Source organism: Adiantum capillus-veneris, chromosome 12 (genome assembly GCF_014529385.1).
Source record: "Adiantum capillus-veneris isolate H3 chromosome 12, ASM1452938v2, whole genome shotgun sequence".
Lineage (NCBI taxonomy): Eukaryota > Viridiplantae > Streptophyta > Polypodiopsida > Polypodiales > Pteridaceae > Adiantum > Adiantum capillus-veneris.
Window position 1 is genome coordinate 158,640,426 of NC_140942.1, and position 71,470 is coordinate 158,711,895.

The window sequence follows — 71,470 nt, forward strand, 5'->3', positions numbered from 1 at the left end:
GATTTGTGGAAATAGGATTGCAGAGATGCACATAAAGCTGTCAAAGAAGAAGAAGGAGAAGCTCAAGGGTAGACAACACAAGAAGTAGAATTAGTGAGTGCACAAAAACAAAGATAAGGCTATCCCTAGAATGATGGATGCATACACAAGCGTGGGGAAAATTATCCTCCTAACAAGGAAAAAGTCCCTTAATGGTCTTAAGTGTGGATGCAGACATCGCTATCATAAGAGGAACATTTTTTACCATTTGTTCAGGTTCTCATGGATGAAAGTTGATTGGAAGGAAAATGTGTCGTATTGTTGCTTTGTGGACTTCAATAAGTTTTTGGTATGGTGCCTTGCAAGAATCTTTGGAGCCTTCCTGGAAGAACTCCAAGTGCCAAGTGAATACATGGATACAATTCTTACATATAATTACATACTAACTCGCATATCAATATGATGTTCCATGTGCCATTTGAGGTGGCTCAAAACAATCGGCAGTTGCATGTTAGTTGGCTTTATTAGACCTACAAATAAACCTCATGATCTGGAATGCATTTGGGCTACCATGAACTGTGTACATGGTGGCACCTAAGAAAACACATTAATTGTTAAGACGGAAAAGAACCCGAAGTAGGTTCCATTTAAAAAAAATAGTGTAAATAAAGGATGCTAGTTTTTTCTAATGAAATCTCTTCCACAAAGGGGAAAGGGGGGAGAGAGAGAGAGAGAGAGAGAGAGAGAGAGAGAGAGAGAGAGAGAGAGAGAGAGAGAGAGAGAGATAGTGTCGGGACATGGGATTTGTGGGAGACAACATTGCAAGTGGAGATTGTAGGTTGGGCTATATATCAGAAGAACCTCTATATAGGATGGTGGGTGGTGATTCACGAGTCCATAGCTAGCAAGGTTATGGATTGTGGGCTCAAGGAAGTTGTTAGGAGACATGTCAAAGGTGTAGCGGAAAAGAATGAATAGGGTGATGAGCTTGTCTGCAGGCAAACCTCCTCTCGGGACTGGGCAATCAACGGATCTGCTTCGATCCCTAACGCTTCTTCTCTGCTGCACTGTGCCTCATGCTTCTAGCCCCAATCCTGCACTACATCGCGACGCACACCTATCGTGCTTAGTGCTTTCACGTAGCTCGTAAAAGGTGATTTTTCTTCTTGCCATAAAAGACACCAAAAGTGTGGGTATCACTATCTGAACTCCAGAATTGGAAGAAGTTACCAAAATTCTTTATGTGTTTCTTCACTTCAACAGTTCAACCATCTTTTCTCATCCTCATTAGAACTCGATAAAGACGAAGAAAAACTAGGATTGTCCTCAAAGTGAATGTCACGTGCACATTCAACCCTATGTGCATGTGGACAAGTTGTTCCTACTTCTAGGGTTTAGGAAGCCTAGGAAGTGTTATGGCACCCTTGTGAGCCTCTACATAGGCCGTGCATGTCCAAGCACTTCGAGTAGCTGCATACCCTTTGATTGCACACCTAGTATGAGCATTTTTTAACAACTGCATGAACCCAAGTTGCAGTGCATATGAACCATCTCTTAAAGGGTCATTTTACTAAAGTGACTACATAACCCAAGACCACTTGGGCGTGTCGATCCCTAATCTATGTTTTGAAGAGTGACAGGTAACCCAAGAAAGAAGGGCTTGTCCACCCTCCCCTCGTTCCTCTTTCCCACTCATTGAGAGCGGACCTTGCACTTAGCGGCAAGCCAATCGACGTGAGGTGGGAAAAAGAAACCTTGGTGTGAGCGTAAGGCCGTTAGGGGGTGTACCCGCAAGAAGGAGTTGAGCTTGGGTAGGAGAAAAGCCTTCTTACACACAAATTGCAAGACAAGAACCTCAAGAAACTCAAGAATCTCACGACCCTCAAGAACTCAAGAACCCCAAGTACCCAAGAACTCAGTGCATTGTCATCCCCCAAAGCGGAATGGATACTTTGCATGAAGGTGATGAGAGTGGAGTTGGGGAAGACAAAGTTTCTACACTAGGAGGATGGTTCGCCAATCCTCCCCCATCCCCATCTACGCCACAGATTGCACCAAACCCTATGGAGGCTTTTGTCAAGTCGATGATGGACATGATGCTACAACAAGAGATGCAACACGCCGCCATGGAAGAAAGAAGGGTAGCCATGGAGCTTGAGTGTGAGCAAGCATGCATGGCGGCCGAAGAACAAAGTGTTGGTGTCGGCTAGGGAGGATGATGCCTATGGGGATCCATGGCTGCTGGAGAAGGTGTGCAGAACGAGAGAGAGAGAGAGAGAGAGAGAGAGAGAGAGAGAGAGAGAGAGAGATTTTATTATCGTCCTCGGAGGTCAAATATGACCTACGGGACCAAAGTTACATATGATGTAGTATGTGTATGGCCGATGAGTGACTCTCGACGCTCCAAAATTGTGGTGATGAGAGTCACAACAATGGAGAGCCCACACTGTGGCTGGAAGAGGAAAGTGTATAGGTCTAAGTCATGATTGAAAATGTGAAAGAAGCAAGTTTGGATGTGACCAAAAGCTGAGCGCTCTAGTAGTGTGTGTTGGTACCCAGACCCTCGAACTTGCAGTGAGCATAATGTGCACAATCGATTTGACTCTTCTCCATTGTCCCAACGCCCTATCTCTCATCGAAGGAAATGGGAGCTAAGCCGAATGGCTCCGATAGTGAGTATCGCCAACAAGGGAATATGCTTAAGCATGTAAGTGTGAGTACGGTTTCCTCTTTCAACACAGAACATGGTTTTGTAGTTGGGGGCAATATGGGTGGTGTAATGTATGAAGCGTGACCCACCGGATTTCTCCCAAGCCGTAATACATTGGCATTGTAGAAAAGCTTCATTCACTTGGGAGTCACTTGAAGCATCATGTAGCAAGTGTAATGCATCCCATCTCCCAAACCACTTCTTTATGTCTTGCATCCATCCCATGCTCAAGATCTTGCTTTTATGCATCTTTTGAACTTTTTTGCTTGCTTCCCATGCAATTGTAGGAAGTCGATGTGAGGGGATTTGGCGCATCTTTATCATGTACTCCACAACCCTTTCCATGCCCATAACTTCAATTGGAAGAGATCCTGACTCAAGAAGTAGGAGCATATATGGTGTGTGTGTCTTAACTTGGATAAAGTTTGTAAGAAAACGCTTTCGGACATTCTCAAACTCTCAGTCCAAGTAGACTTTGAGATGCTACCGCCCCACACTTCAACTCCGGTGTTACCAATGCATCAAAAAGTTACTTCTTGAGAACCCAACACTTGACGTTTCCTGCATACACTGGTGTTACCAATGCATCAAAAAGGTACTTTTGAGAACCCAACACTTGATGTTTCCCGCATACACATGTTCTCAAATGCATAATATGCTCTCTTTTCCACTTCCAAACGACGCATAGCACATTCATGCCACTTGTGATTGGATGGAACCTCAAGGCCAAGGTACTAAAAGCTCTCAACAACTTCAAGTGTCTCATTGTTGTACACAATGCATGGCTTCTCCTTATGGTTAGTTTTCACAAGCATAACCTTTGTTTTGGATTCATTCATAATCAACCCACTATGCAAGCAAAGTTCTCAGGGACAACCATAAGCTTTTGTGCATCTTCTAAAGTGTGTGCTAGAAGCACTAAATCATCCGCATACAACAAAAGCATGATTACCGCATTGCAAATAGTGACCTCTTCAATGCCTTCTTCTTGCATAAAGTCGAGTACCATTTGTTCCAATTGATCGATGCATAGATCAAAGAGAGTTGGTGACAACAAACATCCTTGTTTAACCCCAATAGTGCTTACAAAAATTTCTGAAATTCCTCTTCCCATGCGCAATTGACAAATCACCTTCTCATAGATTCGAGAAACCGCAAGCATAAACTCACTTGGCACTTGGAGTTCTTCCATCCTTCTCCACAAATTGTTACATGGAATCATATTAAAGGCTTTCTTAAAGTCCATAAAACAACAATACAAACGCTTGTCTTTCAACCGACTTTCCTCCATGAGAACACGAAGAGTGACAAGGTGATCAATGGTGTTATGGCATCAACAAAAACCCGCTTGTCCTTTTGCACGCTTGTCATTCTCTTCAGCCCAATCACTCAATTTCATCTCCATTATGCACCCGAACAACTTTGCGATAAAAGACCCAATCGTTATAGTCCGATAGTTGTTTACATTCTTTACATCCCCTCCTTTATGCAAAGGCTTAACCCAAATAGTACTCCAGTCATAAGGCATACCATGTTGAAGTGCAAAGTTGAACATATCACACATCCACTCATGTGTAAAATCTCCCGTCCATTTGATCTGGCTAAGGCAAAGTTGTTCATGCTGAAAGAAAACATCATCAAAACTCTCTCAAACAAGTGTCTGATAAGCCCTTTATACACTGAAAGTTCCTTTGTCTCCAAAACATCCACATCGAACTTTGTTCCAAAATGCAAACAATAGGCCCAGATTCTCTCCTAACAATCAGACTTTGTCTCTCCCTTAACATCAAGTGTTGCCAAGAGATTGGCACTTTAGAAAGGCAATTGCGCCGTGTACACCTCTTCTAATGCCCTTCACAGTCGGGAGTCAGGGGGTTGAGCATCCTGGCCCTCCATCTCCTTTTGTTTCTTCTGTAGAATCATGTTGAGCAGCCGTCAAATGCTCACCAACTCAGCATGCAGATTCGTCAGAGCCCAGGTACCGTTTGCACGCCAATGTACTTTACGCAGCTCAACACACAGAACAACGGGCTACTATAGCCAATGAAATTGTCGCACATCAACAACTGGAATGCTCTATCGTGCCATCCATCTGGTTCAGCGTCTGGCGTAGAAAGTTTTCTACAGCCGACGGATGCCAGCCACGCCAGCAATTGGAAGAAATTGCAAAAGTCGTCCTAGCTCCTCTAAAGGTGCGCCAACTCAACGGTAAGAACGATGCCAGCTCAACACTCATAATGTCTATGTAATGGCTCGTTATCGATGCAACCTGTTTTTAGTGAAGTTTGTTGGGCCCCCTCCTCTCGAATGTGAAGGCATGGAAGTCCCTGAGTGACCATTCCCTGCAATACTACTCCCGCCAATGGCTCCCCGCGGAGGAATGGTCCCTGCAATACTGCTCCGGCCAATGGCTCCCCGCCTTCGCGGGTCGCCATGGGGTCTCAGTATTATAGAGTATTATAGGGACCATTCCCTACACCATTTCCTCAAGTTTACAAGTTTATCTTTTGACCCACAACGAGTCCAAAAGCTGTAATGCGCCGTGTTTAATTATCTCTTGGCCTATGACCCCTGGTTCCCTGTAATCAGACCCATCATGGCAACTTTGCGATCAAGGAGCTTCCTGCTTCTTTTCTTGAGCTGGCTTCTGCTCTGCACGCCCTTTTTTTCCATCAGCGCTCTTGCTAAACAAGGTATGTTGTACATGGATTCCCTTCTTCTCCTTTTATACTCTGATTGGATCTCGCCTTGCAAGTGCACATGCCTTGGATTGTTGTTACTTCTTCTTTGATCTAGAATGGCTGCTTTCCAGCTCGTGTCAAGTTACACGCAGCTGCATGTGTATGAGGTCCATTTGCAAGCAAAAGAGCTTGGTATGGAGACCACATTTTTTGGTAACAAGTCTTTGTGCTTTGTCAGCAAGAAATTGTATAGATAACCTTGATCGTCGTATTTCTGGTCAAGCGTAAGATGCTTTGAGTGGGAATTTTGATTTCTGAATGGGGCTCTTGCTCTATACTAATGCTAGGACTTCCACAATACATCATAGTTAGACACTCTGGTCATATCTATCCATCAAGAACATTTTGTTCCGACGATTGAATTAGCCTATGCCTTACTGATCATTGAGGACCTTACACATCCACAATCTCAGGTGACCCAGATGCTCAAGAGGTGGATGATGATGTTGCTGGTGATATCGGTGGTGCAGTTATTGCAGATCCTGGTCAAGAATTTTCAGATGCTGAGCTTGTGCCAGCAGCAGGGGTGGACACGGTCTTTTTTTTCCCAGGAAATGCTGACAAATGTGAGTTTTTTTAATGTGTAGAAAGTCTTGTGGGTTGCATTCACATTCCCACGTCTTATCTCTTTTACAGCGGTTCCTGCTGGAGAAGAGGCTGAAATCGTTGTGGGAATCTCCAATCATGGTTTGCCTTACTGTCTTGGTTCTTGAGCTTTATTCAATGTATGAGCTGTTCAACGTATAATTGTGTGTGCCAAATAGGTGACCTGCCTCTGAAGGTGAACTCCATCTTGGCAAGTTTGCATCTGGCTTACGATCAAAGATATCGAATCCAGAATTTCACAGCTGTGGTTGGATGACTCTCTTCCTAATAGCTTATTTCTGGCAAGAGACTATCTTGGATTTCTTGCAGGTTCTGATTTACAATGTGCTTGTGCTTCAGGAATTCAGGAACTCTGTTGTTCCACCATCTATTCAGGCTTCTTTTCCCTATACCTTCATTGTGAGCAAGTTCCTCCAGGTTCTCTCTCTCTCTCTCTCTCTCTCTCTCTCTCTCTCTCTCTCTCTCTCTCTCTCTCTTTCTCAACCCTCTTTGCCTCATTGTTTTCCCCAATATCTTTGTATGCTACTGTGCATCAATGCATGTACATTTGTGTAGAGTCTAGACAGTGTGTAAAGAGCTTCAAGAGTCAGTAGTAAGTTAATTCCTCCTCTCTTTCCCTGTTATTGTGTCTGCTGCTTTGCTACATGCTGCCTGTGGTAAGCATTTTAGTTTAATAGTTAGCCTGTGTCCATGGCGTCAATGTTGGAAAAAAGTCTGTGCAATTGAATTATGAACTAGTAGGTTGATAACAAGATAAGTGATGGTGTTGACTCTACACAGTGATACCTTTTGTTCATGCAGCCTGGAAGTTTTGCATTAGTTGCAAGCATATTTTATGAGGTGGACGGTACTCTTCACCAATCAGTCTTTTACAATGGAACCATTGATGTGACTGAGCCCAGTGGGTTCCTCAGTGGGGAGACCCTTTTCCTTGTAACTTTGGGTTTGGGAATGCTAGGCCTGTTGGGCATGTGGGTGTATGGTCAATTTCAAAAAATCTCAAAGGTAATATTTTTTAGCACCTTCGGAATTGAATGTGAAATTGCTCAATTGTTAATTGTCTTTGAGTTAAACTTCAAACGCCTTCTTCAGTATTGCTTAGCAACATCAATTTCCTTTGCACAGAAAACTAGGAGGACCAAGAAGGTTGAAACTGGCACGCGCAGTATGGATGCTATTAACAATGAATGGCTACAGGTTCTCTTTCTCTATCTCTCTTCTCCCCCCACACTCCGGCCTTCCCTCAAACAAAAAAAGAAGACCCCCATTATGGCTGCAGCCCTTAAATTTGAAGGGTGACTCTACTTTTCATTTTGAAAGCCTAAAAGAAACTGCCCTTTTCTTTCCACAAAAACGGGAAGGGCTTACAACTATCTTTTCAAACTTCCTACAATTCTTTTTAAGGGTAGCATTTTCTTAGTCCTTCTCTTGTAAACTTGGACAAATTTTTTTAAAATCACTTATAATAAAAGTGGGAAAACCCAAAACTCACTTATTGAGTTCTCCCCAAAAACCTGAGAGCTCTCTTTCTCCCTGCTTCGATCCTTAGCGCTTCCTCTCTGTTACACTCCGTCTCCTGCTTCTTGTCCCAATCTTGCACTACATCGCGACGCGCACCTATCAGTAACTTCTGCTTCGCGCTTGCAATTGGTATTAGAGCCCTAGGGTTTCAAAACAGCCCTGCGTAGTCTGCTGGACAGCGAGTTAAAATTGCTCTCACGCGATCAATTTCGCTTCCATCGCGAAGCCTCTTGCTTTCGGGGTTAAAAAGGTTACCAAAATTGTCGAAACAGCCCAAAACAGGCTATTTTTAGGTCAAAGCAAGTGATTTACAGGTTATAACAGGTCAAAACAGCAATACCCAGGTGTACCAAAGTTGTGGGATCACATGTATTGATGTTTGTTGCGACAAATTGAGTGAAAAGCTGAGTACAGGTGCTTGAAATTGCACATTTCAGTTGAAATTTCAGATTTGGACAATTTCATGTAAAGAAATTGTGGTCTATTGTATGCAAAGTCTTGTGGTTGCTCCTATTTGTTGAAATTTTCAGCCTATTGCATCTCTCTTGTATACACACTTGTGGTTGAATTAAAATGGCTTCTTTCTCTTCCGCATCTGACACTAAAAGTTTGATGGAAATCAAACGGTTCGATGGTCAAGGCTTCGACCTCTGGCAAGAATGTATGCAAGGTATCCTTTTCTTAAAGGATTGTAAAGATGCATTGGAAGAGAATAAGTCGCAAGGTTTGTCTGACGAAGAGTAGGCTAGGTTGAATAAGAAGGCTATGGCTTACATCAAAATGGCCGTCAATAATGACATTTTAACGGACATCAAGCGTTTGGGCTCTGCTTATGCAATATGGCAAAAGCTAAAGTCCAATTTGAGAACACCACGCCTGTGAACCAGGTGCATTTAATGCGAAAGTTGGTGAATATACAGCTTGATGACTCGAAGTCAGCTTTTGAGCATTTGAGTGCTTTTATAGGTGTGTTGAGTCAGTTATAGGACAGTGGGTTTCAACAATTCGATGATAAGTTGAAAGCTATTTTCTTGCTTATGACATTGCCAGATACTTAGGAAACATTGGTTGTCTCCTTGAGCAACAGTCCCACCCTCACGTATGACGATGTGAGAGGGTCTATTCTCAATGAAGAGATTAAATGCAAGTCTAGTGGGGAAGGTGGCAGTTCTGCCTACACTGCAAGAGGTAGAAATCAAAGGCGTGATGCTGGCAACAGGACTCAAAATAGAAGTAAGGGCAAAACAAAGGATAAGGATGTCACTTGTTATCAATGTGGTAGAAAGAGTCACAAGAAACCCGATTGCAGGTATTTCAAGAAAGAGCAGGAAAGGAAGAAGGAAATGCAAGATAAGAAGAAGAAAAAAATGAGAAAAATCAGCAGGTGATTTCTCCAGGGATGTTGAGAATGTAAATGTATCCTCTAGTGTGGCCATTGAGGAGTTGTCAGACGTTGAGGAAATTTTGGTTGCTGCTTCATGCCCCTCAGAATTGGTGATAGCTAATGCAGAAGACATACTTATCTCGAAGAAAGATGTCATTGATGCATTGCTGAGTGCTAATGATGGCCTATCCAATCATGGATAGTGGATTCTCGTGCTTCATTCCATGTGACTCCATCTTTGGGTGTTTTGCTACATATGCTACAGGCAATTATGGCAAGGTGTACCTTGGTGATAATTTTGCTTGCAATATTGAAAGAATGGGTACGATGCGTTTGGCTCTTAACAATGGTCAAAAGCTTGTGTTGAATGATGTCAGGTTTATACCAGGCATTAAGAAAAGTTTGCTATCTGTTGGCCAGTTAGATGCACATGGTTTTACTACCATCTTTGATGGGGTTCATGGAAGCTGCTTAAGTTCTCTATGCTTGTTGCAAAAGGGTCTAAAAGAGGTACTTTGTACTATTTTCGATGCAAAGCTTTGCCTGGCAAGTTTCTTGTTGTTGCTGAAGTTGCTTCACACACGGAATTGTGGCATAAGAGACTTGGCCATATGAGTCAAAGGGGTATTGATGCGCTTTCCTCGTTGAAGAGGGTTGATGTAAAAGGCAAAAACTTCGATTTTTGTAACGATTGTCTTCATGGAAAGCAAAAGAAATCTTCTTATTACTCTGGTGTCTCTCACAAAGCTAATCCTCTTGATCTTATTCACTCCGATGTATGCGCTATGCATGTTAAGTCTGTTGGTGGTGCATTATATTTTGTTACATTCATTGATGACTGTACTAGGAAAGGATGGGTGCATTTGTGATGAAAATGGGATTAAAAGGAAGTTAACAACCCCTTATAATCTATCTTCTAATGGCGTGGTTGAGAGGTATAATTGTACTTTATGTGAGAGAGTGCGTTGCATGTTGTCCACCGCTAATCTTTCCCAAGAGTTTTGGGGGGAGGCATTGAAAACTGCAGTTCATATTTGCAATCGCTCTCCTAATAGTACGCTGAAAAATGACATTCCAGAGGAGGTTTGGTCTGGCAAACCTGTCTCTTATGATCATTTGAGAGTATTTGGCTGCGAAGCTTTTATTCATGTACGCAACGACTTGAGAACAAAGCTTGATATGAGGTCCATTAAAGGAGTCTTCCTAGGTTATGGGAAAGAGGTAAAATGGGCTTAGAGTGTGGTTATCACAGTTTAGAAAGGTAATACGCAACCGAGATATAGTGTTCAATGAGGCAAAATTGCTTAAGAATGCTACAAAATCTGATGCTGACAAGAAAACAGTTAGATTTCAGCCTTCCGTGCCACCCATTGATGTTGAAAAAGAGCCTCATGATACATTACCGCAAGCTGAAATTGATAATTAGCCGGGTAACCTTAAGCCAGAAGAGGTAGGATATGATATTGATGCTCTTACTGAGGATGGACAGCCACCTGAATTGGCTGAAAATGATTTTCAGCAGCATGGTAGAGCTGAAAATTAGTTGCCTTATGATCTAGAACCGTTGCCCGAGAATGTAGATCATTGGGTACGCAAGTCAACTCGTTTGAGAAGACAACCGCAAAGATCTAACCCCTCTTTGGATCGTGTAATGTTGACAGATGAGGGTGAACCTCTTACATATAAAGAGGCCAAATCATGTGAGTCAAGCAATAAGTGGGAGCTTGCAATGCAAGAGGAAATGAAATCCTTGTATGCAAATGATACTTGGGATCTTGTGCCATTGCCTAAAGGGAGAAAGGCTCTTCTTAACAAATGGGTGTACAAGATTAAGATTGTGGATGAAAAACCCAAGTACAAGGCAAGATTGGTTGCAAAAGGATATGCACAGAAAGAAGAAATTGATTTTCAAGAAATCTTTCCCCCTGTTGTAAAGCTTACAACTTTACGTGTCCTTTTTGCTCTTGTTGCGGTGCTTGATTTGGAATTGAATCAAATGGATGTAAAGACAACGTTTTTGCATGGTGACATTGAAGAGGACATATACATGAAACAACCTGAAGGTTCCCACACGCGAGAACTTGTATGCAAACCGAAAAGGGCTCTGTATGGTTTGAGACAATCATCACAACAGTGGTATAAGAAGTTTTGATACTTTTATGTTGTCTCAAGGCTTTAAACGCAGCCATGCAGATCATTGTTTGTATGCAAAAAGGGATGAAGATGGTAGTTTCATCATACTTGTTCTCTATGTTGATGACATGGTGCTTGCCGGGAAACATAAGACTAGTCTTGATGCTCTGAAACGTAAGCTAAATTCAGCATTTGCTATGAAGGATGTGGGTGATGTAGAGCATATTTTGGGCATGCGTATTAAAAGAGATAGAAAGCTGAAATTGTTGTTTTTATCTCAAGAAAGATAAGTACATGACGTATTTAATATGGCTGATGCTAAGCCTCTTGGGGTACCTTTACCTCCATACACTATGCTTAGCAAAGCAGATTGCCCAAAGGATGAGGTGGCATTGAAAGCAATGAAGGGAATCCCATATGCATCAACTTGTGGTTCTCTTATGTATGCTATGGTTGCCACTCGTCCCGACATTGCTTATGCAGTGGGAGTTGTTAGTCAATACATGTCGAATCCTGGCAAAGCGCATTGGGAAGTTGTCAAATACATTTTGAGATATTTGAAAGGTATACAATCAAAGTGTATTTGTTATGGAAAAAGTGACTTAAAGTTGCAGGGATATTGTGATGCAGACATGGCAGGTGACATGGATACCAGAAATCTACCAGTGGATATGTGTTTGCCATTGTTGGTGGTGCAGTCTCTTGGTGTTCTAGGTTGCAGAAAATTGTGGCATCGAGTACTATTGAGACTGAATATATTTCAGCCACAGAGGCTTCAAAGGAGGCCATTTGGTTGGACAAATTTGCAAAAGAACTTGGCATGCTTACTCATACACCCGTGTTCGGTTGTGATAGCCAAAGTGCTGTCTATTTAGCAAAAAATGCCATGTTTCATGCCCGTACCAAACACATAGATGTGCGGTACCACTTCATACGACAGGTATTGGAGGATGGTCTAGTCACCTTGACTAAGATCCATACACAGGATAACTCTGTAGATGTTCTCACCAAGAGTCTTGCTAAGGCTCAACATGAGCATTGCATACAACTGGTGGGAGTTGGTTAACTTAAAGGCGTCATTTATGTCTTTAACTGGGAGGTTGTTGGGTTAAAGGCCTAAATAACCCCTTTTTGTACATTTTTATACTTTGTCCAGGTTCAATGTAGGTTCACATTGAACCTGGACACTTTTTTTTAAAGTCACTTATAATAAAAGTGGTAAAACCCAAAACTCTCTTATTGAGTTTTTCCAAAAAACGTGAGCTCTCTCTCTCTCTCTCTCTCTCTCTCTCTCTGCTTCGATCCCTAGTGCTTCCTCTCTGTTGCACTCCGCCTCCTGCTTCTTGCCCCAATCCTGCACTACATCGCGAGGCGCACCTACCGGTACCTTCTGCTTCGCGCTTTGAGTGCTTTTGAGTTGAAGGCTTTTCATGTACTGCTTTTCTCCAAGGCCAAGGGCCTTAAAAAAAGTCCCTTGGGCTCTCTTTGGCTCACTTTGTGTTGATGAGCGTGAGCAAAGGCAACTGTACTTTGCTCAATTATTAATACAAAAATAAATATCGAAAGGGGCTGACATCTTTGGGGCCAATCTCTCTCGGTGCAAAACTACACCGGGCCGTGTCGACTCAATTGAACTGTGATTTAAGTGTGAAGTTGTAAGGTGTAGCGGAAGTGAATGTTGAACTTTGCTCAAGATGGGTGCTCCGAACTGTGCTCAAGGTTCCTTTTTCTTACGGAAGGGAGAGCCTTCGGTTCCTTTAGGGAGAGAGTGCAATGGACACAAACAAAGTGGTGAACACTGTGAATGGCGCTGAGACTGAGAGATAGAGAGAGAAGAGAATACGATACCAGGGATGTTGTAAAACACTCCTCCGAAGGTCCCACTCTCTATGGCGAGAGCGGTCTACTTATGATTGCACAAATCTCTACAATGCTTGGACTTGCCAACGATGTCGACGACGATGAGGACGACGACGAGACGGGCTGAAATCTGAAAATGCTAAGGGCTAAAATCTGCAAATCTTTATCTGTTGAATTCTGACTCTATATCGGCAATGACGACGATGCAACGACGACGCGTTGAAAACGCAGATGCTGAAATATGCGTTTTTCGGGCTGAATCTATAAACCTTGCGGAATCTGATCGTGTGGCGAGGAACTGCTGCGGGAAGGTGAGATCTGCGAGGTTCGGAGGTTCTACTGTGGAGTCTAACTGCGAAAACGTTGATGCTTGTGGGGATTCCATCGCGAAGATCTGCAAAAACGCTAGGGTTGAAAATGGTCTTGCTGTGGAGAATCTGCTAACGCTGGGGAGTCTGCTGCTTCTTGTTGTCGCCAGGTTGTTGTCAAAGCAAAAACGCTGGCTGATCTGAGGTTTTGCCAAAAATGCTAGCCCATCTACGAGGGAGCAAAAACGCTAGGGTTCTTGGGGGTTCTGCTGAGAAGTTGCCTGTTGAGCGAGTGCTCTTGTTGCCTGTTCTGCTAGAAAGTGCTAGCGCTAGGTTTCTTATATACAAACTTATGAAATTTGCCCTACCTAGTTCCCAATAAAAGTCACTTAAAAATAATAAGTGAAAAATGTCAAAAATAGGGAAAATAGGTCTATGCACTGTAAAAATGCTCTTGATGGGTTTTGATGGAAATCTGATGGTCATGCCGTTTGCAACCAGAGGATATGCATCTAATCTAAGCGTTTGGACATGCACGGTCTGCGAACAGACTCACAGAACTGCCATATCACTTCCTATTCTAGACTTACTTGACTGAACTAAACCTCGGTTATGCTATAGCTTGTCCACGGACACATAGGGTTGGATGTGTCACGTGACATCCCCTCCTTTTCAAAGTGAGGTACTGGTACCGAACTGTATGAGGGGGATCACCAAAAGGGTCTGGAATCCTGGAAAGGACTCGTCGTGCGGCCCACTCTGATGCGTAGGTCATGCGATACCTGAACTTCATAAAAGTCTGTAACGCTTGCTTCTTTGAGCCGCGCCGAAAGCGACACAAAGTCTTCTATGGCTCCTTTGATGCTTCAACTTCGTCGATAGTCATGTGTCTACCTTCTTTAAGAATCTCCGAGGCTAAAAATTCCTGAAACCACTTTCAACACAAAAACATGAACATACCCATTCCATGTAAAGTGTGTGGAAAACTTTTATTGTTCCTTAAAGACTATGCATGCAATGGAGATGAATATAGAGACGGAGTGCCAAACCGTTCATCAAACACACGCAAATAATGGGGTCGAATCTTGACTATCTGATCTAAATCAAGCAACTGTGGCAAAACTCAATGGAAATGCCTATGCTTGATGCTCAATCTTTCTTGTGCTCTTTCTATAACTGTGTCATGCCGAGGAAGAGACATGGAATGTGAATTCCTTGAATGCAAACATTTCATCTTTTCATGAATCATCCGCATACATCCGTGCTCATCCATGAGTGAATCGTGCTCAACGTACAATATGTCATGCCTATGAAAAGGGATCACATAATGACGCTGACTAAAATACAAGAAACGATCACGAATGAAACACTTGTACAATGCGTGTTGACTAATCACTTGAACACATAATACTTCCTGTGGGGGTTCTGTGGACCTCTCGAAAGCCAAGATCGGTTCTTCCTGAGGGGGTTCTTTGGACCTAGGTTCGAGAGCCAAGATCGGTTCTTCTTGATTGATCGAATCTGCAATGAGGTTAGCTTCACTAGAAACAATATCAACCAACCCATCATTCTTGTGAACAATCACATCGTGGTCATACAAATTATCCTGCTTGTGAGTAATCACATCTTGATCATGCAAATCATTATACTCGTGTTCTAACTTCCTTGCTTTGCGTTCCAACTTCCTGTCCATAAACATTTGCTCCAAAGCCTCCATAGGAGTTAGTGCAATCCTTGGCATAGATGGGGAAGGGGGAGGGTCGGAAAAACCTCTTGGTGGGGAAAACTCTTCTTCGCCTCTCTCATGCTCATCACCTCCAAGCGAAGTATCCATTCCGCTTCGAGTGATGACCATCCACTGAAGTCGTGGATTCTTGTGGTCTTGGGTTCTTGGGGGTCTTGGTTCTTGGGGTTCTTGGGGTTCTTGAGTTCCTGAGGTTCTTCTTTAGCTTGCAATATGTGTTCGAGAAGGATCTTTCCCGCGGGCGTACCCCCTAGCGGCCTTGCGCTCACACCACGGTTGCTTTTTCCCACCTCACGTCGATTGGCCGGCCGCTAAGTGCACGGTCCGCTCTCAATGAGTGAAAAGAGGCACAAGGGGAGGCTGGATAAGCCCTTCTTTCTTGGGATTCCTGTCACTCTTCAAAAACACGATTAGGAATCTACACGCCCAAGAGATCTTGGGTTACGTGCGACCGCAACAAGCAAAAAAAATTATGTGGTTCTTGTGGTTCTTTCCTTGAGTGATACAGAACACTGCCAAAGCTCTGATACCAATGTAAGGTGCAGCCGAAGTGAATGTTGAACTTTGCTCAAGTTGAGTGCTCCGAACTGTGCTCAAGGTTCCTTTTTCTTACGGAAGGGAGAGCCTTCGTTTCCTTTAGTGAGAGAGTGCAATGGACACAAACAAAGTGGTGAACACTGTGAATGAGGGTGCTGAGACTGAGAGATAGAGAGAGAAGAGAATACGATACCAAGGATGTTGTAAAACCTTCCTCCGAAGGCCCCACTCTCTATGGCGAGAGTGGTCTACTTATGATTGCACATATCTCTACAATGCTTGGACTTGCCGACGATGTCGATGACGATGAGGAGACGGGCTGAAATCTGAAAATGCTAAGGGGAAATCTGCAAATCTTTATCTCTTGAATTCTGACTCTATGTCGGTGACGACGCGATGACGACGATGCGCTGAAAACGCAGATGCTGAAATCTGCGTTTCCCGGGCTGAATCTGTAAACCTTGCGGAATCTGACCGTGCGGCGAGGAACTACTGCGCGAAGGTGAGATCTGCGAGGTTGGGGGGTTCTACTGTGGAGTTTGACTGCTGAAAACTGAAAACGCTGATGCTTGTGGGGATTCCGTCGCGAAGATGTGCAAAACCGCTAAAGTGTCTTGCAGATGCAAAAACGCTAGGATTGAAAATGGTCTGGCTATGGAGAATCTGCTAACGCTGGGGAGTCTGCTGCTTCTTGCTATCGCCAGGCTGTTGTCAAAGCAAAAACGCTGGCTGATCTGAGGTTTTGTCCAAAAACGCTAGGGTTCTTGGGGGTTCTGCTGAGAAGTTGCCTGTTGAGCAAGTGCTCCTGTTGCCTCTTCTGCCAGAAAGTGCTAGCGCTAGGTTTCTTATATACAAACTTATGAAATTTGCCCTACCTAGTTCCCAACAAAAGTCACTTAAAAATAATAAGTGAAAAATGTCAAAAAATAGGAAAAATAGTTCTATGCACTGTAAAAATGCTCCTGATGGGTTTTGATGGAAATCTGATGGTCATGCCATGTGCAACCAGAGGATATGCATCTAATCTAAGCGTCTGGACATGCACGGTCTGCGAACAGACTCACAAAAGTGCCAAATCACTTCCTATTCTAGACTGACTTGACTGAACTAAACCTTGGTCATGCTGTAGCTTGTCCACGGACACATAGGGTTGGATGTGTCACGTGACAGAAGTGTTTAAGGTGATTCTCTCTTGTGTGTTGTGCCAGATTCTAGACTTGGGGTGACCAAGTTTGTTACAATGGTATTAGAGCTCAGTCAATTTCTCTTCTACCGAGAAATCCGATCCCTTTTCTCGTGACACACATGGATTCAAACAACGAATTCCGCAAGAATCAGACGAACCCTCTTGACACTTCGGGAACGGAAGGCAGCATCGAAAATTCGAATGGATTAGCAGATCACGAACCTCGGCCTACGCAATATCAACTAATGGAGATGCAACGTCAACAACGGGTTGATGAATGCGCAAAGCAAATGCTCTAGTTTGCAAATAATCCACAATACGCAAATTTTTTGACCCGACACCCGATTGATGAAGTGCATACACAGTGGCAAAAAGCCATTGACTCACCAATAAAATCAGACCTCAAGAAACCTCCTACTCCAAGGATGTTTACTGAAGAAGAACTTGGTCGAAAGGCGAGTCAACCAACTTCTGGGGGCAAAGAAACAATTGAAGAAATGCAACAAGGGGACTGACTATCCCGGTTATTTGGGTCGTCAATCTTCTTTTGCAAGTGCACAAAAACAGAAGAAGCATGTACGCTTCGAAGGATTGTCCAATTCTTCCCTTGATAGTTCGGATAGCTCTTCCTCGTCCGATTATCAAAGTTTTGGAAAGAACAAGAAGAAGGCAAAGAAGAGCAGATCCCGATCCGTTTCCGACAGTTCTACTAAGGCTTCATCCTTCTCTGAGAGTTCGGACTCCGATATCACTTGTTCTATTCAAAGAAGAAACACTTTTACAGAGCCAATCAATATGATTTTCTTGAGGACAAGTGCAAAAAGACCAAGGAATTTAAGGAAAATGGACAATCAAAGGATTAGCATTCTCTGGAGGTCGCTACTCAAAGCACTTCAAAATCAGGAGCGTAGCATCATTCTAAAAAGGAAATGCATGGACGTGTGGTCCATTCTTCTTTTACGGAAAGAACCCCCTACCAAGTGGTTAAAATTCAAAAGGCTCTTTATTTCTTCTTGGCTGACTCAGGAGTACGAACGAGATGTGATGACCGCTTGGAACCATCTCCGGATGACCAAGGCTGACACTTTGGATGCTTATTGTGAGAGGTTTTGGGATGCTTTTCTACCGGCCTCTTCTATCAAGAAGGTCACTTTTAAGCAACAAATCGAGCGACTTCCCAATGAGATCCGAGATTACTGCCTTGAGCAGAAGTCCGAATCCGTACAACAATTGATGAGACATGCTAATCGGGGATTTGCTATGCATTCGCGTAACCTAACTTACCCCACTGATCAAGTTTCGACACCAAGGACCGGACAAAATTCAACTAATGATAATTCGACACGAAGAACACATACATCATGTGCTATAGGTCTTTCAGGCATTGTGTAAGCATAGATTGGTTACCAATGCCAAAAAGAGCGAGTTGTTCTTAGCGGAGATACATTTCTTGGGGCACATCGTCTCAACAGAAGGAGTGCAAATGGACCCGACCAAAATCAAAATTTGCAATTGGCTTGACCTAAAGAGTGTTCACCAAGTTTGAAGCTTTTTGGGCTTGTGCTCGTATTATCGGCGGTTCATTCGGAAGTTTGCAAAGATAGCTGACTCAAAAAGGAGTCCCTTTCATGTGGGGACAGACAGAGGTGATTGCTTTTCAGACGCTCAAAGAAAAATTGACTACCGGACCAATGTTGGCTTGCCAGACTCGCAAAGTCCATTCAAAGTTTATTGTGATGCTTGTGGTCGCAGTCTCAGAGCAGTTTTGATGCAAGAAGGCCACGTCATTGTTGACGAAAGTAAGATATTTCCACAGCAAGAGTTGGTAGCAGATATATGAGAAAGAGTTATTAGGAGTAATCCATGCTCTTACACAGTGGCGGCATTATTTACTCGGAGCCGATTTCACAGTCTTAACAGATCACCAGAGTTTGCGCTACTTTTTGTCACAAAAGCAGCTTTCGAAAAAGTAGATGCGATGGTGGGCTAACATCCTGTCACAGTTTCACTTCCAGATTGTCCATGTTTAGGGACATAAGAATTTAGTGGCAGATGCATTGTCTCGGAAGCTTGGTTCTGGCTATTTCCGCGATTCATCACAGAAGCTTTGAGGATATGGTTGACCAGTACGCCACAAATCCTGACTTTGCTGACATTTTTACTCGGATGTAGAATGGGGAGACAGTTTCAGGCTATTCCTTACGGGACGGCTATTTGAGGCGGAAAACGATGTTATGTGTTACACAACTTTTGAGGGAAAAGGTCTTGACAGAGTGCCATTGCCCACTTTTTATAGGCCACCGTGACATAGATACCACCTGAAGGGTGGAGCGTTACTTCTATTGGCCGAGGCTTAAAAAGGATGTGGATGATTTTGTTCGCAGTTGTTTAGTATGCCAAAAGGTCAAGTTTGACAGGCATAAGGCACAGGGACTACTACAACCTTTACCCATTCCCACCCGGCCCTGGGAAAGCATTGCTATGGATTTCATTTTTGATCTCCTCCAAGACTGAAAGTGGGCAGGATGGCATTTGGACTGTCATTGACAGATTTAGCAAGCAAGCTCACTTCATTCCAGTAAAGAAAACAGTCAAACCTGATCTTTTAGTGAGATTGTTTATTGCTCATATTTTTTGGTTACATGGCATGCTTGAGACCATAGTCTCCGACAGAGATCCCCGGTTCACGAGTTCGTTTTGGAGGGCCATTTGGGAGGACATTGGCACACGGTTGCAGTTCTCATCATCATTCCACCCGTAGACAGATGGGCAATTTGAGATAGACAATTCGGTGGTTTTGGATTTATTGAAGTCTTACATCTCAGATCAGAAGACTCAATGCGAAAAATATTTGTCTTTGGTGGAATTTGCCTACAATAACACGGTTCACTCTTCGACGGGGAAGGCGACATTTAAGGTAATCGAATGTGCTTGCCAAGGTTCGTGAAGCTCTAGAGAAGTCTCAAGCACGGCACAAGAAGGTAGCACATCGACATAGATGCGACTTGAAGTTGAAGGAAGATAATTGGGTGCTCTTATGTTTTGAGTGAGAAGGCATGCCTAAGGAAACAAAAGGGAAAGGAGAGGCTTTTTCCAAAGCTTAGCATGAAGTATTATGGCCTTTCCAGATTCAAGAAAAGATAAATGATGTATCCTTTAGACTCAAGTTGCCAGACACTTGGAAGATTCACAATGCGTTTCATGTGAGTCTTTTGAAATTTTTTAAGGGTGAGGTGCCAGATGATGGGGAGCTTGATGAGCAACCCGAAGTGGAAGAGAGTGAGGAGATACTCGTTCCATAATAGATTCTGGCACATAAGGAAAGAAAAGTGAAAGGTAAAGTGATTCGGCAGTTCTTACTATCCGGCATTGGATGCGAAGTGGATGGAGAAGGAGGACCTAGCAGATACTCCTCAGATTTTGGAACTTTACTTTGAGACTTTCGGCTTAGTTGCGTCTATTCCGAAGGATCCCGCGGATCAGCAGGGTTGAATCAGGTGCAGACGGGAATGCACGAGAGGGAAGTCACTCCGCTCCTTTGTCACAGGTTACCTTGATGGAATAAAGTCACCGAATTCCCTTTGGATTTCAAGGATATTGTTGTGCTGACAGTATTTTGTTGTATGACGTTTCGAATATTGAAACTGGGAATTACTAAACTTGAATTTGATTGATGTGTACTCTCTCGTGTGATTTGTTTGAGTGCAGGATTGAAAGGCGAAATGATTGCAACATTTCTGTCTTGAGAATGACATGATCGCAGTAAGAGTTAGCTAATCCGAACTGGTGAGGTCCGAGATGGATCTAAATGGGATTGCTAAATACGCTGCCAGGAATCATGGTCTTAGATCTAAAATCAATTTTTATGTGATTGATATGATGTGAAATGTGCACTGATTGAGTCGTCTTTCTGCAAGTGCTAGATTTGTGTTGGTCTAGTGCGTCGGTACTTAGAGTCAGTGTCTACTGAGTTGGTTTATGGCCTCTGTCTGTTTTGCAAGCGTAATCAAGGGCGATTATAACTCTTTCAAGAGGGGGCTTTGTCACAAATTGATGACATGGCATGCTAATGAGTGTCCCAACTTATGGGCACCTCCCGATAGGGCCTTGGGGGACACTCGGAATTAAAAAGAGCTTGCGGACTGCTGCTGTATGGAATTTCCGCAATCCACGCTAAGTTGTTGACACAGCTGTCCGTACGGATTTTCCGCATATCGTGCTGACTCTGATGTTGTGGCGGGCCATACGGAATTCTACTTTTTGCGCTGGTTGCTTTTGGGAGCCCAATGCTTTTGAGTTGAAGGCTTTTCATGTACTACTTTTCCCCAAGGCCAAGGGCCTTAAAAAAAGTCACTTGGGCTCTCTGTGGCTCACTTTGTGCTGATGAGCCGGTGAGCAGGGGCGATGTCACAAATTGGTGATGTGGCATGGCAGCAGACGCCGGGATGACACGTGGCAAGCTGACGTGGCCACAATACGGATCTCCGGGTTTTTCGGCGCTGACAGGCTGACGTGGCATCTGTACAGATTTCTCGCAAATTACGGAGCTGATGACGTGGTAAAGCGTACGGAATTCTTGGATTTACGTTGGCTGTTTTCTATGGCAGCTTTTGGCTCAGTTGCTTTATTTTAAGAAGCTTTTAAAGTTGAATGCTTTGGGCCTGCTTTTGGGCATCCCTTGTACCAATAAATAAGTGGGCAGGGCCTCACTTTTCAGACCATCTGGACGCAGAGTCTGAGAGTGAGCACCTACCCACTCTCTTGTACTTTGAACACAGATTAATACAAAAAGAAATACCGAAAGGGGCGCCAGTCTTTGGGGCCAATATCTCTAGGCACGGAACTACGTCGAGCCATGTCGACTCAAGTGTGAATTGTGAACTATTTTGAAGTAAATCTCTGTTGTGTTGCGCTAGAATCTTGACTTGGGGTGTCCAAGTTTGTTTCACTGGTATTAGAGCGCGGCGGATTTCTCTTCTACCGCTACCGAGAAATCCGATCCTTTTCTCGCGACACTCATGGATTCCAACAGAGAACAGTCTGACTTCTTCTGCATCCTGGAATGCGGGAGGAGATCTCGAAGAAGATTCGCATGAAGAGTACGGCCCACCTCGGCCTACTCAGGCTGAGATTGAAGAGATGGAACGTCGACAAGTGGTTGACGACGCAACAAAGATGATGTTAACATTGCAAAGGATCCAAAATTTGTAAAATTTTTGACGCAGCAATCCTTCGAAGAAGTGCACATCCACTGGCAAAAGGCCACAGAGCCACCCATCAAACCAGCACTCAAGAAACCTCCTGCTCCAAGGATGTTTACAGAATAAGAACTAGAAGAGGTGGTTGATACACAGATCAGTCGGCTTTTGGACGTGAACAATAAAGCCAAAAGCACTACAAAAAGCAGAAGAAAGGAACTGACTTCCCGTGTAAGGTGCAACGGAATGAATGTTGTATTTTCTCAAGATTAGTGATCTTTATTGCTCAAGGTTCCTTTTAGTTCTTAGGGAAAGAGAGAGCTTTCCGTCTTATAGAGTGCTGTGGTCACGAACAAAGTGAGTGGATATTGTGCGTGCAAGTGAATGAGACTGAGAGAAGGAGAGAGAAGAGATACGACACCCGAGAGGTTGTAAAACCCTCCTCCGAAGGCCCCACTCTCGTCGACGAGAGTGGTCTAACTTTGATTGCACAAAGGTGTACAATGCGTATGCAATGGACTGATGTAATGGGACTATGCTGACGACGACGACGACGACGACGACTTGATGGCTGAAATCTGTGATCTTCTAATTACTGAATTTCGGGACTGTTTCGGTGGCTGAAAATGACTGTTTTGGCTGCGTTTTCTTGGGCTAAAGTTGGGGGGACTTCTGCGTTTTCTTGGGCTAAAGTTGGGGGGACTTCTGCAACCAATCTGGGGGGAATCTGCTGCTGTTGATCTGCTGAAAAACTGCGTCTTTCAAAGGCTGAAATCCTGCTGCAAAAACGCTACCAAAAGCTGAGATATGCTGGCGTTTTTGACTGATGTCGCTAGGGGTCTGCTGAGGATGGAAACGCTGATGATTTACTGGAGTGGGCTGGCGTTTTTGGCTGAAAACGCTGAGGGTAACCAATGATGGCTAGCGTTAGTGGAAGCCTGCTGCTGCTGCCGGTAAAGGCTGAAAATGCCAAGCACTGGAGGTTTATGGTGATGGCTACTGGAGATGGAAAATGCCAAGTCTACTAGAGGCTAGGCTAGGGAAGGAGTGGATGGCGAGGGTCTAGTGCTGAGGGGGGGTACTGCTGAGAAGTTGCCTGTTGAGCGGGAAGCTCTTGCTACCTCTTCTGCCAGAAAGTGCTAACTTGGGTTTGCTTATATATTAACTTAGCAAAATTGCCCTACCTACTTTTGTTGGAAAGTCACTTAAAAATAATAAGTGAAAATACCAATAAATAGGAAAATAGGCTAAATGCACTGGAAAATTCCCCTAACTGATGCTAATGGATTCTGATGGGAATTCCGATGATCATGTTGTGTGCAACCGGAGGATATGCATCTATGCTAAGTGACTGGGCATGCACGGTCTACGAATAGACTCACAAAAGTGCCAGATCACTGCTAATCTAAACTAACTGAATTGACGGGAACCCTGCTATGGTGTAGGTTGTCCACGGACACATAGGGTTGGGATGTGTCACGTGACATCCCCTCCTTTTCAAAGTGAGGTATTGGTACCGAACTAAATGGCGTCAAGGGAGATCGCCAAAAGCATCCAGAATCCTGGAAGGGACTCTTCGCCGGCCCACTCTAATGTGTGGGTCGAGCGGTACTTGAACTTCATAAAGGTCTGCAACGCTTGCTTCTTTGGGCCGCGCCGAAAGCGACACAAAGTCTTCAGAATCTCCTTTCTTGCTTCAACTTCGTCTAGAGTATTGCTTCTTTCGTCTTCAAGAATCTCCATGGCTGAAAATTCCTTAAACCATCTCCAACACAAAACCATGAACATACCCATTCCATGTAAAGTGAAGGAAAAAAATCTTGTCTTCTCTAAAGACTGTGTAGGCAATGTAGATGAACATATAGACGGAATGACAAACCGTTCATCAAACACATGCAAACAATGAGGTCGAATCTTTTCTGTTTGATCGAAATCAATCAACTGTGGCAAATCACAATGAAGATGCGCATGTTGGGTGCTCATACTATCATGTGCTCGTTCGGAAACTGTGTCATGCCAAGGAAGAGACATGGAATGTGACTTCCTTACATACAAACTTTTCAACTTTTCATGAACAATCCGCATACATTCGTGCTCATCCATGAGAGAAACGTGCTCAATATACAATATGTCATGCCTAGGAAAAGGGATCACATAACGATGTTGACTAAAATACAGGAAGCCTTCACGAATGAAACACTCGAACAATGCGTACGTATCAACCATGCGAACACATAATACTTCCTGTGATGGCTCTTTGGACTAAGGCTCGAGAGCCAAGATCGCTTCTTCCGGATCTATCGAATCTTCTTTTGGGGGATCTGTGGACCTTGACTCGAAAGCCAAGATCGATTCTTGGTGATCGATAGAATCTACAATGAGGTTAGCTTCGCTAGAAAAAGCATTGACTAACACATCATCCTTGTGAACAATCACATCATCTTCATGCAACTCATCATGTCTGTCTTTATCATCCAAATCATCATGCAAATCATTATCCTTCAAATCATCATGCTTCTCATAATCGTGCAAATCCTGTGTGTCATGCTGTGGAGAAAAAGAGATTGAGAGAATCTCCTTATCCCGAATCCTTTCAACCTTGTCCTGCATATTAGCAATGAGAGATGGAGAAGGAGCAATGTCCTCTCCATGAATGATAATAGGAGAATCACTATCGGCATTGAGAGTTATAGTGTTAGCCGAAAATTTCATGAGAGCGTCATTATCACGAAACCATCGAATGCCTAAAATCATATCACATCCTGAGAGAGGAGAAACAACAAATCTTCTAGTGAAGGCAGTCTGTTGAATTGCAAACAACACATCAAGGCACTCCTCCGTGATGAGAGCGTCCATACCAAGACGAAAACCAGAGACCTCGATAGGAGATCTCGGACTAACTTCGAGGCGGGCTCTCTCAACAAGAGAGGAACTAATAACATCATGCATACTACCTGGGTCAAACAATATGACAAAACGGTGCTCGGACATACGACCATAACATTTAATGAGAGAATCATCAATGGGAGGGTCCTGAGAAACTTTGGGCACAATCGTGTTATCATTCATTGCATTGACAGATGTAGTGGGGGTTGTGGGTTCTTTAGATTCATTTGATTCAAGCTTAGGACATGTTCTTTTTATGTGACCCTTAATGTGACAATGAAAACAACGACCTTCCTTAGAATAAGTGCTTTGTTCTTCTGACGTGATGTATCCTCCTACAATTCCTTGTGCTACCTTTTCATCTGGAGTAAGCTTAGGTTTAGCAATTGTGTTAGCCTTACCCATAGATTCATTGGAAGAATTCTTTGATGAGATATTGTTGGAAGATTGGTTAGAAGAGTTATCATTCTTACCATTCTTACCGTTCTTACCATTCTGAGGGTCTTGAGAAGTCTGCGAGGTACTTGTGGAAGTCTTGTTCTCCTTAGGCTTTCCCTTGTTGTGCTTCATCTCCTGTGCAAGAGCAATCGCTACCGCCTTGTTAAGATCGATTGGATTGAATACCTCGACATCGTACTTGATATACTCGTCCAATCCAAAGAGAAAAGCCTCTTTGCGCTCTTCATCCAACATGCGTAGTTGGGTACCTAGCTGCAAAACACGATTAGAAAAAGACATAACCGGCATACCATTTTGCTTGAGAGCGCGCCAATCGTCTTTCAACCGTGCGAGGTACTGAGGTGGCATAAACCGCACCTTGAGCTTGTCTTGAAAATCAGCCCAACTAAAAGAGAGGGGCGTGAAATCGTCGGTTGCCTCTAGGTGTGCGGCTAGCTGTGCCTCTTGCCATGCGTGGTACCAATTAATGGCATCATCGGCAAGGTACATAGCTGCCGTCAAAACTTTGCTATTGCCTGTTTTCTTAGTTGTCGCAAAATAAGCATTAAATTGATGCAACCAAGAATGAATAACCGTAGCATCCATCTTACCGTCATACTTACTGAAAGTCAACTTTTCTGTAACTGGATGGTTGGAATCTGCGTCGTGGCTTGCGCTACTTGACGAACTCCCACGATCTTTGGGTGGTTCGGTCTTCGAGGCTAGGACTTGGGCAATCAATTCTTGAGTACGTAGCTCTCGTCGAGCTTCACGCTTGGCCTCCAAAGCCAATCTACGAGCTTCACGCTCGGCCTCCAAAGCCAATCTATGAGCGGCACGATCGGCCTCCAATGCTGCGTTTCTTGCTACCGCTTCTTCCTTCCTTAGTTCTTTTCTTGCGTCGCACTCGCGTTCTAAAGCAAGGCGCTTGTCTTCCTGTCTATCCATCATGGCCATCATCTGCTTCATCATTGCCTCCATAGGATCTGGCGTAGATGGTGAAGGGGGAGGGTTGAAGAAATCATCTCCGGGTGGGGACGAGTCTTCGTCGCCTCTCTCATGCTCATCACCTGTATGCGAAGTATCCATTCCGCTTCGGGTGACGACCATGCACTATGATCTTGGGGTCTTAAGCTCGCGAGGAACTTGGGTTCTTGAGGGCCTTGAGGTTCTTGAGGTCCTTGATTCGTGAGAATCTTGGGTTCTTGAGGTTCTTGATCCTTGAGGGTCTTGGGTTCTTGAGGTTCTTGAGGGTTTCTTTCGCTTGCAAATCACGTTGGAGAAGGATCTTCTCTTCACTCGAGTTCTAACCTTTTCTGCGGGCGCACCCCTTGGCGGCCTTGCGCTCACACCAAGGTTGCTTTTTCCCACCTCACGGTCGCTAAGTGCACAGTCAGCTCTCAATGAGTGAAAAGAGACACAAGGGGAGGCTGGACAAGCCCTTCTTTCTTGAGATTCCTGTCACTCTTCAACAAAACACGATTAGGAATCGACACGCCCAAGCGAACTTGGGTTCGTGCGACCGCAACAAGCAAAAAAATTCTTGTGGTTCTTCCCTTGAGTAATGCAGAACACTTCCAAAGCTCTAATACCAATGTAAGGTGTAGCAGAATGAATGTTGTATTTTCTCAAGATTAGTGATCTTTATTGCTCAAGGTTCCTTTTAGTTCTTAGGGAAAGAGAGAGCTTTCTGTCTTGTAGAGTGCTGTGGTCACGAACAAAGTGAGTGGATATTGTGTGTGCAAGTGAATGAGACTGAGAGAAGGAGAGAGAAGAGATACGACACCCGAGAGGTTGTAAAACCCTCCTCCGAAGGCCCCACTCTCGTCGGCGAGAGTGGTCTAACTTTGATTGCACAAAGGTGTACAATGCGTATGCAATGGACTGATGTAATGGGACTATGCCGATGATGACAACGGTGATGACGACGACGACTTGATGGCTGAAATCTGTGATCTTCTAATTGCTGAATTTCGGGACTGTTTCGGTGGCTGAAAATGACTGTTTTGGCTGCGTTTTCTTGGGCTAAAGTTGGGGGGACGTCTGCAACCAATTTGGGGGGAATCTGCTACTGTTGATCTGCTGAAAAACTGCGTCTTTCAAAGGCTGAAATCCTGCTGCAAAAACGCTACCAAAAGCTGAGATATGTTGGCGTTTTTGACTGATGTCGCTAGGGGTCTGCTGAGGATGGAAACGCTGATGATCTGCTGGAGTGGGCTGGCGTTTTTGGCTGAAAACGCTGAGGGTAACCAATGATGGCTAGCGTTAATGGACGCCTGCTGCTGTTGCCGGTAAAGGCTGAAAATGCCAAGCACTGGAGGTTTATGGTGATGGCTACTGGAGATGGAAAACTCCAAGTCTGCTAGAGGCTAGGCGATGGTGCTAAGGGGGGGTACTGCTGAGAAGTTGCCTGTTGAGCGGGAAGCTCCTGCTGCCTCTTCTGCCAAAAAGTGCTAACTTGGGTTTGCTTATATATTAACTTAGCAAAATTGCCCTACCTACTTTTGTTGGAAAGTCACTTAAAAATCATAAGTGAAAATACCAATAAATAGGAAAATAGGCTAAATGCACTGGAAAATTCCCCTAACTGATGCTAATGGATTTTGATGGGAATTCCGATGATCATGCTGTGTGCAACCGGAGGATATGCATCTATGCTAAGTGACTGGGCATGCACGGTCTACGAATAGACTCACAAAAGTGCCAGATCACTGCTAACCTAAAGTGATTGAACTGACTGGAATCCTGCTATGGTGTAGCTTGTCCACGGACACATAGGGTTGGGATGTGTCACGTGACATCCTGGATTATTTGGGTCGTAAATCTACTTTTGCCTCGGCAATTATGCGTGTGAGCCGAGCCCAGAATGAAGAGATTATGAACCAAGTGAAAGACCTCTTGGAAAAGGGTCTTATCCAGTCGAGTATTTCAGCTTACTGCTCTCCGGTGTTGTTGGTTTTGAAGAAAGATGGATCTTAGAGAATGTGCATTGATTATAGAGCTCTTAATAAAATTACCATCAAGAACAGATTTCCGATTCCGAGGAGCGATTATATTCGTGACCGACTACAGGGATCCTCTTGTTTCAGCAGAATCGATTTGAAGAGCGGATATCATCAGATCCGAATTGCGTCGGGAGATGTCTACAAGACAGCTGTTCGGACGACCTTTGGTGTATATGAATTTTTGGTGATGCCTTTTGGCCTTGCCAATGCTCCAATGACTTTTAACCGAATGATGGATAGGATTTTCAGAGAGTACAGATCTTTTGTTGGCACTTTCTTTGATGACATTATAGTCTTCTCCAAGGATGAGGCAGAACATAGAGAACATCTGCTACTGTTCTTTCAGGCATTGCGAGATCACAAGTTGGTGATCAATGCAAAGAAGAGTAAATTTTTCTTATCAGAGATACACTTTTTGGGACACATTGTCTGAGCAGCAGGAGTGCAGATGGACCCGGCCAAGATTGAGACTATACGTGATTGGTCCGATTTGAAGAATGTCCATGAAGTTAGAAGCTTCTTGGGCTTATGTTCTTACTACCGGCGGTTCATTAGAAAGTTTGCAGAGATTGCTTCCCCTTTGCATATCTTGACACAGAAAGGAGTCCCTTTCTCGTGGAGACCCACCAAGGTGATTGCCTTTCAGACTTGGAAAGAGAAATTGACTATGGGACCAGTTTTGACTTTGCTGGATTTGGAGAAGTCATTCGAAGTATATTGTGATGCTTGTGATTGTAGTCTGGGTGTGGTTTTAATGCAAGAAGGCCATGTCATTGCCTATGAGAGCCGATTGTTTTCAAGGCCGGAATTGACAGCACACATATATGAGAAAGAGCTTTTGGCGGTTATCCATGCTCTTACTCAACGGCGACATTACCTACTTGGAGCCGATTTTACGGTCTTCACTGATCATCAGAGTTTACGCTACTTCTTGTCACAGAAGCAGCTATCTGAAAAGCAAATGCGGTGGGCTAACATCTTGTCACAGTTTCACTTCCAGATTGTTCATGTGCAGGGACAGAAGATGTCACGTGACACATCCAACCCTATGTGTCCGTGGACAAGCTACAGCATGACCAGGGTTCAGTTCAGCCAAGTCAATCTAGAATAGGAAGTGATATGGCACTTTTGTGAGTCTGTTCGCAGACCGTGCATGACCAGTCACTTAGATTAGATGCATATCCTCTGGTTGCACACAGCATGATCATAAGCATTTCCATCAGAATCCTTCAGGGGAATTTTTCAGTGCATTAAACCTATTTTCCCTATTTTTGACATTTTTCACTTATTTATTGAGTGACTTTTGTAATTTTGCTAAGTTTGTATATAAGCAAACCTAGCGCTAGCACTTTCTGGCAGAAGAGGCAGCAAGAGCACTTTGCTCAGCAGGCAACTTCTCAGCAGATGGCCTAGCGTTTTGGCATCCCCAGCAATGACCTAGCGTTTTGGACAAGATCAGCCTAGCGTTTTGCTTTGGCAAGACTACCGGCCACTACAAGGAGCAGATCAGCCCTAACGTTAGTGGGTTGTACAGTAGATCAGCCCCGGCAACCCCAGAAGACAGCAGATCCCCTAGCGTTAGCAAGATTCCACCACAGAAGACAGTTTTCAGCCTAGCGTTTTTGGAGCAGCATAGACACTCAGCGTTTTTTGCAGTTCCGGCGCGACAAGACCATCAGGAACCCCAACGTTTTCAGTTTTCAGCATTCCGTACCCGCAGTAGAACTGCCAAACCTCGTAGATCTCACCTTCCCGCAACAGTTCTTCGCCGCACGGTGGAATCCATCGAAGTTTACAGTTTCAGCCCGGAAAACGCAGATTTCAGCATCTGCATTTCCAGCGCGTCGTCGTCATCGACATAGAGTCAGAATTCAGCAGATAAAGATTTGTAAACTGCAGCCCTTAGCATTCTCAGATTTCAGCCCGTCTCATCGTCGTCCTAATCATCGTCGACATTGTCGGCAAGTCTAAGCATTGTAGAGATTTGTGCAATCATAAGTAGACCGCTCTCGCCATAGAGAGTGGGGCTTTCGGAGGAGGGTTTGACAACGTTCTGGTGTCATATTCTTCTCTCTCTATCTCACCGCGGCATTGATACCACCTTGAAAGGTGTGGAGGGATACTTCTTTTGGCTGAGACTCAAGAAGGACGTGGACGATTTTGGTATACGAGAAGGTCAAGTTTGACAAGCATAAAGCACAGGGATTGTTACAACCTTTACTCATTCCCACCTGCCCCTGGGAAAGTATTGCTATGAATTTCATTTTTGATCTCTCGAAGACACAGAGTGGGCACGATGGTATGTGGATTGTTACTGACAGATTTAGCAAGCAAGCTCATTTCATTCCAGTAAAGAAAACAGTCAAGCCGGATCATTTAGCGAGACTGTTCATTGCCCAGATATTCAAATTACATGGCATGCCTGAGACAATTCTCTTTGACAGAGATCCCAGATTGACGAGTTTGTTTTGGAAGGCTATTTGGGAGAACATTGGCACACGGTTGCAGTTCTCGTCATCTTTCCACCCACAGACAAATCGGCAATCTGAGATTGCAAAGTCAGTCGTACTGGATTTATTGAAGTCTTACATTTCGGATCAGAAGACTCAATGGGAAAAGTTTTTGCCTTTGGTGGGATTTACCTACAATAACACGATCCACTCTTCGGCGGGGAAGGCGCCATTTGAGATTATAGAAGGTGCTCCGTAGGTTCCACCCTTAAGCACGAAAGATAAGATTTTTGAAGCCAACCAGTACACCAGGGACTTGGACACTGCTTTTGCCAAGGTCCGGGAGGCTTTAGAGAAATTTCAGGAAAGACACAAAAAGGCAGCAGATTGACAGCGTCCCGATTTGAAATTAAAGGAAGACGATTGGGTGCTCTTACGTTTTGAGAAGGCACGCCTGAGAAAGAAAAAGGGAAAGGAACGGCTTTTTCCAAAGCTTAGCATGAGATACTATGGACCTTTCGAGATACAAGAAAAGATAAATGATGTCTCCTTTAGACTAAAGTTGCCCGATACTTCGAGAATTCACAATGCTTTTCATGTGAGTCTCCTGAAGACTTTTAAAGGCGATGTGCCCGATGATGGGGAGCCAAATGAGTAACCCGAAGTGGAAGAAAGCGAGGAGATACTCGTTCCAGAACAAATACTAGCACATAAAGATAGAAAGATTAAAGGTAAAGTGATGAGGCGGTTCTTGGTTAAATTCAAGAACTATCCCACATTGGATGCGAAGTGGATGGAGGAGGAGGACCTAGCAGATACTCCTCAGATTGTGAACCTTTACCTTGAAGCATTTGGTTTAGCATAGTCTACTCCGATAGAACCCCGATTTCAGCATGGGCGAATCTAGTGCAGCGGCAAGGATTGTTTATCTTCGCAATCGCTGGTCACCGGCCATTTATATTATGTTGGCTTTTACATCGTGAGTGTGTTGAGAGTGTATTGATGGAGTATGTTTGCTCAACCTGGTTCTTTGGAGGTGCGATCAGCCTTTTACACACGGGAGTCCAATAATGATTTTTCTAGTGATGTCTATCATGTTGAACAGTTTTGTGACTAGTTAAAGTTTTTGAAGATGTTTTGTGCTGATGATGTACTATTGTGTTTTGGGCAGGGGACTGCCTTCACCCAGAAACTTTCAAGGAGTATTTCACAATCAAAGTCAAAGAAAAAGAAATGATTTTTTGTGAAATCTTTGTATTCCAGCTGTAAAGTTTTGTAGTCTAGTTTCTTGTACTAGAGTTGCTGCTTGAGTCTTCAAGTGGCTGGAGTTCGAGCCTGTTCAATGATCTCTATGAGATGTCAAACATGGCAAGTGTCTATGTTCCCACCTTGAGTCAAACCTTAGCTGCAACCTTTGAGACTGATACATGACAATATAATTTTGTGGTAAGTTAATCGAAAGATTTGAATTATGACTGCTTAAGTTAATTTCAAAGCTGCTGTGTTAAAGATTGTGGTATTTGTGTGATCAATGAAGTTGTGTTTGGCTCATGTGCTCTCTCTCTCTCTCTCTCTCTCTCTCTCACACACACACACACACACACACACGCACGCACACACACACACACACACGTGCACACATCATGCACACACGCACAAACAAGCCAAATAAAACAAAACAAACCAGAAACCATACCAAAACAAGCAAAGCCTAAACAAAAAACAAAAAATGTATGATATAATATGATACAAGTTGTGTCCCTTCTCTGTTATCTGTCGAAGATTGGGTTAAGACTTTTGAGTGAAGATTGTGCCATTTTCTTGGTGTGATGCAAACATTTCGGTGTGATATTGGGGTCCCGCAAAGCTCAGCAAAGCTCATTTTCCTCGTTCCTTGGTAAAAAGGTTTAGTGTGGGTACTCTTTTGATCCAACTTGGAATTAGGCCAATCGATGATCAATCATAAGTATGCAGCTTGCTGCTTCCATATCCTCATTTGTACTTATCGGATGAGGTTATTAACGATTGTTAAGGGGATACTCCAACAAGATTTTTATTATCTTTGCGAGATCAAATCGTAGATCCTAGTTAAGGGGCCTAAACCCTAGAAGCACCAGAAGAAGAAGCAATAGTGTTGATTGACCTATTTTTAAAAAAGAGTTCAAAAATGGGACCCAGGGGACTTGAAGGCATTAAAATAAGGTAGGACCACACACATTCACACTCGATCTCTTGTGTTAGTTGTTGATGTAGTTGTACGGACATCCGCAATTTGCGTTGACATGTTGACATGGCAAACTACGATTTTTTGTTTTTTATGTTGATGCGTGCGGTGCGCACATTCACACTGTTTTCTTTGGTATACAACATCGTTGTTGGTTCTCCACTTTCTTTTTTTAAAATCGTTGGCACACTTTTGTGGGAAACCTCAAAATGAGGAAAACCTAGAGGGTATGTCATATGTAAGAAATGCCCAAGGTCATAGCGAACACATAGTCAAACAAATTTTAGAAAAGGGGCAGACCATCATAAAGAGAATGATGCAAAGATTGTAAAAAAGAAAAAGGCTTGAAGTGGTATTCACCAAAAATAGGTTGATTTTTTAGTTGCCAATTCGTCCACATGCCCAACATTGGATCCAATCAATGAAAGGCTTGTATTGCTAGAGATTAAGAGTGGTAATGCCAAACAACAAAAAAATGTTTACCAAAGATGGATAGAGGAACCTAGCTCGAAGAAGCACTACTTTATGATCCAACAAATTGCGAGAGGCATGACAATTCTATAACAGGTGAGGAACCATTTCAATAGATACACCACAAACGCAACGAAGAGAGGATGCCACATGGTGCCTTGCCAAAAGATCCACTTGTAAGACTTGCAAGCAAGTGGTGTCATAGAAAAAGATGACATTTTAAAGGCATCTTATTGTTCCTCTATATCCTTAGTCGCTTTCTCCGCCAAGGCAAAGGCTTATGCATCTTCCAAATGCTACTTTCATAATCATGAACACATGGTCCAAGAAGTAGGAAAGCGTAAGCCAAATGCACAAAAAGTTGAGGCAGAGATAAAGGACCACGAGGAGGGGTAGTTTGATATCGGCTCCAAGCCGCCAATCTTTCTCACTCATGGAGAGGAGCAATAGGCTCAAATGGTGTCAACAAATTTTGAATCTTTTTCCATAAAGGACGATAATGATAGCTTAGGCCAAATTTAGCACAAGCATCTACAAAAGATAGCACATATTATCCAAAACATCTTTAAAGAAGTAGACATATTTTTTTGCAAGGAAAGAAGCCTTCCTAGGGTCTTGAATAGCTGGTGGTTCATGAAAAACTATGCTCTACTTTCCAAACAAAGTGAATTAGAAGCATCATTCAATTTGGACTCCAATGAATAAACTCTACAAGCTTTTCTATGCCAAAATTAACTTTTTAGAAAATGAACGAGTAACCTTGCCATCAAAATGGAGAAGACATCTTAACACATGTCTACCAAAATGATACCCAAGGTTGCCTTTGAGATGCAAATTCGAATAGCAAAGAGGTCTTTTGTGCCATTGCATGAAAGAGCATGTCAAGAATATTCAAACCACTATCCCCAAAGAGTTGGTTTAATGGTAAGGCTTTGGATTTTCAACCTACGGGTTATGGGTTCAAATCCCGCATTGGGTCCCCTATAGAGGGACACCTTGTGCTCACCTGGTGTTCACGTTGCTAGGGCTCTTACCCTTGAACAGTCGAGTGCATCCTCCTCCTCGGTGGATCACCCGAGGAAGAGGTTCCTAGCTTGGTAAAGGAGTTCTCTCTGTTGTTCCCAATACATGTGGTGCTTCAATAAGGTGGCCATTGTGATGCCTACATGTGGCCCTTGCCCGATAGTACATGGTCCTTGCCCGACCATGTTTCATGGCTTATATTTGGAAGGGATAAACACCTCCCCCTGTGGGCCCCTTGGTGTGTTGTAAAAAAAATAGTCAAACCACCATGCCTTTTTGAAGAAAGCAAAGCCTCTTAACAAACATAAGGTGAAGACCCTTTTTAGCATGTCTAGTTTTTTAAATGATATCCATGGTCAAAGACATAAAACATCTATCTCAGCTTTTCTCCACATTATCAATGGCAAAAAGAATTGAAAAGACGCCATGACTATAGCTTGCACAATTCATAAACGAGCATGTACGTCTAGAAAGTTACTTTTAATCAAGCTTTTGATTTAGCCTTTGCATCACCCATTTGGTCTGGAGCGTTAGAATTATCAACACCCTAAAACCCATTGAGTCATTTGCTGACATGAAATATGCCAACCTATGGGGTATTCCACCACATGCACCTATGAAGGAATTTCACAATGAACCATTTGGCAATTACAAGCTATATAGTGCACCAAGAGGTTAACAAATGATCCAAATATGTAAGCAAAGGATGAGTAGCCACAACTAAAGTAAGGCACTCTAAGAGCAGCCTTGCCTAATAGATCTTTGTAACTCCCAACTATCTGTATGATGCCGGGAGCCAAGTATCAAGGAAGCTTCGGTATCACTGTAAAGCTAGTACACAACTGGCGACAATCTCAATCCAAACCTAGTTGTGCCATAGTCATGGCAATGTAGTTCCATCTGATAGTGTCAAAGCCTTTCTCAATATCAACATGAAGCACAAGCACATCCCACTGGGTGTATTTGGTATCTTTCATGCCAATATATGCACTAGCCAAGTTACCATTAATGTGCCTACGATGAATAAAACCATGTTGAGCAAGACGTAATCCATCATACAAGAAACCCTAAATTCTATTAGCCAATGTCTTAGTGATCAATTTATAAACATCTGACATGAGAGTGATAGGAAACCTCTATGCATGCGTGCACACACGTATGCATGTGAGAGAGAGAGAGAGAGAGAGAGAGAGAGAGAGAGAGAAATGAAATGAAATGAAATGTTATATTAACGTCTTCAAAAGGCCAAAGTGACCTATGAGACCAAAAAGTTACAATGTGGTGGATCTGATACAAAGTCAAAGTAACAAAATGACAAAACAAATATACTATAGAATCCTGGACTGCTAGGTGTGAACGGGGCAAAGCAGCTAGCTAGGGTAGCTAAATCACAAGAGATCCAGCATCGATCGCTGGCGAATGTCATCAATCTCCTCCATAGTCAATAGTCTGACCGGGCGTCGTGCATGTCGGGACAAAGTGATCCAAATCCTCTGATGCAGCCTCCGTCGGTACTATGTAGTCCTCCGCAGTCATGGGCGTCTAGATCTCCCCAGCTCGGTCGCCCGGTCAATCAGTGTGCCTCTGGTGTGAGGCGACAAGCTCTGCTGTGGTAGTGGCTCCGCTGAGTGTCTAGTGTCTGCTCTAAAGAAGTCTGTGATGTGTCTCTGAGACTAGCTAGCCTCTCCTCTCATCAAGCTCTCTGTGTCCACGCAGCTCGAGTAGAAACAAACCCAAGCATCTCTGATCCTCGTACTACATGACTCTGGAGAGTGATCCAAAGCAATGGAGGCAGCCTCGTATCTCGTAGTAGACGAGGCAGTGGCATGTGTAGTGTAACTCTGTCTCTGACTCCATGCCACACATGGGGCATGTCCTAGCCTCTGCTAGTATTCCACTGTATCTCCCAGTCTCGATCCGCAACTGGTGTGAAGATGTGCGTATCTGGCCAATAGCACATCATATCCCATGAGACAAGTATCCATGTATGTGGGCGTCGTCACAAAACCGTCCTCTGTAAGCTGGAGAAGATGCTCTCTGTAGAAAGCCATCTTCGTGCCTAGCTCCTGTGCTGGCTGTACCCATGTCCTCCTGATGTCTAGCTGAGCCAGGTCCTATCGGATGAGCCTGGTGATCTCGGACTGTGTTAGAGTCAGAGAGGGTGCCTCTAATGAGTACTGGAAGGGGGACAATCTGTCTATGCTAAACCCATGTGCCTAAAACCATGATATCATTTCACCATACCTGCATGCTGTATCTCCCTGCATGGCTAACTGTTGAGAAGACTCAAGTGCAAGGCAAGCATATCTATCTCTGGGAAGTTCCCACATGTGGTGTATGAAGGAGACAAATCTGGTAGGCGCCTCGAATACCAGTGGAGGAGCAGCTAGCTCTACTCAGATAATGGCATGTGGTACTGAAGCCTTGGCTCTAACGAGCCACGAGATCATAGAGACCAAAGGCTTCTCCATGTCCCCCCACCCATCAATGCGACCTGTCCTCCCATGATGATCCAATGAAGGTCCCCATATCTCAGCTCCATAGAGCAATGCAAACGCCACTAAAGTGTCAAATAGCCAGAGCTTCATCCGAGGCTCCTGGAACTGGACCTGTGAACACATCCTCTCCAATCTGCCCAATGCTACATGGGCTCTGGTCAATCTAGAGAGAGAGAGAGAGAGAGAGAGAGAGAGAGAGAGCTTAGATTGCTTGTTTTTTGCATTGGTAATGGTTTAGCAGCACTTGTGAAATAGAGCTTGGTTCATTCTCTACATAGTGTATTATTTTAGTCTCGCTAAAAGCCACATGCCTTGCAAATGATTGAGCTTTGGTAGGGCTATATATGAGCTAGCAAACTTAATGCTTTAGTGGTGGATTTTGTGAGCTAAACTTGTGCTATTTCTTGAGCTTTCTTCGCACTGTGCAATAGTTGGAGGCTTGCAAAACATTAAAAATTATATAGGAAAGAGGAAGTCAAACATGGATACCTTGGAAGATGAGTTTTACACAACATCCATATACATATATGTACACACACACATACACACAAGGTGCTGCCTAAAGGGGAAAAACTGTACGAGGAAGGCGAATTTGTGTACATGTGATCATTGGACTTGTCCAACCATGTTCAATAGCAAATATTTGGAAGGACACGCAAACCCATTTGACAATTTCCAAAGGTACCATCATGACTTCACTGCCAACAGTTTCTTACTTTGAGTCAGTTAGACACAATAAGATTGGGAGGGGTCAAAAAACAAATATTATTCATCACTATTGCAATTAAGTAGGCTGAGATTTAAACCACACAAATCTGGAAGCCTACACTCTGATACAAGTGATAGGAAGGAAATAGATCAATTTCTCCACTGTGAAATGCCAATGCTTTTAGCATAACACAAACTCGCCTTGCACTGCTGCACACTCTGGCACCTTGTGAGGCCCATCATCTCCAACACTCTCCTATGGTGCAATTTCCACTCAGTAGAAGAGCGAACTAGCTTAAAATACTCACACACAAATACTGATCAGTGCTATTTAATATATGATACACGGAACAACCATCAAAGAATTGCCAGATGGGCTGCTGCAGTTAAGCTCAACCGATCTATCTAGCATCACTACTTCCTAAGGTCCTCCCATTTACAGTACTGACCTCCAGCCAAAGCACGGTAATATCGATCAGTACAATACACAGGCCTCCCATTAGCTGCTGCGGCAGCTGCAGCAGCCAGCTCATCGTCATCCAATACGTCTACTGGGAGATTCAACAAATCCTTTTTTCTGTGAATGATAAATCAGACAATGAAGATCAATGTCTAGAAAAGATTGACTGTGATCAAGAGCATTGTCTCTACCTTAAAGCGACCTTGGAATCTGCGGCCAAAGCCCCTGCGCTGCTCTTTGAAGTGAAGACTGCTACAGTATCCTTGTCCTGAGGCACGAGCAAGAAAAGAGAGGCTGTTGCTGTGACTAGCAATGCTGCTGCACCTATTAGTGTTTGCTTCAGCCTGTTCATCACTGGCTTAACCTGATGAGGACCAGCAAACCCAAAGCCTTCCATCAGAAATAAAGAACACACAGAACTTCAACTTTGCATGCAAAACAAAGACTAGGAGCAGTGAGACGTATTTTACTGACCTGGTATGCCCCCAACAAGCGATCTCTTGCAAGCACCTATCATGGACACAAATGAGACTTCTAACCCTAAATTTTCAAATCAAAAAGTTTTTGGGCTCACAGCTTACTTCTGGGGGCTTCACCCAAAGCTGGCCATCGTACCACCCTGTTTCTTCGTACGGAACGACGGCCGATAGCAGTCTATTCCCAACATAGCTCCATCCCTGGAAGAGCGACCTTTCATTCAATCAGAATGAAGTACAGGAAGGGATGTGGAGCACAAAGACTGCAAGAGAATACCAAGTAGAGTCTTAAAACAATAATGGCAACAGCAAACAATGACCCAGCTCCTCCAGCAAGGGCAAATCTCAAAGGTTCCTGCAAAAATTGTTATTTTCCATAAGCTTGTACTGTGTGTCTGTACGTGCGACTGTGTGTGTGTGTGTGTGTGAGAGAGAGAGAGAGAGAGAGAGATAGAGAGAGAGAGAGATACATGAACGTCTTATAAAGGCCAAAATGACCTATGAGTTACATTATGGTGAATCTGATACAAAATCTGGATAAAAAGAAAGAAACTAATTATACAGAAATACAGAGAGAGAGAGAGAGAGAGAGAGAGAGAGAGAGAGAGAATGAAATGAAATGAAATGTTATATTAACGTGTTCAAAAGGCCAGAGATACCTATGAGACCAAACTGATACAAAAGTGGTGAATCTGTTACAATGTCTGGGTACCTTAGTACTAAAGTACTAAGTGTGAAAAGTGTGAAAGTGTGAAAATGAATGAGAAAACTAAATGCAAAGTATTAGATAAACTGGCCCTCTTCCATATATAGACCCCTTTACTGCATGTGTGTCCGGCACATTGCTCGGGCCGTGCCCGTCTAGTCCTACCCTTGGCATGACATTACTCTCCCCTTAGAGAAGCGTTTTCGTCCTCGAAAACACAAGTGGTGGTATCTTCATAAGAACACTAATGTTTTCCACCGTGGCATCCCTCATGGATCCAACGGTTCGTTGAATCAAAACCCGGTTCATTGGGAGGTTCAATGAAATCAAGAGTAACATCTTGATTTTCTACATTGTTGTCCCTGTGCAACCGTCTTGGTTAACCGACTCATAATCAAAAGAGCGTGAAGGCTCCATTTAGAACTCACTTGAGAATGCTAAACGAGTTATCACAACTAAGAGGTTTTTAAATGCATACCCAGGTTTCAGACTTTCTGAAGCTACTGGAATGTGCAATATAACCTCGGCTCATCTTTCCATCAAAGTTAGAGGTAATAAAAGGATGGCATAAACCAAGGAATCTTCATGAACTAAGAAGCTTTATAGGTATGTGTGCATACTATAGACGCTTCATAGAAAAGTTCTCACAAATTGCGGGACCATTACATGACCTAACAAAGAAGCGTTAGGTATACATGGTCTGCTAAGGAATACAATGATTTCAAAAATCTTAAAGAAAAGCTTATCTCTCAACCTGTGCTTACACTACCGGATCTCTCAAAACCATTTGAGGTCCAATGTGATGCTTGTGGTGATTGCCTTGCTTCTCCTTCCATTCCTGCTTCTCTCGATCCGAAGAAATCTGTGATCTGTCCTGAGGCTGTAGTGCTCTTTGTCTTCTCATTAGATTATCCCTGTGCCGATGTAGTTCCAGTAGGTACATGCCTAAGAATCTTTGATCCTGGTATTGCATGACTCTATCTAGAGGTCCAAAGCCTTCTTTAAATAGGCAATGGAAACACCCACGTATCTCATAGTATACGGTGCAATGGCATATGTAGTGTAATTCTGTCTCCGGCTCCATTCCGAATAACTTGCAAATTCTGCTCTCAGGTGGGATTCCCCTAAATCTGCCAAATTCAATTTCCAGCTGGTGTGAGGATGTACAAATCTGACCAATAGCACATCTCAAACCATGAGACAGGTGGGTATCCATGTAGCTCGGGCGAATCACAAAACCATCTTCAGATAGTTGTAGGAAGTTTTCTTTGTAGTCGGCCATCTTCGTGCCCAATTCTTGTGTAGGGTCTACCCATGTCCTCTTAGTGTCCAACTGTATAAGATCCTGGCAGATGATTTTATTAATCTCCGTTCGTGTGATTGCCAGTGATGGAGCCTCAAGAGAGTATTGGAAGGGGGGTAATCTTTCCATACTGAACCCGTGTCTCTGAAACCACGAGGACAGTTGCGCATACCAGTATGATGTATCTCCTTTCATTGCTAATTGTCGAGAGGATTCGAGGGCCAATCTAGTATATCGGCAATTATTTGTATCCCACAAACCATGTATAAAGGACACTGATCTGGTAAGAGCTTCAATTTCAATCGGGGGGAGAGAGAGAGAGAGATCTTTTGACGTCTATTAGAGGCCGAAGTAGGCCTTTGAGACAAATGAAATATACAAGTGTGTTTTCCTTCTATCGAGAAAAGGACAAAAGTACACGTAACAAAATGGGGTCATGTGGTAGGGGGTGATCCATGGGAGGCCAGGAACGAGATATGTGTTTTATATATTTATTTATTTATTTATTTATTTATTATTTTTATTTTTTTATTTTTTATTTTTTTTGGGGGGGGGGGGGGGGGGGGGGGACTATGTCTCTAGGGGGTATGGGTGCACATCTATATGCTCAGGAAGTACAATCATGAAGTGCGTCAAGCTGACTAGCTCCATCCTATGTCAAATTGGGGGTGTAAAATTTGGTACATGGGTGAGTGTGGTGTAAGGGCTGCGTGTATGATAGCGGCAGTATCCGAGCAAATCTCTCCTGGGCTGCCTAGTGGTGGCGACTCCAGAGTCTAGATCTCTAGGATTTGTATGCAATGAAGTCTTGGAGCTCTTGTATCCTGGAGCTCTGAAGTGTTTCCTAGCTTTGAATGTCTTAGCCTACTGTAGGGTGATCCCTCACTATGTCCGTGTTACGGGTGGCAGTAGGGTGGTGGTCATCTAGAGAAGTCCGTAAATCGATTGTCCGCCACCCTCTGGTGCTGCTTTAAGTGCCAACAGTGTCTACGTCCATGTATCTCCACTAGAAAATGAAGTGGGCTCTCATATGTTCTCAACCCCCATTGTATTTCATCAATTCATTGCCAAGGTTGGTTGGTTCAGGAGTCTCTCTCTCTCTCTCTCTCTCTCTCTCTCTCTCTCTCTCTCTCTCTCTCTCTCGTTAGGGAATAAAGGCCTAAGTGCCTTGTACTTATAACTTATAAGTTAAAAAGACTTATAAGTGAGGGGGCCCAAGTGTGAATGGCCCCCTAGTCACTTACTCATATACTCAAATATGAAGCCCAAAAGAATAATAGCGTGGCTTTTTCCCAGATTTCAACGAGCTCTCTCTCTCTCACGCCTTTCTCTGTGTGTGCTTCTACAGCGCCTCTCTCCTCTTCTCCTTCACTCTCATTGCATAGGACAGCAAGTGGGCTCTCTCTCCTGCTCCCCCACACATGGTATCAGAGCTTTAGGGTTTCCAAGAGAGCCATCTTCGCAACACAGATCAGAATTCTGTTTTTGCTCGCTGCGGGAAGGATATTCAACCGTTTTCCATCAACTCTGTCGCGAAGGGATCCTCTCACCGTGTAGAATCGACCTCCGGTGACAGTCTCCCCAAAATTAGGGTTTCAAAAACTGGCGAACAGCAGTCTATTTCTGCTGAAATTGACCAATTTCGGGGTCAATTTGATGCAATTTCATTAGGGCAAGCCTCACAGGTCAATCTTACAGGTGTTTCCACCAACGAGGTTCTGAAAATTCAGCAAAACAGGTGTTTACAGGTCTGATTTTCGCCCTAAAACAGGGAATTTCAGCAAGCAAATGATGTATACACCTTGTGGAAACCTTTGGTAAGGGTTTGGCAGTGAATGTACGCTGTTTTGGGGTGATTTCGCGTGAAATTTGTTCGCTGTTTTTCTGTAACAGCAAGCTGTTTTTTGCCCGATTGCGCACATTTGGGCGTGTTTAGGTCGGCAAAACAGGGTTTCAGTGTTTGCAATCACTCAGAATGGCTTCTAGCAGTGAAAGTGGCAATTTGTTGCACATTCGCAAGCTTGAAGGGGCCCATAACTTTGCTATATGGAAGAAGCAATGTTATAATGTGATGTTGCAGAAGAAACAGGCGAAACCTATTAAGTTACAGGGTGTGAAACCGGTTGATATGGAGATTGAAGAATGGGAAGAAGTGGACGAGTTGGCTCGCTCCACGATCATGCTTTCGGTGTCTGACAATTTACTCTTCAATGTAGAGAATGAGCAGACAGCATGGGGCATGTGGAAGCGTTTAGACGAGTTGTATGCACAGCAGAGTGCTGCCAGTAAAGTGTATTGGCTTAAGAAGCTTATGGATCTCCGCATGAAGGAGGGCACGCACATGTCAGTGCACCTCAATGTATTCAATTCTATTTTCAGCCAACTGACAGAGCTGAAATTCACGATTGATGAGGAGTTCAAAGCTACTTTTCTGCTATGCACATTGCTCGAGAGTTGGGATGTATTCCGAACAGCTCTTAGTAACTCAAGTGCGTCACTTAAGTATGCAGATGTAGAGAGTTCTCTCTTGATGGAAGAGATGAACAGGAAGAACAACACAGGTGGGTCTTCTAATGCATTGCACTTGAGAGGCAGGTCTCAACAGAGGGAGAAATCTGACAGTAAGGACAGGGCACGCAGCAAATCTCGTAGGAAAGATGTTGTGTGTCATCATTGTGGAAAGAAAGGGCATTATAAACGGGAATGCTATGAGTGGAAGAAAGAGAAGAACAAGGGTGCTGAAACTGATGCAAAGGACAAGGGAAATGCCAAGAAGAGCACTGTGTTGATTGAGGAAATCAATGTTGCTAGTAGTTGTGACAGTGACAGCAGCACTGATGTACTCAATGCCTCTTCTGTGGATGCACATACCCTTGCTATGGGTTCTGATGTGGACATGCATACTTGGATTCTTGATTCAGGTGCCTCCTTTCATGTAACACCTCATAGGGATTGGTTTACACAGTACTCAGGTGAGGTGCAGGGCACTGTTTATTTGGAAGACAACTATGCATGTGACATTGCAGGTATTGGCAGTGTCCAGTTTTCTTTTGCTGATGGTATGACTTTTGTTTTGCACAAAGTGCGTCATGTGCCACAACTCAAGAAGAGTTTGATTAGTACAGGGCAGCTAGATGATGCAGGCTATCACACCACTTTTGGTGATAGCAAGTGGAAAATTTGTAAAGGGGCCCGGATTGTAGCCAAGGGTTGTAAATCGGACACTTTGTATCCTTTGCATGTATCTAGTGTGCGTGACCATGTTGTCGCCGTAACCGAGCAGCCAAGTGTCTCTTTGTGGCATGGCCGGTTGGGACACATGAGTAAAAGAGGAATGGAAACTCTGTCTCGTTGTGGTTATTTGCCGTGTTTGAGGTATGCTGATTTTTCTCATTGTGAGCACTGTATTTATGGTAAGCACAGTCAAACACCGCACAAAAGGTCTCTTTCTTTGAAGTCTGACAAGTTAGACTTAGTGCATTCCGATGTATGTGAAATGCCACAGTTGTCCTTAGGGGGAAAGAAATATTTTGTCTCGTTTATCGATGATGCTACACGTAAGGTGTGGGTGTATCCAATACGTGCTAAAAGCGATGTTTTGGATACTTTCAAGAAGTTTCTTGCGTTTGTTGAGAATCAAACTGACAAGAAGCTTAGGTCTTTGCGCTCAGACAATGGGGGGGAGTATGTATCAAAAGCATTTATTGACTTTTGTGCTACTAAAGGTATTAAAAGAGAGCTCACGGCTCCTTTTAATCCCTCTCAGAATGGAGTTGCAGAGAGGTTGAACCGGACTATCCAAGAGAAAGTTCGAAGTATGCTGTCACATGCTGCATTACCTCATGGTTTTTGGGCAGAAGCTGTGCAAACAGCTATTCACTTGATTAATCGCTCACCTAGCAAGGCTTTGGGTGGAAAGGTGCCTGAGGAGGTGTGGTCTGGCAAGCCACCCTCATATGCACATTTAAGAGTGTTTGGTTGTGAGGCCTATGTTCACATCCGGAGTAAACTGCGCACCAAACTAGAACCAAAGTCTCATAAATGCATTTTCCTAGGATATGGTGAGGATGGTGAAATGGGGTATAGATTATGGGATCCCGCATTACGGAAAATCATACGCAGCAATGATGTCATCTTCAATGAGAATTGCATGCACAAACAGCCCACAAAGGTCGAGGAAGTGCGCCGGGTTGTTTTTCGTGAAGATGTTACATATGGACAGCCAAGAAGGCCCAATGTTCAGCAGCCTTTACATGCTGAAAATGGTGCTGAAAATCAGCCATTAGCTGCTGAAAATCAGCCCCAACAAGTTGCCATTGATGCACCACAGGAAGGGGAACAGGTTGATGTTCCTAGACCGCCCGTTGTTGCGATGCAACCGGCTGAACAGCCTGCTGTTTTTGATGGTTTACAGGCTGAAAATCCACCTGTTATGGATCATTGGGTGCGTAGGTCTACTCGGGTGACAAGGCCCCCCGATAGATATGAACCGTCTTTGGACTATGTCATGCTTACTGATTGTGGTGAGCCGTCTTGCTATAAAGAGGCTATGCACCGGGAAGACAGTAAGAAATGGTTCAAAGCAATGGTTTCGGAAATGCAGTCTTTGGAGAAAAACCATACATGGGACTTGGTTGATTTGCCTAAAGGGCATAAGGCTTTGCCATGTAAATGGGTTTACAAGACCAAGGTCACATCTGATGCTTCTTCTAAGTACAAGGCACGTTTGGTTGCTAAAGGGTACAAGCAAAAGCATGGTGTTGATTTTGATGAGATTTTTTCTCCTGTTGTAAAGCTTGCCACATTACGTCTTGTTTTAGGCCTGGTTGCTTCTGAAGATATGGAGTTAAAGCAAATGGATGTCAAAACAGCGTTTTTGCATGGCGATTTGCTTGAGATGATCTATATGATGCAGCCAGAAGGTTTTGTACCAAAGGGGCAAGAGAAGAAAGTATGTAGACTCTTGAAGAGCTTGTATGGTTTGAAACAGTCTCCCCGTGCATGGTATCACAAGTTTGATACATTCATGAGGTCTCAAGGATACAAAAGAAGTAATTCTGATCACTGTTTGTATATCAAAACGGCAAGTGATGGATCTCTTCTATTGCTGATTTTGTATGTTGATGACATGCTTATTGCGGGTAAAAATGTCACGGAGTTGGATGCACTACAGCAAAGCTTAAAGAATCGCTTTGACATGAAGGATCTTGGTAATGCTAATCATATTTTGGGCATGCGTATCTCTCGAGATAGACCCAACAGGCGTCTGTATCTATCTCAACGAGATTATGTTGATAAGGTGCTACATCGTTTTCATATGGATGGGGGAAAGGCACTTGGTACTCCGCTGCCTCCATATGTAAAACTGACTGCACATGACTGCCCAAACACAGATGATATGCGGGCTGAAATGGCCAAGATTCCTTATGCATCAGCCGTTGGCAGTTTGATGTATGCTATGGTTGCTACACGTCCGGACATTGCATTTGCGGTGGGAGTGGTAAGCAGGTACATGAGCAATCCTGGCAAAAAGCATTGGGAAGCAGTGAAGTGTATCTTGAGATACTTGAAAGGCACTAAAGACTTGTGCATTTGTTTTGGGAAGAGTGAGACATTTGTGCATGGCTTTACAGATGCAGATTTTGCTGGACATCCAGATTGCAGGAAGTCTACCTCTGGATATGTGTTTACATTCACAGGAGGTGCAGTTTCTTGGATTTCTAGACTGCAAAAATGTGTTGCTTTGTCTACCACTGAGGCTGAGTATGTGGCTGCCACTGAGGCATGCAAAGAAGCTTTGTGGCTCATGCGTTTGGTAGAAGAGCTTGGCATTAAGTCACCGGTTCCTGTGCTACACTGTGATAGTCAGAGTGCTATTATGCTTGCAAGGAATCCTGTTTTTCATGCCAAGACAAAGCACATAGAGGTGAAGTATCATTTTATCAGGAGTGTGCTTGATGACAAGAGCATTACACTTGTCAAGGTGCACACAGATGACAACCCTGCAGATCTTTTGACCAAGAGTCTTCCAGCAGAGCGGTTTGCTTATTGCCGTCAGATGATGGGTGTTGGATGAGTAAGTGCATGATCAGCTGTTGTATTATAGTTAGCTGATTCTTTGATCTCCCAAGGTACATTGCCTTTAGGTGGGAGGTTGTTAGGGAATAAAGGCCTAAGTGCCTTGTACTTATAACTTATAAGTTAAAAAGACTTATAAGTGAGGGGGCCCAAGTGTGAATGGCCCCCTAGTCACTTACTCATATACTCAAATATGAAGCCCAAAAGAATAATAGCGTGGCTTTTTCCCAGATTTCAACGAGCTCTCTCTCTCTCACGCCTTTCTCTGCGTGTGCTTCTACAGCGCCTCTCCCCTCTTCTCCTTCACTCTCATTGCATGGGACAGCAAGTGGGCTCTCTCTCCTGCTCCCCCACATCTCTCTCTCTCTCTCTCTCTCTCTCTCTCTCTCTCTCTCTCTCTCTCTCTCTCTCTCTCTCTCTCTCTCTCTCTCTCTCTCTCCGCCCTTGGTCTTATGCTTCCGCATCGTCGACTTTGACATGCTCATCCCTGCGAGCTATATGTACCAATGGCTACAACTCCGCATTGTCGACTTTGACATGCTCATCCCTGCGAGCTATATGTACCAATGGCTACAACTCCTTCCTAAATAGAACTGCCACTCCCCCCGAGCCCCGACCTCTGTGCTCTTACCAAATCTCCTGTCTGCATGCTGTCTCCCATCTGTATCTGCTCACATGTGGCATAGACTGCCCAGGGGCAGAGTAGAAGATGATGTCCCTCCCTTTGAAACTATCCTCAAAAGCAACCACATCAAGGTGTAGGGATCCATTACAGTTCCATGTAGCAACTTTGAGTGTGGTCCAATAGCTCTCGCACTGTCATGCAGAGCGTCACTCCAATATCACCACTCTTCCATCCCCATCGAAAGCAATCTTTCTTTTTTTCCTTATTGCTCTAATATCCGGCTTTACCTCCTCCATATGGGCAATCAACAAGAGGGTGAGGTCGTCTCTGAGGAAGATGCCCGTCTTCTTAAGAGTTGGTCTCTTCTTCAAAAAGTCCTTCGATTCCATGGAGCGGAAATGAAGGATAAGTGCCCTTTCTTTCGAGGTTTCCTTGTAGCTGCCATTTTTCTTATTGCCCACTCTCCAAGGTCTTGTATGCGTATGCTCATTAACCCCCATCATAGTCATCAGTTCCTTTACTTCCTCATCCACAATATTTTTGTCTTTAAGGCCACATTCTCACATGTAAGGCACGCACACGTCTCCTTTGCTCCTATTCTAGTGTCAAGTTAATAATGGTAGGTGTGGACGACGTTTCTTAGCTTTGCCTTTCGTGGCAATCTCGATCCATTTCTCGGTCTCGTCCACTTTCTGTTGAGTCTTTGTGATATCATGTAACAAACTACTGACGTGTCGAAACCCTAATTCTGCTGAAACCCTAACCCTAAAATCAATAATCCTAATTCTACCCAAAACCCTAATTCTGTTGAAACCCTAATTCTTCCCAAACCCCTAGTCTGCTGAAACCCTAACCCTAAAATCAAAAACCCTAATTCTGCCCAAAACCCTAACGCTAAAATTAGAAACCCTAACCCTGATTTTCTGACATGGTGGGCTGACACATGGCCTGCTGTCCGGACACCAACGCGATTCATGAAAAGCTGGCAACTTCTGGCATTGCTTTTTGAACTAGGAGCTTTTGAGTTTTGAAGGCTTTTCAAGCCAAGGGCCTTAAAATATGAGGTTAGGGCTCATTCTCTGGCATGCTTCCTGGAGAAGGTGCAGAGTCTGGAGTACCGGATTGTACTCTGTTGATGCAATATAAAGAAATGCCGAAAGGGGCGCCAAGGTTTGGGGCCAATTCTCTCTGGGGTGGAAATTCGCCACTCCGTGTCGCGTGTCGTCTCTCTCTTTCAGTTCAGTTGTTATTGAAGTGCTAAAAGTCTATTCAGTCTGTTCTTTTCTATTGGCTCGTGGTGCCCACCTTGTGACAATGGTATTAGAGCATCAGGCGTGTGCTTTGTCTGAAAGCATACCGGTCCTACAAAAGAGGAGAAAGAGCTATTGGAATTTTATTTGAGGTATCTTCATCCTCAAACCCGGACGTATCAGCAACTCCCACCCTTACTTCATCGCGCATCGGGCGCACTCCCGTCTTCACCGCTCATGTCTTGCAGGGCACAAGCCATTAAGATCACTTGCAAAAGAAGGATCCAAGATTTGTTTCAAGTCACTGTATTTTCTCAGAGAAAGTGCCATGCAGATATTGATGTCTACAGCTACCAAGCCGCACACTTCCAAGGACTTGGCAAGCTTTCAAGAAAATTTTTGCCCGAAGTTATATGGTTTCTGACATCTTCCTTCGGAGTGCAACTTCTAGAAGAGTGGGGTATCCTGAAATGCTTGCCATGGAAACCCTAGCAGATTATAACTTGAAATTTCTCGACATCTCTCAGTAGATGTCTCTTCACGAACAGATGACCTTGGAGGTTTAGTGTGATTGCTATCTTGGGACTACCATCGCCGCCAAAGAAACATTGTTTGTCCAAGAGCTGATGGACCATGCTGTGCTCGGCTACGACCTTATGGAACGAACCTAACCCTAGTTTTTGGTGCAGGTTTCAAGATGGAAAGTCAGTCAACTTTTCGAGCTCGATTGATGTCGAGATTGCTTTTTAAGTTTGAGTTCTGTTTGATCTTGTTTGGTGATCCTGTTTGAAATTTGTTTGAAATGGATGGTATTTGTTTTGAACCTGTTTTGATGCCGATTTGAGTTGTTTGACTCTGATTTGATACTAGTTTCAATGATTGGTGATTTTACTCTCGGGTGGAGTAGTGAGAAATTATGTTTGAGAATGCTTGTTCATACTCATGGCCCGAACCCTTGTGGTTATTTACGGGGGGAGTAATGAATGATTGAAAAGTGCTGTTTTTTTCCTCATGGCTTGGACCTTTTTAGGTTATGCGGGAGGAGTGATGAGGAAGTCATTGAAGATCTCCCGGCCCGGACCTTGTTAGGTTATGCGGGTGGAGTGTTCATCGACGGCTTTATATTTCTATGTCTTCTAACATGCATATGTAAGCATTTGCGTTGCATTGTGATGTGCCAACCACTGAATATTCCTAATTGGATGAGATTGCCTGGGAATGTAATTTTTTAGTGCATCAAGGCACCCGTGGAAGATCAGTACGGTCTGGGTGTGATGGCTAATTTTACTACACCGGAATATCAAGAGTTCCGATCTGGAAGAAAGGAAAAGCTAACTCCTTGATCAAAAGAGCAGAAAGGAGAAGCTAACTCCTTGATCAAAACAGCCGAAAGGAGAAGCTAACTCCTTGATCAAAAGAGCAGAAAGGAGAAGCTAACTCCTTAATAAACAGACCAAACTGATTGTCCCTCGGAATGACCCTCGGAAATTTTTGAGCTAACTTGAGTTGTTTTGCAGATATGCTGTAATCGTGGACGGTTACTCTCTTTCAAGAAGGGGAGATATAACAAACTGCTGACGTGTCGAAACCCTAACTCTAAAATCAGAAACCCTAATTCTATCCGAAACCCTAATTATGTTGAAACCCTAACCCTAAAATCAAAAACCCTAATTTTGCCCAAAACCCTAATTTTGCTGAAACCCTAACCCTAAAATCAAAAACCCTCATTCTGCCCAAAACCCTAACCCTGATTTGCTGACCTGGCGAACTGACACGTTGCCTACTGTTCGGACACCAGCTCCAATTATGAAAAGCTGGCAGCTTCTGGCATTGCTTTTTGCACCAGGAGCTTTTGAGTTTTGAAGGCTTTTCATTGTAATTGCTTTTCAGGCCAAGGGCCTTTAAATATGAGGTTAGGGCTCATTCTCTGGCATGCTTCCTGGAGAAGGTGCAGAGTCTGGAGTACCGGCTTGTACTCTGTTGATGCAATATAAAGAAATACTGAAAGGGGCGCCAAGGTTTGGGGCCAATACTCTCTGGGTGGAATTTCGCCACTCGGTGTCACGTGTCGTCTCTCTCTTTCAGTTGAGTTGTTATTGAAGTGCTAAAAGTATGTTCAGTCTGTTCTTTTCTATTGGCACGTGGTGCCCACCTTGTGACATAACATCCAACCAAGAAGTTGTCATTTCTTTGTATTGTTCCTCACCCTCTTTGATAGCCCTAGCGATGGCCGATCTGTTGCTGCCCTTCGTGTTGCTGCCCCCGTCATGTACCCTTGCCAAGCTCCTGCATTGCTAAAACCCGCCTATACTTAAAAACTTTACTTTACATTATGACAAGAGAAACTTCGCAAATAAACCTATACCTGGAATTAATACTTCAATCAAACCATGGCTTGGCAGCTAAAGTGCTACCAAGCAGACACTGACACCTTGTAGGCCCCAAAGATTAGCGCCCCTTTCGGCATTTCTTTATTCTTATAAAACTTGGGAGAAAACCTGCAAGTTCGAGCTGTCCCACTTTTACCAGGCTGAAACTTGCCTACTCTAGCCCAAATTTGGCAACATAACCGCAGTAAGAGGCCTCACAGTCAAAATCCCCATGTAAAAGATGACTTCCCCAGCGCATATGGGCAATTTCCCAAACCTGGCCAGAATCTGTAGCATGCTGAATTCTCTATTTTCTGCCCCAAAAATGCACCAGACTCCTATACACTGATCCCTGGAGCTCTTTGGGGTTCTAGGGATCAATTAGGATCAAAACCCTAAACCTGCAAAAATACACAGCAGGCTGTATTTTACTGTTTCGGGCTCCGTTTGGCATGCCGGTCGCATCCGAAGCAGGCCCTCGTACTCCCGCATCTGTAGGGCTACTTGCCCTTTGAATCGGACGAGATTTCTTGTGTGAAGTCTCTCCGAATTCACCTATACCTACTGGGGATTGACAATTAGCTGATCAAATACATGGACAAGAAACTCTTGCCTCGGCATATGCACATGAACCCACACAGCTGTACATACAGATGGAAAGCCCTTGAGCTGGGCATTACGATTCTGTATTCAAAGGGGGAGAGAGGTGCGCGAGAGCGGAATCATCGCACTACATAAGACAAGGGAGAAGGCAAGCTTTCCATTAAAGCTCTGATCACTTGCACCCACTACTCACACATAGTAGTTCAAATATGAAGTCAAATCAGCCCCTTCTCTCAATTTGAGAGCCCCCTCTTCATGTAGGCTTGGAAATTTGACTTGGAGCCGCCATGTGTCCACTTTGCCTCTTTTGAGTTAATTTCCTAGTACCCACCGACTTATAAAGTGTAGCGAGGGGCCAGAATGACTTTAATATGAGCCTAGGCACCCTTTTACTGCTCAGATTTCAGTGCCGACTGGTTCGACCATCTCGTGGCGACCTGCCCTTCTCGATTGGGGCTGAAACTCTCAGCCGTCAGCCGTTTCACAAGGGCCACACAATGTCCGGCTATTTGTGACTTCAAAAAGACAGTCCCAAAAATATAAACAAAAATCAAGGGAAAGAAACCTGCAACTAAGTTCGGTATTTCTTTATTGTTCCTGTTGGCTCCAAAGACTAGAGCTCCTTTCAGTATTTCTTTATTGTTATTGCGAATAGACAACCCGAACACTTACACCTATCTCTCACCAAGCTGTCCAAACCTGTCCATGGCTGTAATAGCAGGTTTTTGACCCAATTTCGCTAGCACAACGGCGCAAAATCCTCTGCAGGTCAAAAGTACACGTCAAAGACACTTTCCCTTGCGATTAGGAAGCTTTCCGGTGAGCTGCATGTCAATTTCAGCATGCTGTAATTCCTTGATTTAAGTTTTGAACACTGTCAGGTGCCCAAAGCCTTGTTTAAGCATCCCGAGGCTTACCCGAGGCTCCCCTGACGTTGTCCTGCAGTTTAGGTGCGAAACCATAAATCTGCAGAAAAACACAGCAGGCTGTAATTTTTTGTTTTGGATCATTTTGGGGGGAGCAAACACGTCTATACGTGTCTCTGGTGCTCCCGCATACAATCGGGCCCATCCTTCTGCCCAATCTTCTCTTTTCCTTTGGTAAAGGTATCAGCTGAAGCCTCCATTGTAGACAGATCTCCTATCATATCACCTTCCTCCATACTGGAAAAGAATGGCCGTTTCGAGGATAGACTCAGGCACTTGAAAGTCAGCCCTTCCTTCAAATCAGTAAAAAAGCTATTAGTGAGTAATCAGGAAACAACCTTTCCAACAGACTGCATAATAACGCTCTGGATCCTTGTGGACACATCATGAAGATGACTGCTTGGAATCTGGAGAAAGAAAACGCATCTGGCATATCTCCTCTCCAACCTTGCAACAACTGCACCAGGTGCTCAAACACTTGCAACCGAAGCAAGCCGCACCATAAGCTCTAAACAAGACACATATACTAGGGGATGCTTTGCGGTAGGATTGTAGCAAATCTCTGCCAACCCCCTCTAGATGCAAATCCGCGGATAAGGAAGCTTCCAAACAATGAAGCCGCAAGCCGCCCTACTACCAGGCTGAAAATCAGCCCCTCCATGGGCCTCGAGCATCACAAGGCATCGGCAAGCCTAGATACTATGTCAAAGCCAACATCAACTCCAAGACAGTATCAACGCCGGTGCTCACCATGCCAGACATCTACAACAACTTTGCCACAGCAAGAAACAAGTTTCCATCCTAGGCTCTCCTGATCCCTCATACATGGGTCATGAGCTCACTACTTCCAGAACACCCATGCTACAAGTCTAGATCATAGTTGCCAAGAGACATGTTTCTTCCACTTTTGAAACTTTGTGTTTCTTTGAAGACATCTGCCTTTGTTTGGGTGGTTCCCATCTACTAGAAGTTTCAATTAAGCCATGTGTTTTCTAGCACATAATACACCTTTCATGTCTTACTCTGAGATGTTGTGCAAACCGCATAATTATTTATTATACATGTATAAATATCAACATTTATCTAGACTTTTTTTACTAGAGGGTGGCGATGTAGACATGGACTGAAACCCCCTGGAACCTGTTTTGAAAATTCGCATTTTGAAACTCCATGGCTATTGTGGTCTAGATTCACCCCTATCACAATTGACTCCACAATTCTTAACTAGTTGTCACCACTGTAGAATCCAATGAATGTGATCTCACTGTCTCCTCTCAGCCAAATTCAGTTGATCTTGGACTGTAAGGTGTGTGGTAAAAACCTCTTAATTTCTGCTTAGCGTTGAGCACTGCGTTGACTAGCTCATCCTTCCTATGTAGCCTTGTCTCACCCTACAAAAGAATTCAGGGCTGTTTCCTCAAACCATTGAAGCTTAGGAGCATAACTCAGGAATATGCAAGCAGTTTGAATTTACAGAATAGTAGTTCTTTCACATTTCTTTCATGGATTTCTTACATATAGCCGGGCCTTGATGCACAGGATATGCAGGATTCCCATTTAATGCATCCTGTGAGGATCAAATTATCATGTGTAACATGATGCAAAAGTGTAAATTTACAAGAGAAAAGCATTGACTCACTCGAGAGGGCTCAAAGCTGGCGCTGGCGATTGGTGCACCCAGGAACACAAAGAACAAAAGCCAAAGGCTTCCCAGGCGGACACCAAAGTCTATCCAGCTTAGCTGGGCCCAAGAGTACAAAGCTTCTTCCTTCAAAGCAGCCAGCTCATTTGCCTGCAAATTGGACCATCAGTGCGTCAGACTTGCAGGGGCATGCTCTCTCAAAATCAACCTTCTATTGAGAAAGAATGAAACGCAATCAGACGTATACATAACATTGATCGGACTGCAGCATACCGGTCGCTGATCTGCAGGAACTTCAATCTCGAAGGCAGGATCCCAGCCATCCACTCCATTACTGCCATTCCGCCCATCTCGGTCGTTACTACCAAGAGCTTTCACACACAGAAGCGTGGACCTGTTGCAAATGGCGGAGGGCCCTGGCATGTCCGAGTGAGACTTCCATCTGGATAGAAGAGTAATGGGTGCCCTTCGGAATCGAAGGGGGTCCCAGGGGAGAGCTGAGAGGCTATGGTGAGGCAGCACATGGCTGTCCAGCATAACTCTCATGCCTCTGGCTCCTCAGGAAGGTTCTGCGTATAAAAACATGCGCAGGTTGTCCTGCCAAGAGAAAACTCCTCTCTCTCTTCCTCTCTCTCTCTCTCTCTCTCTCTCTCTCTCCGTGCCCGCGCGCGCGTTGTGGGAGCGTGCGTGTTTGTGTGTCTGTACCACCCACCTTGGCCCGCGCAGAAACCAGCACGATGATAAGTTGGGCAGGCTATCCAGCGTGGCGCCTACATGGACAGCTTCCATTGGAGAAAATGGGTGGACTTGTGGCATCCCGTATCATGCTTGTGGTCGCCAACGCTCCATGTCACACTAGCCCGCTTCCGCACGCAGCCCCGATCTTCTTCAACGTGTCAAACACCTCACTCAAAAATTGAAATGTATGGGAAGCCAAGGTAGCAAACTGTAGGTAAAATAAAAAGCTTATTAGCCGAACACGGGGTGTGATCTTGCTTCTTGAGACACCATCTATATTAGTACGGTCGGTTGCTTTCGACGGCTTGTCTCTCTTCCCCTCTCTCCCTCTTTATCGCGTGCAAAGGGGGTTTTTTTTCGTTTTGGACTTTAGCCTTTAGGTCGCAGATTGTAACACGTGTAAAGAGCTTTCCCTTCTGCCATATTATGTTAGTAGATGTATTCTATAACGGCAGTGAGAGTGCCCTTTACATGTGTCGAGAGCTGCAAGCTGAAGGCTACAATCCAAAAGTCCTCTGCGCGATAAAGAGGGAGAGAGAAAGAGAGAGAGAGAGAGAGAGAGAGGTCGCCGAAGGCGGGCGGCCGTACTAGTTACCTCAAAAATTGTCTAGACTAGGGTATGGGGGTCATTGCTCTAACACTAGCATGGATGTAACTTTTGTGTTCCTTAATTATTCTTTGTGTTTATCCTGGTAAAACAAGTGAAAGGATCATGGTGGCTTTCTAAAATAACAAGAACATGATAAAATCATTAGGCTGAGTTTAGCTAGAATTATATAAGGTAAAGCATTGTTCGGGAATATCTCTTTTATTAAGGGACTGAGTTTCCTCCTTGCAAAGAGAATAATAATTGAATTTTTGAATTTGCAAGATTTTTGAACTAAGTTCTCACATATTTCACCATTTTTTCTTCCCTTTACCATGGTTTGCTCATGTAGTATGTGTGTGTGTGTGTGTGTAGAATTTACTAGAATTATGCAAGGTGAAGCTTCACTTTAGCATTCTTTTTTTCTATTTCTTTTTTGCAAAACTCACAATTGTGAGTGAATTATATTGATAAACCCAAATAATTACAAGGTCTTGTCATGCTCGTGTTGAGCCATGACGTCATCCAGGGACCATAATTACATCGGCTATCAGGGCAGCCATCCCAACCAACGCGCCCCCTTATCCTTGATACCTAGCGTCCATTATCATGTTCTTCTGAGATCTTTTAATTACCGATAACCAAGATTTTCCCCCGTCCTAGGCATACCCTCTACTGACAACAAGGCACAAGTAGTCCTAGACCAATCCTCCTAGTGTTTCTTGTGTCTGAGCGTCCATGGTAGCACTTTGCTTTCTTGTATAATTTCTGTGAAGCTTGCCACCTCAAGACCTCCTTCAAACAGACGTCGGTTCCTTGTGTGCCATACATCATGTAAGAAGAAGTACCTGACGATTTGAGTGCTGATGAGGATGGCAGGATGAAAGGGCGGTGGTAATGTGTGTGCTAGTCTCCACCCAACCGTGCTATCTTATAGCCTCCCCCTAGCGTACACACTATCCGGCGGTGCCGGTGGCCTTACCCATAGGACCCATGTCCTTATATTACCCCCCCTTGGAGAATCGTTTTCGTCCTCGAAAACGAATGTAGGAAAACGTTTCTTAAGTGCGGAGACATTCTCCCATGTAGAACCTTCTTCACGTCTATCTAGCCATTTTACCAACACCTGTCGTCTGACATGATGTCTGGTGCGAAGCTCATGACAATACAAAATCTTTTCGGGCTCATGAGGAATGCTTGGCGGCTCAATAAGGTCAACTAACACACGTGTGTCGATGACATTATCATTCTGTCCTACCTGTTTTCGTAAACGGCTAACATGAAAAACAGGATGAACTCGTGAGTAATCTGGGAGAGCTAACTTATACGCCACTTGACCTATACGTTTGAGAATGGTAAACGGTCCACAATAGCGTGGTGAAAGTTTAGCAACTTTTTCTATCTTCAGACTCCTTAATGCTCGGAACTTTGAGGAAAACCTTGTCTCCTTCTTCAAAAGTAGCAAGACGACAATACTCATCTGCGTACTTCTTATATCGATCTTGAGCTTGCTTAACCTTCTGTCGAGCAACTCAAAGCATTTCAAAATGGTCTTGGAGAAAATCCTTCGCTTGTTGTATCTTCTCCTTAGCCAACCCCACCGTAACGGGTTTCAATATAGGTAAGTAGTCTTCCCAATTGGTTTGCTTCTTGCTAGCGTACGCTCGTAGCATATCCTCTAGCACTTGATTAACTCTTTCGGTTTGACCATCCGTTTTTGGATGAACAGCCGTACTTAGATTAATTTTAGTTTCCAACTTTTGGAACACAACTCTCCAGAAGTGATTATCGAACTTTCGATCTTTGTCACTAATGATACTAGCTAGAAGACCGTAGAGTTTATATATATGCTCTATAAATAGCCTGCTAATTTCGGTGTCTTAACCGTAGTCTTAGTGGGAATGAATCGACCCATCTTTGTGAGATGGTCTACAATTACCCAAATGGCATCATGGCCACGATTTGTAGTAAGTAGTCGTACTACAAAATCCATAGAGATACTCTCACACTTACCTTGTGGAATCTCTAAAGGATGTAAAAGGCCACCTACATTGAGGCGCTCTGCCTTATTAACTTGGCACTGTTGGCAGTTTAGTATCTACTCTTGAACATCGTGATGTAAGCCCGGCCAATAAAACTGCCGTCGAACTAAGGCATACGTCTTACGAGTACATGGATAACCAGCACTTGGACCATCGTAACACTCAAATAAGATTTGGCGCCTAGTGTCTGAGTCCTTTGGCACACATACTCTACCTTTGTGGAGTAAGTAGCCATCATCAATGGAAAATTTATTCCATCGCTTAAGCTGTTTCTGAGTACGGGTGGAGCTCTGTGTGTTGGAGTTTCTATCTGCGCGTGCAGAGACATGTTGATATGGTTGTTCAAAGACATGTGAGTGTGAGGGATTCCTTTTTAAACTGCACTCCACACTTTAGCATATGATTGATCTTGTGCACACTTGCCACGTAATGACTCTAAAAATCCACTCTTTATTTCTGTGAAAGCAAGTGAATTAATCTAAGGCATCCGACTTAGTGCATCCGCTACTACATTATATCACCCCTTGCGATATCGTAGCTTACAATCATAATCTTGAAGGATTTCGGCCCATCTAGCTTTACGGCCCTTCAAGTCCATTTGAGTAGTAAACCATTTAATACTCTCATGGTCAAAAACTACTTCAAACTCGGCACCATATAAATAGTGTCGCCACTTTTGTAAAGCGTGGCATAGAGCTCTCTCTCATAGACATAATAATTCTGTTCAGCTCAATCGAACATTTTACTTTCAAAGGCTATAGGTTTTGCCTCCTGGAGAAGTACCGCACCAATTGCTTTATTGCTATCATCACTCTCTACAACAAACGGCTTAAGTGGGTCGACGGTTGCTAGGATGGGAGCAGTGGATATAGCTACCTTGAGTTGTTCAAAACTACGTTTTTGGGCTTCTTCCCAAGAAAAGGTCTTACCTTTTGCTTTAAGTTGATCCGTCTCATAGGAACATCAATTTTGGCATAATCACGGATATATTGTCGATAAAATCCAGCCATGCCTAAAAATATTTGAAGCTCCTCAACCGTGTCGGGATGTGGTCATCGAAGAATGGAAGCGACCTTGTCAGTGTCCATTTTGGTGCCATAATAAGAGATCACATGAATGAGGTAATGTATCTCTGTTTTAAAGAAATCACACTTGCTTTGTTGAGCATACAGCGTGTGAGCTTGTAGCTGTTCGAACACTAATCATAAGTATTCTATGTGTTCATCTTCAGTCTTACTGTAAATGAGAATGTCATCAAGGAAAACCACAACAAATTTTCCAAGATAGGGACGTAAGACACTTTCCATGAGTGTCATAAATGTAGCTAGAGCATTGGTTAGACCAAAAGGCATAACCAAAAATGCAAAATGCGCGAACCGTGTTCTAAAGGCAGTTTTGGAGATATCTTGTAGTAGGCACCTAGTGGTATCCTGAACGAAGATTTATCTTTGTATAGTATCTTGCCCCATGGAGTTGATCAAACAACACATCCACTTGAGGCAGAGAATACTTGTTCTTGATGGTTATCGCATTTAATCCCCGATAATCTACGCACATGCACATGGTACCATCTTTCTTTTTTACCAATAGAATTGGTGATGCCCAATGGGAAGTGCTAGGTCTAATGAAACCATGAGAGAGGTAGTCAGCCAATTGACTCTCAACCTCCTTGGCTTCTTTAGCACTCATACGATAAGTTGGTTTACTCACTGGTTTAGTGCCTGGCAAGACATCTATGCCATGCTGCACATCACGTGTAGGGGGTAAACCCAGTGGTAAATCACTTGAGAACACATCACTATACTCCGTGAGTAAGTGAGTTAGCTTTTGCCGTGCAAAAGGAGAAAGTAAACTAGAGTTATGCTAGGATGGAGAATCTTGTAATTCCTGTAATGTTTGTTTTACAACAGTTGCACGTTGCTCTATAGAATTAAAATTGAGAGCACTTTGCTCGTTAGATTTGTTAACACTTTGTTTATCAGTAGAATTCATTGCACTTTGCATACCATTACTAGAATTTACTGCACTTTGCTCTTGAGAATTCACAAGACTTGGAGACAAGCAGTAACACAAAAAGACTTCATCTACTAAATCTGCTTTCTGCAAAATAGAAAGCTCAGTTGTACATATAAGAGGTGCAAATGGTATATTTTTCTCACCAAGCAAAAGCACATGTTTACTGTTGTCCATAAAGGATAAGGAGTTGTGTTCATAACTAGTGTGCAATGTGTTTCCTAAACCATGCAGCCACTCCCGTCCTAAAACTACATCAACACGGTCCATGTTCATAACTTGGAAATCAAGGGTCATCGTATGATCTTGAACAATAAGCTCAACCCCTTGAACTACTGTGTCCCATACTTTGTTATCATTCCCAGACATCTGCTCCACCTCATACTTGTGAGAGCAGGGAGTTTGTGTAAGCTTCAATTTCTTGACTAGCTTATAGTTCAAGAAGTTATGAGTTGAACCATCATCCACTAAAATACGAACACGTTGTCCGTTAATAGTGCCATGCATGCGAATTAAATCATGGGGACCAAAGGTGGGCTGCCACATTGAAGCAGGCACACAACACTTCTGCTTTTCTTCCATATGAAGAACCTCTACAGGACAATATTTAGGAGATGAATCTAATGTGAGGCGTTGCACCGTGTGCATGGCCTCTTCTTTGCCTTGCAAAATAGGACAATCTTTCTTGTTATGTTGGTCCGAAAGACATCTAAAACACAAATTGTGTTTCTTTGTACGCTCAAAATCAGCAGTGCTGAGAGACCCACGTGGAGTATCTCGTGATTGCTTAGGCTTCTTAGCCTCTTGTGGGCGTGGAGAGGTAGATTGTCTCTTATTCCTCTTGGAACGTGTGGGAGATCTACCTCGCCATTGGCTCTTAGCCACATTGCTCTTAGCAAAAGTATTCTTAGAGTAGGGAACATTTCCTTTACTCTCTTGGTCATCATCATATCTTTGGGCATGACTGATGGCTTCTTCCAAAGTTTTTGGATGTTGGGTCTTGACATGAAGACGATAGTCTTTGTCAAGACCCCTATTAAAACCCCGTATCTTTTGGAATTCATCTAGACCTTCTAGTTTTAATATGATTTTTTGATACTTCGAAAGGTACCGTGTGAGAGATGTGCCAGACATGCGGCATGCATATCATGCTAACCAATTCTTATTTTCTTCATTGGAGTCCAAAAATTCTTTGGATAAAGAAGCTTGAAACGCAGCCCAAGACGGAGGACGAGCATCTATTGAAAATGTCATCCACCACTTATAGGCCTTGCCTTTAAGAGATAGACTTGTTTCCACAGTCGTCTTTACATCCAGGGTCTGTCTCAATTTATGAATATCACTCCATTTGTGTAAGAACGTATTGATCGCATCCTTGTTACGATCACGCTCTTCCCCATGAAACTCAGGAACGGTGACATTCTTAAGTAATGCATTGCTACTTTCTGCATCTTCTATAGCACTTGTCTCTTGGACTCTTTGAGTCGTGCGAGCTTGGTTCCCTTGAACTGTGCCACTTGTGGCTCCTTTGAGTCGTGAATTCATAAATTTCACAAGTAACTTCGTAAGATTGGTAACTTTTGCATTGAGTGCAGAGAGGTTACTTTCAAGTACGCTTTGGCGATGTTCCAAAGTCTTGAAGAAGCCATATCTACAAGCCCATGATCTCTTAGATCATCATCATCATGCATATTAGTGTCAGCAGCACCCGTGGTGCTCTGACTTTGATTTACGTGCAAAAAATCAAAAGTGTGTGTAGGTGGGATATCCTCACTGGCCATGGTAAACACACACTAATGTAAAGAGAGAAAAAACGTAAACTTGTACCTTGTGAAATTGAAGTCTTTGTGTTTTGTATGCTCCACGATTTGCGTTCATGCGAACCTCGCCTTGCAAGAATTGTAGCGCTTCACGTGTCATTCGTCGTAAGAACACCTTTGTTGCCTCTTTACAAAAACTCGTCGTTTTTGTGAAGGCTTTTGCTCACTTTGAAGCTACCTCCTTGAGGAAAAAAGAATTTTCTTGCCTTCCTCGAAGAAGCGAAAAGGAAGGGTGAAACTACTTCCTTGAAGTTTGAAGCTTTCCCTTTCCTTCTAGCTTTCCTTTCAACACAAGTATGCTATCTTTCCTTGATACACACAGCAAGGGGCAAGGGTCAATAGCTTGATGGTAAAGTGTTGGCCTTTTACCCTCATGGGGTGGGTTCAACCCTCCTTCATGCAAGGCTTTAGCAAGCCTTCCTACGTGCGTAGCCAACGGCACCAATGGAAGCCTTCGAAGCCTCGATGCCGTCGAGTTGCTGGTCAAGTTTGACTAGGTCCCCCGTAGCTGGGGTGTCTGCGATCGACTATCGTGGTCTGTTCGCGCGCACTTTGTAAAGAAACTGTGCTTGTCTTCTTCTTTTTTGCACAGCGAAGACGTCGATGTCTATGGAACGTGGGAGAGAAGCAACGCGTTGCACGCACATGCAACCCGCTTTTCACCTCCTCCAAAAATAGCTCGGATACCAGTGAAAGGGCGGTGGTAATGCGTGTGCTAGTTTCCACCCGACCGTGCTATCTTATAGCCTCCCCCTAGCGTACACACTATCTGGCCGTGCCGATGGCCTTGCCCATAGGACCCATGTCCTTACATAGGACCACCTGAATTCTTCCCTCCAAGGAATAGATCAGTTAAGTGAAGTCAAGCCGTGTAAGGATGTGAAATGAAAGCTCAAAAAGGAAGATTCATTTGATATGTTAAAATGGAAATAACATTTAAGGTAAGTCTCCATCATGGCACTGAAAACAATGAAAGTCTGCCTAACCCAACACAACACTAAGGCTTCTTTTAGAAAGCCAAAAAGGGGGCCGATAAACAGATGGCCCACCCTCTAACACTAGTATAGTCTCTTCTCATTTTAGGCCCACCTCCATATCCTCTCTACAAGCGTTTTCATTGCAAATCTACACTACTAGTGCTCAAAAATCAGCTTTCTATTTGACACTCAAGTGTGAATTGTTCCTTCAAACATGATTTTCCCCTTTACTCTACTATGCTTGAAAGAATAAGAGAGAGAAGTGAGGAGATCCTTGGAGCTGCAAAGTCTAGTCTTTTTTCTATCTATACGAAAAATAAAGGAGGAAGCGATTTTGACCCCTCCCTCGCCACATGTCATCCTTTGAAGAGTCCGGCCAGTGTTCTTTAAGCCTCATGTTGGCAAGAGAGAGAGAGAGAGAGAGAGAGAGAGGGGGGGGGGGGGGGGGTTAGGGTAAGTGTTGCTGCGCCATGACCTCCAATTCTTTTTTACGTTCGCACCTCTCTACGTTTTTTTTATCCTAGTGTACTGTGCGCTATGTACTGCTCTCAGCTTCGAAGTTTACATGCCTTACTATTCAAGTCACTTCTTTTCAAGGGAACAATGTTTTCAAAACCCACCAACCTATCTGGCATTCTGCAATGGTTGAGGGCTCTCTCTCTCTCTCTCTCTCTCTCTCTCTCTCTCTCTCTATTTTTCTTTGAGTCTATTTCTATCTTTCTCTATCTCTCTTCCCCTCGTGATCAGTCAAAAAACACCAAAATTTGAATAATCTAGCGAATGATTATAGTATCTTATTGGTAATAAGATAAAATGTGAGTACAACCATAATGGTTACAAGTAACGTGACTTGCAAATATGAACTTTTTAGAACTATCTTTACACACCAAATTACCAATAGAGAGAAGAAGTATTTACAGCTCCATGATCGTCCCTTGAGGGGTTGGCATTGTGCTGGGAACACATGCGTATAAACACCTTTTTGGCATGAGGTTATTGATGGTTAGCCAGACAAATATGCATGGGTCACTAACTCAACATACAACCGATCGGTGATCGTAATCAAGGTGCAAATGGTATGACATAAATATTACTTCTTGCAAACATATAGCAACAATCCTTCTTTTTTTTTGGCAAAACTCACAATTGTGAGTGATTGTATTAGAAAGAGAACAGAAAATTACAAATCAATCTCAAGCCCAAGCCGAGCCTTGAGAGGCGGATATTACATTAGACTTTACAACCATAAAGGCTTTGATTGAATGGCTTGTGCTGCCCAAATCCAATCATCCGAGTCATGACTTTTACTTATCGTATATATCAATTCTTTGCTTTCTTGAATAACTACTGAAACTGGCCACATAAATTTCATTATTGAAGACACGACAGTTCCTGACCTTCCAAATATTGTAGAAGAAGCAAAATCTAACAATTTGGGTACTGATAAGAAGGGCAGGACTCCGAAAGCGTTCTCCTCCAAGAGAAAGATCCTTCTTGAAGAAACCAATCTTCCACGTTCTTTGAATCCATTTGCACCCCTTCCCTGCCAAACCTCTTATGGTTGCACATTCCATAAAAAGGTGTGACAGGTCTTCACTAGCCCCCTGGCAGCCATAGCATCTATCGGATCCTATACCTCGTGCCTGAATCTTGATGCCTGTCCAGCAGGGCTCCCGAAAGCACCTTCCATAAAAACACCTTCATGAAGTGGGGCCACTGTGGCTTCCAAATGTTTAAGGTGACCTCAGTCCATCGAGCTTTTGTCCACTGTATCTTCCACTGTTTGTTTAAGGGGGTAAACCAGTCATCCTTGTGCATGAGCTCCTCATATATGATCTTGGTTTGGGGTTTGAAAAAAGAACTATCTTTGGGCCATTTCCAGGCTTTCCACTCAAACGTAGAGTCTTGAATTGGCATTAGACCGTTGTTCAAGCCTTCAAGAACTCTATAGACAAGCATCTTCTCCATGCCATTTAGCTCAAGTTGATCGGCTAAATCTTCAGAAGGTTTCCAATGCTTGTTGGTTTCATCCCAAAAGTGGATTGGTCGTTGGAGGCCTTTATTGTTTAGCTCTCTTGCTATTTCCCTCCAGTAAAGTTTTAGATTAACAGCAGTCGCGTTTGACAACCAAATGGACCAATGCGTAGTGGAGTTCTGAAAGTAGCTGGTTAGTTCCCCCCATTCCAAGACCCTAGTGGCACAATTGCATTTTTGAACCAGCTCTCTCGTTAACCCCCCCAATTTCAAAGTAGCCCATCTAGGTGCTAAGAGTTTATCGTGCATCTTGATCTCTTTCCACTGTCCTCCTTTAGAGCAAAGCTTTGATTTGTCAATCATATCATTGGTCATGATAGCCCAGGCTTGATCTTGCTTTGCTAAAGCAACCACAAACTTGGCAAAAGGCTTGGACATGCATGACCGGGTTGTGGATTCCGAGGCCTCCTTGGGAAGTCGGACGAGCAATCAAATCCCATTTTGCCCAATTCCATGGAGACGCGACTTTAGTGTTCTTCTTCCATAAGAGTCTCTTAACAGGTTTCAAGAACTCCTTCCAGATGCATCTTGCTATTTTGAGGAGAGGGCTGGTGAAGGCAATGTAAGGGAGAATGAATGAGTTGATCACTTTTATTCGGCTTGGGAAGGGCAACAACACAAACTCCCACCTTTTCATTTTTTTTAAAACCTTCTCCAAGACCCACTGAAATCATTGTTTGTGAGAAACATCTACTCCAAAGGGGGCACCCAAATGTCGAAACGTCTTTCCTTTAGTGACGACCTCCCCTGACCAGTCTGATGGGTCAAATGTGTCATCTTTCGTAAGAGAGATCAGTCTTGACTTCTCAATATTGCACTTTGAACCTGAAGCCACAGCAAAAGTGTGCACGATCTCTAATGCCTTCTTGAGAACCTAGGGGCAGGCTTTTAGGAAAAGGAGGGAGTCATCTGCGAACATTTTGGCTAGGAGTTAGTCATTGCCTGGCAAAACCAATCCTTGAATATCACCTTGTGCAGCAGCTGCTTCGAGCATTGTTAAGAGGGGGTATGAGCCAACGGCAAAAAGGAGCGGGGCCAAGGGATAACCTTGTTTGATCGATCTTTTGGCTTCAAAGGTGCCTACTATTCTTCCATTGAATAGGAGTTCATAGTGACCACCTGCACCCAGAGTGTGTATAAAATAACAGAGGCGCGGACCAAACCCTAGAGTTTTCATGACATCTTCAATGAAAGACCATACAATTCTATCATATGCCTTGTCTAAATCAAGCTGAAGCAAGATGCAGTCTTGTGAGAAGGCAGCTTACTCAATGCCAACCATTGCTGCCAAAATGTTGTCATAAATCGACGTTCCCTTAATAAACCCGTGCTGATGGGGAGAGATAACCCTGTCCAGTAGGGGAGAACCATTGCATAATGCCAGATAGGTTGGTGGGTTTTGAAAACATTGTTCCCTTGAAAAGAAGTGACTTGAATAGGAAGGCATGTAAACTTCGAAGCTGAGAGAAGTACATAGCGCACAGTACACTAGGATAAAAAAAACGTAGAGAGGTGCGAACGTAAAAAAGAATTGGAGGTCATGGCGCAGCAACACTTACCCTAACCCCCCCCCCCCCCCCCCCCTCTCTCTCTCTCTCTCTCTTGCCAACATGAGGCTTAAAGAACACTGGCCGGACTCTTCAAAGGATGACATGTGGCGAGGGAGGGGTCAAAATCGCTTCCTCCTTTATTTTTCGTATAGATAGAAAAAAGGCTAGACTTTGCAGCTCCAAGGATCTCCTCACTTCTCTCTTATATTCTTTCAAGCATAGTAGAGTAAAGGGGAAAATCATGTTTGAAGGAACAATTCACACTTAAGTGTCAAATAGAAAGGTGATTTTTGAGCACTAGTAGTGTAGATTTGCAATGAAAACGCTTGCAGAGAGGATATGGAGGTGGGCCTAAAATGAGAAGAGACTATACTAGTGTTAGAGGGTGGGCCATCTGTTTATCGGCCCCCTTTTTGGCTTTCTAAAAGAAGCCTTAGTGTTGTGTTGGGTTAGGCAGACTTTCATTGTTTTCAGTGCCATGATGGAGACTTACCTTAAATGTTATTTCCATTTTAACATATCAAATGAATCTTCCTTTTTGAGCTTTCATTTCACATCCTTACACGGCTTGACTTCACTTAACTGATCTATTCCTTGGAGGGAAGAATTCAGGTGGTCCTATGGGCAAGGCCATCGGCACGGCCAGACAGTGTGTACGCTAGGGGGAGGCTATAAGATAGCACGGTCGGGTGGAGACTAGCACACGCATTACCACCGCCCTTTCACTGGTATCCGAGCTATTTTTGGAGGAGGCGAAAAGCGGGTTGCATGTGCGTGCAACGCGTTGCTTCTCTCCCACGTTCCATAGACATCGACGTCTTCGCTGTGCAAAAAAGAAGAAGACAAGCATAGTTTCTTTACGAAGTGCGCGCGAACAGACCACGACAGTCGATCGCAGACACCCCAGCTACGGGGGACCTAGTCAAACTTGACCAGCAACTCGACGGCATTGTTAACCCTCACGGCACACGGACACCCTATGATCTATAAACGTTGTATTATTTAGAGTCAGGTACCGGGCTTGTCGGACCAATAGGAAAAGGATAAGAGTGATCGTCGATGAGAGGCGCACTCTAACACGAACATGCTAGGGTTAATTGGCTAAGCATGGGCGCCCAAGTGTGAATGGGGTGAGCTCCTATAAAAGCCAACTAAACCTAATTTTTACTCATTCTCTCATTTGTGCAATAGAAGAGTGCTCTTGCTCCATCTCCATCTTCTTCTTCTTCTTCACCTCCTTGTGTGTGTGTGTGTGAGATAGAGAGAGAGAGGGAGAGTGTGTGTGCGATCGAGCATTACGAAGGCACGACGGCGACGAAGCGGTTGAGCGCGGCACGACTGCACCTTCTTCTTCATCGCGGCGAGGAATCCACCACAAAGGCGAGCGTAGAGCGGTGAGTGACACACCCTTTGTTCTCTTGAGCTTGCTAGTTTAGGCTTGTTGTGTGCTTGGAGCCGTTTGTGGCTCGCATACGGTGTATTGGCAAGTCCCTTGCTTCGACAGTGCGGCAAGGAGCGCACATTTTTGGCGCCGTTGCCGTGGATATGCCCGACACTAAGCTCGGTTATCACTTTACGCTTCTTTGTGGTGCAATTTCTATCATAGGAAAGGCAGGGAAGGAGTGTGTGGAGATTTCTGTTTTTTGCGTTTTCTGCATTTTCTGTCAAGTTTCAATTTCTGCTATTGTCTGTGCTTTTTCAATTTTCTGCATTTCTTGCGTTTTTTCAATTTCTGCAATTTCAATTTCTGCAATTTTCTGCATTTCTGCGTTTTTTCAATTTTCTGCAATTTTTGTATTTTCAATTTTTGTATTTTCAATTTCTGTAATTTTTTGCATTACTGCGTTTTTTCAATTTTTTGCATTTCTGCATTTTCAATTCCTGCGTTTTCAATTTCTGTATTTTCTGCATTTTAAAAAAAAAAATTAAAAAAAAATCTTTAAAAAAAATTTAAAAAAAATCGGAAAATTAAAACGCGAGTGAGCAAGCGGTTAAATTTTTCGAAAATAAAAAACGTGACTCTTAAAACGGACGGGTTGGTTTGTATAAAAGATAGATCGGGATCGGGATCATTTCCCCAAGCCCAAGCCCAAGCCCAAGCCCAATCCTCAGTCTTATGACATATACTAGACTCACTCTTATATATATACCCTACTCCCTCAAGAGAGAATGAGAGCATGTGGGACAAGTCCTCCACTCTCCTCCTTTCTCTTCCCACTTGCACCCTTAGACTTTCTAGTTTGGGCCTAGTTCCCTACTGGAAATTGACAGTTTTAGGGATTCCGAGGGCATAGAGTGACCAAACGGAGGGCTGTAAAGCACGGCACGACCCTCTGACCGATACGCTCGTTTCGAGCTATCACACGGCCCATTCCACGACACTCTTATCCTTTTCCTATTGGTCCGACAAGCCCGATACCTGACTCTAAATAATACAACGTTTATAGATCATAGGGTGTCCGTGTGCCGTGAGGGTTAACAATGCCGTCGAGTTGCTGGTCAAGTTTGACTAGGTCCCCCGTAGCTGGGGTGTCTGCGATCGACTGTCGTGGTCTGTTCGCGCGCACTTCGTAAAGAAACTGTGCTTGTCTTCTTCTTTTTTGCACAGCGAAGACGTCGATGTCTATGGAACGTGGGAGAGAAGCAACGCGTTGCACGCACATGCAACCCGCTTTTCGCCTCCTCCAAAAATAGCTCGGATACCAGTGAAAGGGCGGTGGTAATGCGTGTGCTAGTCTCCACCCGACCGTGCTATCTTATAGCCTCCCCCTAGCGTACACACTGTCTGGCCGTGCCGATGGCCTTGCCCATAGGACCACCTGAATTCTTCCCTCCAAGGAATAGATCAGTTAAGTGAAGTCAAGCCGTGTAAGGATGTGAAATGAAAGCTCAAAAAGGAAGATTCATTTGATATGTTAAAATGGAAATAACATTTAAGGTAAGTCTCCATCATGGCACTGAAAACAATGAAAGTCTGCCTAACCCAACACAACACTAAGGCTTCTTTTAGAAAGCCAAAAAGGGGGCCGATAAACAGATGGCCCACCCTCTAACACTAGTATAGTCTCTTCTCATTTTAGGCCCACCTCCATATCCTCTCTACAAGCGTTTTCATTGCAAATCTACACTACTAGTGCTCAAAAATCAGCTTTCTATTTGACACTTAAGTGTGAATTGTTCCTTCAAACATGATTTTCCCCTTTACTCTACTATGCTTGAAAGAATATAAGAGAGAAGTGAGGAGATCCTTGGAGCTGCAAAGTCTAGCCTTTTTTCTATCTATACGAAAAATAAAGGAGGAAGCGATTTTGACCCCTCCCTCGCCACATGTCATCCTTTGAAGAGTCCGGCCAGTGTTCTTTAAGCCTCATGTTGGCAAGAGAGAGAGAGAGAGAGAGGGGGGGGGGGGGGGGTTAGGGTAAGTGTTGCTGCGCCATGACCTCCAATTCTTTTTTACGTTCGCACCTCTCTACGTTTTTTTTATCCTAGTGTACTGTGCGCTATGTACTGCTCTCAGCTTCGAAGTTTACATGCCTTCCTATTCAAGTCACTTCTTTTCAAGGGAACAATGTTTTCAAAACCCACCAACCTATCTGGCATTCTGCAATGGTTCTCCCCTACTGGACAGGGTTATCTCTCCCCATCAGCACGGGTTTATTAAGGGAACGTCGATTTATGACAACATTTTGGCAGCAATGGTTGGCATTGAGTAAGCTGCCTTCTCACAAGACTGGATCTTGCTTCAGCTTGATTTAGACAAGGCATATGATAGAATTGTATGGTCTTTCATTGAAGATGTCATGAAAACTCTAGGTTTTGGTCCGCGCCTCTGTTATTTTATACACACTCTGGGTGCAGGTGGTCACTATGAACTCCTATTCAATGGAAGAATAGTAGGCACCTTTGAAGCCAAAAGATCGATCAAACAAGGTTATCCCTTGGCCCCGCTCCTTTTTGCCGTTGGCTCATACCCCCTCTTAACAATGCTCGAAGCAGCTGCTGCACAAGGTGATATTCAAGGATTGGTTTTGCCAGGCAATGACTAACTCCTAGCCAAAATGTTCGCAGATGACTCCCTCCTTTTCCTAAAAGCCTGCCCCTAGGTTCTCAAGAAGGCATTAGAGATCGTGCACACTTTTGCTGTGGCTTCAGGTTCAAAGTGCAATATTGAGAAGTCAAGACTGATCTCTCTTACGGAAGATGACACATTTGTGCGCTCCTTGCCGCACTGTCGAAGCAAGGGACTTGCCAATACACCGTGTGCGAGCCACAAACGGCTCCAAGCACACAACAAGCCTAAACTAGCAAGCTCAAGAAAACAAAGGGTGTGTCACTCACCGCTCTACGCTCGCCTTCGTGGTGGATTCCTCGCCGCGATGAAGAAGAATCTGCAGTTGTGCCGCGCTCAACCGCTTCGCCGCCGTCGTGCCTTTGTAATGCTCGATCGCACACACACTCTCCCTCTCTCTCTCTCTCAAACACACACACACAAAGAGGTGAAGAAGAAGAAGATGGAGATGGAGCAAGAGCACTCTTCTATTGCACAAATGAGAGAATGAGTAAAAATTAGGTTTAGTTGGCTTTTATAGGATCTCACCCCATTCACACTTGGGCGCCCATGCTTAACCAACTAATCCCTTGAATGTCCAAGTTAAAGTGCGCCTCTCATCGACGATCACTCTACCTTTCTCTATTGGACCGACAAGCCCGGTACCTGACTCTATCAAATACATAATACACGTCCATCGTAGGCGATAGGGTGTCCGTGTGCCGTGAGGGTGAACATGCCCCCCTTCCTGATGTAGATTCCGTCCTCGGAAGCTATTGAGTTGAAGCTGGTTCGTCGAGGTGGAAGACCATTTGAGATGAATGTCCTTAGCCTTCTTCAGTCACTGCAAAATCAAACAACATTGGCACAGTAATGGCATTCTCTTAAAAAGCATATGCAGTTTTAGGTAGACAAATTGATTGGTCAAAGAATTTCAAACAATTTGGTAGCAATGAACATTAAATTGCAATGAAATCAAATGCATAAACAGATGTAAAGGTAAAAAATTAAACAAGTCTGGGGTCGCTAATTTGACGGTCGAAAGGCACTAGAGATCGAATATTAATACCATGGGTAAGCTTCTTAATTTTCTGTGGTCAATTAAGTTGTTTAATCGCGAGAGCCAAGTATTCATGTTCGAGGGCTGACTAGAGGCTATATCTAGAAAACTTTGTAGTTAAGCTACCATAAAAGGAATTCCTCATGAAATCATCGCCTGACTGATTACTTTTTCTTTGACCCCTCAAAGTTTTTTCACATTGATTCAATTATGATGTGTGTGCTTATTTTGTATGCCTTGGGTTTTTTGCTTTTCAAGGAAAAGCGCCCACACTGGGAACCTCTAGGGCTCTAGTACCATAGGCGATACATGTGAGTGAAGTACCAATTTAAGCAGGGATTTCTCTTCCAGCTTAAAATTTTACATTGTGGCACTTTGATTTTTGCTTGTTCATTTTCAGCATTTTAATTTTGTAACTTTGGGGGGTCATATAACACTGTTACCCTCCCCAGACTCATCACATTAGTAAACTCCCTTTATAATACTTAAGCTAAAGGTCAATAGGGTCAAGCCCACTAGAAAGCCCTAGTACATTTCATACAATGCTGCCTAAA

At 43.8% G+C, this 71,470-nt stretch overlaps 2 protein-coding genes across 5 annotated transcripts; one reads left to right on the forward strand and one right to left on the reverse strand.

The window, feature by feature from the left end:
• Positions 1–5,195: 5,195 nt before the first annotated feature.
• On the forward strand, positions 5,196–32,158 carry LOC147446764 (translocon-associated protein subunit alpha-like). 2 transcript variants are annotated; one of them, XM_086525938.1, is made up of 8 exons: positions 5,197–5,382; positions 5,844–5,996; positions 6,067–6,117; positions 6,195–6,283; positions 6,376–6,453; positions 6,838–7,041; positions 7,162–7,233; positions 31,858–32,158. In XM_086525938.1, exons 1-8 carry the CDS (start codon positions 5,286–5,288, stop codon positions 31,921–31,923), a joined length of 810 nt encoding a protein of 269 aa, XP_086382064.1. In that variant the 5' UTR covers positions 5,197–5,285; the 3' UTR covers positions 31,924–32,158. The 2 variants fall into 2 exon arrangements, with proteins under 2 accessions (XP_086382065.1, XP_086382064.1); XM_086525939.1 differs by lacking the exon at positions 6,838–7,041 and having other exon boundaries at positions 5,196–5,382.
• A 5,491-nt stretch (positions 32,159–37,649) lies between these two features.
• Positions 37,650–54,906, reverse strand: LOC147446765 (protein CONSERVED IN THE GREEN LINEAGE AND DIATOMS 27, chloroplastic-like). 3 transcript variants are annotated; one of them, XM_086525940.1, is made up of 8 exons: positions 54,761–54,906; positions 54,322–54,645; positions 54,046–54,198; positions 38,824–38,901; positions 38,652–38,747; positions 38,545–38,580; positions 38,262–38,434; positions 37,650–38,187 (listed from the first exon to the last, which is right to left on the reverse strand). In XM_086525940.1, exons 2-8 carry the CDS (start codon positions 54,592–54,594, stop codon positions 38,025–38,027), a joined length of 972 nt encoding a protein of 323 aa, XP_086382066.1. In that variant the 5' UTR covers positions 54,595–54,645; positions 54,761–54,906; the 3' UTR covers positions 37,650–38,024. The 3 variants fall into 3 exon arrangements, with proteins under 3 accessions (XP_086382066.1, XP_086382067.1, XP_086382068.1); XM_086525942.1 differs by lacking the exons at positions 37,650–38,187; positions 54,761–54,906 and adding an exon at positions 38,201–38,222 and having other exon boundaries at positions 54,322–54,754; XM_086525941.1 differs by lacking the exons at positions 38,824–38,901; positions 54,761–54,906 and having other exon boundaries at positions 54,322–54,754.
• Between the last annotated feature and the right edge of the window lie 16,564 nt (positions 54,907–71,470).

Bases quoted from the DNA above. Each gene is read 5' to 3' on its own strand.
- LOC147446764 (XM_086525938.1), top strand. From the start codon at position 5,286: ATGGCAACTTTGCGATCAAGGAGCTTCCTGCTTCTTTTCTTGAGCTGG. The intron at 6,118-6,194 runs GTTTGCCTTACT...TGTGCCAAATAG, and splicing joins TGTGGGAATCTCCAATCATG to GTGACCTGCCTCTGAAGGTG. The intron at 7,042-7,161 runs GTAATATTTTTT...TCCTTTGCACAG, and splicing joins AATTTCAAAAAATCTCAAAG to AAAACTAGGAGGACCAAGAA.
- LOC147446765 (XM_086525940.1), bottom strand. From the start codon at position 54,594: ATGAGAGTTATGCTGGACAGCCATGTGCTGCCTCACCATAGCCTCTCA. The intron at 38,581-38,651 runs GTAAGCTGTGAG...TGTCCATGATAG, and splicing joins TTTGGGTGAAGCCCCCAGAA to GTGCTTGCAAGAGATCGCTT. The intron at 38,188-38,261 runs GTAGAGACAATG...TATCATTCACAG, and splicing joins GATTCCAAGGTCGCTTTAAG to AAAAAAGGATTTGTTGAATC.